Consider the following 72,089-nt stretch of genomic DNA (forward strand, 5'->3'; position numbering starts at 1 on the left):
TCGATTTTTCATCTTTTTTAGCTGCCCGGAAAAGAAGAATGAAATTGAAAGTGCATGTTAAGATACATTCGTCATGACACAAAACGTACGAAGAAAAAAATTGACTGGTTTGCATGTGTATTGATAATATGCTATAACAATAAACTATATTCGCACATAACAATATGTTACACGGGACATGCCAGTTTACAGGCAAGATCAAATTGTTACAAGTGGTACAGGATTTATTTTAATCAGTCACACAGTTAGGGTTGATATATTATGGGACACACTGGTTACAGAAACAGGGGATTAATTTTCATACATCAGGACATAATTGTTAGAAAGGCTAATGTCCAATATAGGAGTTTCGCGTTTTGTGGATGTTGAAGTGCGACAAGCGACTGGCGGTCATGAATGAGTGCGATTAAAGTCTAGAAGTATTTATAATAACAAGTAACGCCGTAAGTGCATGACCAGTCAGTCAAAGATGTCAAAGTAAACGTATAATTTTGTGCTCCTTGATTGTTATCTAAGATGAAATTCGGAGACATTAGTGATGAGATAGGACGAAGTGTAAAACATTTTGCACAGTGAATGACTTTGGATTTTTTAAAGAGCAGAAAATACGCGTATATATATATATTGACACATCAGTACAAACAAGCGAAGTAAAACGAAATGTCGGGCAGCATCCCACGCATAATATTTGTTCAAGCGTTCTAGAAAACTTACTCTTCTTTAAGGGCGCGTTGTCGGCGAGGTAGCAAACTTCTATCATCACATCAATGATGTGCAACAGACGGCTTTGTTTGCCGTTAACACGCTCCTGGCGGGGACTTTGATGAAAGATTTTTCGTGACAGGTGGCTTGGAGCTTGGTAAACTGCAGGGTTTTCTACAATTTCAGGAGGACTTACCATACATTTTGTGGTACCAGCATTAATCAGGATTATCTGACTGTCGTAGTTTAGAGACATATTTTTCGTGAAGGGCTTCCTCGACGTTTTAAAGAGCTTCTATTATTATGATGCATATTTGGATACCGTGTGAGAGTATGGCAGAGGTTGGTAACGTCATTTTTTGTCACGTTAGACTTTTATATTACGGAGGAAGCGTCGGCGCTTGCTGTTCTGGAGATCTTCGGAGCCCTATAGACAAATCCACCCAGTTCATCCACGGCGTTATTTTAAAATGAGATGAGAACCAGCTTCACCTGTTGGGGAAACCGATACAAGAAAAGTTGTCTAAACAGGACTTCAAAGAAGGTACGCTAACTGATGACCTCCCACATACGTAGCGACACTTCTGTTACTGAGCATGTTGTAGACAGAAGCTTTGGAAGAATTGGTTGTAGATCACCAACGTAGATGATCTATGTTGAAAATGATTGGAGGCCTACTCGGGTTAGACGTGAATGGTGTGACGAATAACTAACGTCGAAGTCACACCTCGTGGTCAGCGCCTTACGTGGACTACCCCTGTTGACGTATCAAGGTACTATAGATGCTTTGAAGACTGTACAACACAAAGGACGTTATTACAGAAATATATTAGTTAAAGTAGATACAAGCGAAAGTAAGACCACTGCCGCATGGGCCAATCCATGGCATACGATTAACTAATGCGCGTTGGTTGTACATGACCTTGGCAGGGAGCGATGATCTGTTCGACATTCACTGATCCAACTGCCGGATGATTTGGCTAGGGCTCAGTGACATTTCACTGGCCCTACATGGTCTAACCCTTGTCGGTCAGTCAGGTCTCCACGTTAAGGACTGGTTTTCTTATAAGTGTCGTAACGCTCAGAGAAGTCACTAGTAAACACACTAGGCGTGGTGCACCTGTTAACATCGTTTGGGAGTGTCTTTACCACAGCGAGTACTTGTGCACGTGGTCTGTCGCAGTGCTCGTGTGCGTCAGATTCTGTATAGTGAACCAGTCTTATATATTGTTGGGTCAGAATGGTATAAGTTGAAGGCTGGGAGGCAAGAGAGTTCTAATCCTAAATAACTTAGGTGTCTGTCCCATCACAACGAGGGTGACCCGTACAAATAGGCGATAAAATATTCAAACATACAGGAACAATACCACTAAATGTAGGAATAAAAATGTGATATCCAATGTCCTAATAAGGAACAGACTCACAGTTTATTGTTCGATGTACCGGTTCACATCGGACTCACAACTAAAGATGCCACATGATTCGGAGCTTTATAACGTCTTTACACGTGACATCTTTATAATCGAATTATAGCAACCCATTCAAATCAGGTGTCAGAAGTGTAGTGGTTGGAAAATATATTTGGAAAGCTGTCGATGTGTTGGGAAGTGTTTGTAGTGAGCTGTGTATCAGTCACAAGGAATGCATAGCACAGTGTGCTTACTCGTGATATAGTATAGTTGCGTGGTCAAGCGTCTTCAGCCAGATGTGTCCAGTAAAGCTGTGTCAGAATCCACTGTTAAGGTCTTGCAGAAACATTTATTTAGAGGAGTTACTTGCCACAACAAGACCATACTTAAATACAGATATCTGTATATATATCAAGTGCAATTGAGTCTGTCTCGAGGCAGCTTTTGTTTAAACATCTCGACATAATTTATTATAACTAATAGGTTTTGCGGCGTAGTTTGAATATATCAAGCCGATCATTAGTTACACATTCAGGCAGAAGAAGCCTTTAATTTTAAATTATCGTTTTTTTTGGATTGGATTTATATTTTAATTGGTCAGCTGAAAGCTAATTGGGCCTCGAACGTATACTCATCTAGTCACGGGATTGCCGTTAACGGCGATTTTAACCAACTGATCTACTTGTTCATTACACGAATTTATGGTTTTCAATAGTTTGCATTTCATTTGACCATTAAGTACTTTTCTTCCGGTAAATTGTCTGTGTGTGTATAAGCGTTCGATTAAAAAAGGGCAGTGTTTTTTGAACTTGTGATTTTCCTTGCTTTGTATACTTTTTGCATCAAAAAGCATTCTTGGTCTACTTTAACTAAAAGTACTTCGGTTAATGTTCGAAATTTTTGCTAAACTTTGTCCTGTGGTACCTTTTTTACTTATTGACTGACACTCGTGTTCACATTGTGATCATATTGTGTTTTTAAACCTTTTTAATCAAATCACATTGGTTAGTAAGACTTATAACTGTGGACAACCAAACTGCTTGTTCACCGTTGAGGAAGGAATGCAGTGCGATGAATGTGAAAAGTGATACCATAAGATGTGTACACGTCCAAGTCCTACGGCATACAAAAATGCTCGAAGCCTAACTCGCATTGGCTTTGTATGTTTCGTTGTACAAATAGGAAGTTACTAATCCACAAGGCTATGAGCCTATTGGCTTTAACCTGTTGCGCTGATAACACGAGCACTGACGGTGACGAATGTGTCAGTGTAGTACGTGCTGCTACCGGACCCGTTAAACATCCGACTGTGATTGACGGGAAAGTGAAATCTCCGTTAACATTAACGAGGAGTGAAGTGCCGCTTGATATTGACATTGGTAATCATACACCTTCAGTGGAAATTGAAGACCCGGATAAAACTGTTACCGTTCCAAATAGCCCCGGTGTGGCTGTACTGAGTGATGATAAATGGACTTCAGTACGGAGAGAAAGAAATGAGAAGAAAAAAGCTGTAGGCGAAAAGCATCTGGTTATCAAGTCATTGGAAGAGACGGTATGAGAAACAAAAGCTCCACTGCGTGTTAAGACAGACCTCTCTGAGTGGTCAGTCATTTTTCATAAGTTAAGAGAATCTTCAGATAAGGAACCAAAGGCTAGATTTGAACACGACCTCAGTCATATTAAGTCCTTAATAAGCAAACTACCCCCAGATACAGTTCCAGGAGTTAGTATTTGTAAGTTTTATAGAATAGGACAAAAAGTGGATTCTGAAAGTCCTCAGAGAAGCCGCCTCTTGAAAGTTACATTTTCCACGGTTGAAAAAAGGAACCTGATTCTAGGTAACTCACGTAAACTGATTGGATCCGGAATATACTTCCGTGAGGATCTCAGCCTAGCCGAGCGTATTAAGAGATGAGCTGCAGAAGTGGAAATAAATGAGCGTCGTCGAAATGGTGAAAGCAACCTCGTCCTTAAGGGTTTCAAATTGTAAAAGTTCGAGGCAAAACGATCCCCAAACCACTCTGGGTGGTAAGGGAAAGTTCTCCACAGATTTAAAGGTATGCTAAACAAATGCTCGCAGCCTACTAAATAAAATGGCGAAGCTTAAGTCAATGGTGAATAAAGAAAAACCGGATGTTATTGCTGTCTCAAAAACTTGGTTAACGTCAGAATTATTAGATAATGAAATTCAGTTGACTGGTTTCCTAACCAGTAGGGCTGACAGATTAAACTGAAGGGAAGGCGGGGTTATCCTGTACACGAAAAGTACCCTAACCATAAGAGTAGCTGAGACAGTGGCACATGTTTCAGGAACACGTGAACTAGTGCGATGTATGTTGAAATGTAGACGGCAAGATATTTAATTAGTTATAGTATATAGCATTCCAGAACGTGTAACGGATGATTTTATCCAAAGTAAACTTCAGTTCTGGTGTAACAAGGGTAAAAGCCCTGTAGTAGGCGTCTTTAATGCACCGTACATAAACTGGGTTAACTTAGAAGTAGGGTAATCGATAACATCGTTCGATTGCAAACTGTTAGAAACCTCGATTGGATTAGCTTTATTCCAACACATTAGAAACCCCACAAGATATGACTTAAGGAATTCTTCTTCTCTTTTAGATTTAGTCTTCACACACGGTGATGACATTGGTCAGATGACTTTTCTCCTACCACTAGGGAGAAGTGACCGTGCAGTCATATTATTGAAATTCATGGCTGAGATTGCCTGTCAAACAGTTGCACCGGCCCGTCCTAATATATTGAAGGCAGATATGAATGCAATCAACTCCACAGCATCGGCTGAAAACTGGGAAATTGACTCAAGGGCATCAGTACAAGAGGCATGGACTCTTTTCAGGCAGTTATACAATCGAGTAACTCAACCATACATACCCTGGACAGCTCCAAAGAAGAAGAAGAAGCACGGCAATCCCTGGATAGGCCGGGATATTCGACGTTTACTAGGACAAAAAAAGAAATGTTGGCATCCGCCTTGGCTCAGCAGGTACGATGGAACGCTACAGATCGGTAAGAAACAAGTGTATAACAAAATTTCTGGAAGCTCAAAGAAAATATGAAATGCAGTTGGCACAATCTGCACTCAAGCAGCCCAAGAGAATATTTGCGTACATAAACTACAGAACAAGGATGTTACATTGGATTCCAAACCTAATTAAAAAAGGGAGTAAATCTGAAATGATGGATGAAGATCAGGAAAAAGCAGATTCTATGGTTGACTATTTTGGGGCAGTTTACACTCAGGAACCTCCTCTAGACAAAGAAACGGATCAAAATAAAGAGTCAACAAACCACCTGCTTACTGTGGGCTTCGATCAAGACGATGTGCTTAAGGCTCTTAGCACCTTAAACATGAAAAAGTCAACAGGACCAGATGAACTACACCCCAAAATCTTGAGACATATTGCACAATATATCGCGGCCCCACTGACTTAGATATTCAATATGTCACTTGACCAAGGTGTGTTTCCTATGGACTAGAAGGACGCGATCGGCACTCCCATACATAAAATAGGACTAAGACAACTTCCATCGAACTACAGACCTGTAAGCCTCATCAGTGTTGTAGTTAAAATATTGGGAAGAATATTTAAACGAACCATAATGGCATTTATGGAAATCAATAACTTGCTAAACATAGAACAACATGGTTTTAGAAAGGGTTTATATTATACAACGAACCTCTTTATAGCAAGGGAATTTTGGATAGAGGCGCTAGGCAACGGAAACTCAGTGGATTTTGTCTACATAGACTTCAGTAAGGCTTTTGACAATGTGCCAACTAATAGACGGCTATTGAATTAGGAAAACCTTGGTATTGCCGGACCTCTTTTATAATGGATTAGGGATTTCCTAGTAGGTCGTAGACAGAAAGTAAGAATAAATTCCAAGTGTTCCATCTGGAGACCAGTACTTAGTGGAGTACCTCAAGGTTCCGTCCTACGTCCTTCATTTTTTATAATGTATGTTAGTGATCTTCCAAGTATAGTACAGTCTCTAATGTTATTATACGCTGACGATGTAAAGATCTGGCGAGTAATAACTGGAGACACAGACTCATGTGTTCTTCAGGCAGACCTAAATAATGTGATTAACTGGTCTAAAGGGTGGCTGATGCCTGTAAACGCGGCAAAGTGTGTCTACATGCACTTTGGGGATTCAAAGGTTAATAGGTACAGCATAAGGGAAGTTCCATTATCCGTGGTCCGGTCTCATAAGGATCTGCGGGTGACAGTGAGTCATGATCTTAAGACGACGGCCCATTGCCGGGAGGTCGTAGCTAAAGGGTTTCGAACCCTCTGGGCTTTAAAACGAACATTCACTAAGTTAGATACCACCATGTCCACTACAGTATACACATCCTTAGTGAGAACTGAGCTTGAGAACTGCGTTCGGGCTGCAAACCCCTGTTTAAAAGGCGATTTGGATATCCTAGAGAAAGTACAGAGGGCAGCTACCCGTGCAATTTCAGAAATCCGGGGTTTACCATACAAAGAGCGGCTTGAAAAGCTGGACCTCTTTACTCTGTCCTGTTGCAGATTAAGAGGAGATCTGATTTTGATGTACAGAATACTGAGAAATGATTTCGAACCTAATTTATTCTCTCTTTTTCTTCACACTAGATCGGGACATCTCAGAGGACATAGCAGGCGAGTAGAAAAGCCAAGAACGAACAAACTATCCGTAGCATACAAGTTTTCACACCGAGTCATCAATACTTGGAACCTGCTGACCGAAGCAGTGGTGTTCGCACCTTCAATTGACTCTTTCAAGAGAAGACTGGACACTCACAGAAGCATACTAGAAAAGGAATAACACAGGCCGTAAGCCTTCTGTCCCTACTACACAAATCTGAATCTAAAATCTTTAGAATTTTCAGCCATCATGATAGCAAATATCCTTAGTTGAATCAAACTTAGTATTATGGGCTTTGTGAAAACGCATATTTTCACTGAACAATTTGATCAGTGTATCTGATGTCATTTGTCCAGTCATGATATCTTATCCGACACAAGGTGAAGCTGCTGATAAGTTAATACTAACGTCAGGAGAAAAGTTTTAGATAGTGATAATAACTCGGTTGATGTGTTTTTGAACTTTCATTGAATGATTTTGTTCGATTGTATGTTACACGAGTTCAATCAACGCTTTGACATGTTATATTTGTTAGGATTTCACTGAGATGAAGATAGTTCGAATCATGGTAGTCATGAGAGAGTCCTGGTACTCGGTTTTGTGCCATTTATTTGTGTTTAGGGAGGCATATCTGCAACTTTGATGGGAACGGTGCTTCCTATCACAATCGAAAGCATGACAAGCAGTGCTATAGTCTAAAATGTTATGACCGGGCTATTTTGATCACGATAGGGCTCTCATAGGACTGGAATGTTACAGAATCTTATGTTTTTCGTAAGTAATATTGACCTGAAAGACTATAATCTATTTAGATTTATTCATATGTACACATCACTTTGTCTTATTCACAGAAATATATAGGTAGGAACGTTTTTTAAAGCCTTAGGTTTTAGAAATTCAAAGAATGCCTAGTCATATATTCCTTCAAATAAAAGCATACTATGGGAATCTAAATAAGCGATTTTGTTATATATCACTCTTCCCCTTCTTCAGTAATAGTTTCCTTATCTATACAGAAGCATTTTATTTAACGAACAAATCGATGCAACCTAGTATTTTTTTAAAGTTTTACATGCATCCACAATGAGAGATAAAAAATAAGAACGAAATCGTCTGTTTATCTGCAAAATACCTCTGTAGTATATAATGCATTCATCGTAAGTGTTACATGTATTTATTTTAGCACATTTTGTCTTGGAAAGCTAAAAAGGAATGCCGTGCAAGAATAAGAATGTGAAGTTAGTCTTAAATGATTTATAGAAAGGAACTGGAAGACTTCATTTGACTCTTACTGTTACAAATAATGAACTTGTAAGCGTTGTAACACAGTGTTAGCGGGACATAGACCGGATTAAAGTATGCTCAATGCACGATTGCTTTGCTGCACGCTGATTGGATAAGAATTAGCCAATCAGCGTTAGTCAATATTTAGTGAAAACTAGAAATCTTCACATGTGAAAAACTATAAATATACTAACGTTTTCCCTATTGCACTTGCTTGCTTCTTACTTCCATCTAACCTTGTTATTTAGAATATAATCTCTTTCCTGTTCAACCGTGTTCTGATTTGGGGACTTTTCGAGTGAATCGGTGTCCGAGATTACTAAGCAATAGGAATAGCTGGGTTATAACCGTAAGAGAGAATTATAACACACAGATTCCATCTAAAATGTATGAGCATTAAGTTTGACGGGGGGGGGAGAAAATCGAAAGTGTAACTTTTCAGTGAATTATTCCACTATTTCAAGATTGTCAACATAACGATGATGAAAATATCAAGACCTCACTTCTAGGTATTTTGATCATAAACTTACAATCTTTTAAATTGTTACGATGCATTTTTGTCATACTTCTTTGATTTTTTTGTAGTACAACCCTTAAAAAAAGCACATCAGAATGATTACTCAAGCAAATAGAAAATAAAATACACAAAGCAATGCCAGATTACTGTCATGAGGAGAATTTAAAACAAACAGAGAGTGTTACTATGCATGAAGCCAATAAACATTATCCTAATGATCCAGGACTAGATGTAGCTTCACTTAAAATCATTGAGTTATCTAAAAAGATTAGAGAATTGAATGCTTCACTTGTGAGTGAACGAAACAAATGTAATAACTTATATCAAATAGTCCGAAAGTTGGAATCTGAATCGGTTAACTCATCAAACAAAAATGTTCTATGTAGTTTATGTAAACAGAACAACATCACAACGAACGAAAACATTGAAAACATATCAGACGATGCGGAACAAGAGGAGAAGAAGAACAAGAAGAAATTAAAGAAACTAGAATCTATTGTTATGGAATTACGTCAAAAAATTCAAACCTTAAATCATGATTTATTATTAGCTAAAAAAGTAATCGAATCAGAAACTGGTGAACTGATACCAAATTTAAATAGTTGGTTAATAAATTTAAAGCTAAAACCCGATGGAACATATGGAAATTGGCGTGGTCGACAACAACAAATTATTACATTAAAAAATCGTATTACAAAATTACAATCACAACTTACTTTAAAAGCTTCTTCTCATACAGAAAATTTCAGTTGTAAAGAGACTATGGAAAATGAAACATTTTCTGGTGCAACATTATTGGATATTCATTCATTTCAAGATAATAATGATGATAATATGACTTCTAAATCATCTAAACTGAATTCCATCATTGAACAAAATGATTATAGAACAACTAATATTATTCAATTACAACATGATAAGAAACAATTAAAAGATGAGATTGCATTAACTAAAAAAAATCTACAAAAAATTAAATTACATCATTATCATTTATTACAAGAACAAAAAGAATTAAAACAACAAATTTTATTTTTAATCAATAAAAGTAAACATGATAATGAATTAATTGAATCATTAATACAACATAGAAATAATTTACAAAATGAATTTAATAAATTAAATCAAATAAATATTGAAAAAACGAATGAAATAGAAAAATTAAATGAAGAACAATTAAATTTAAAACAAATAAAAGATGTAGAAATTAAAAAATTAGAAGTAAGTAAGCTAATGTTTCATTTTTTTGTTTGTTTTTGATTGAGATCATGAACCAATGGATGATGTTAGATCAGCATTGAGAACCTGGAAGCATTGGATGGTCGTTTCGTCGTATTGTGGAACTCCCTTAGCAGTGCGCATCCATAATCCTGCTCATGGGATTCGAATCTAAGACCTATCAGTCTCGCGCATGAACGCTTAACCTATTGGATCACTGAACTGGCCAACATCCAATGGTGTTAATATCTAACTTCAAATAATTCACGAAATTGAGTGACACATCCACCATTGTCTTCTGTGAGTTACTATCTCACAACAAACCCGGTTGAATTCCACTGGTCATTGCTTGTCACTAGAGCTTCAGGCGTGATATCCGTCTACCAACCAAAGGACATGTTTACTGCGCAGCAGTTCGTTCCATCCTACTTTATGGCAATGAAACATGGCTGGTAAGAGTAGAGGATATTTGTGGGTTACTAGTATTTGATCATAAGTGTCTTCAAAGCATTGCTCGTATATCCTGGGATCACCGAGTAAGTAATGCAGTTATTAGGAAACGGGTACTAGGTAAGAATGGCAAATCAATTGATGACGTAGTGAAACTTCATCAGTTGAGATGGCTGGGACACGTGGTACGTATGCCCAACCACCGACTGCTCCAATGAGAGATGTTTCATGGTCTAGGAGTAGGTTGGAAGAAAGCTAGGGGCGGTCGGACCAAAACATGGAACAAATCCTTGAAGTCACTGACAAGTGGACTGAGCCATGTTGGTAGATGTACACTACCTGGTTGGGATGCGCGAGACGATAGCAACTAAACAGAATTACTCAAATGAATATTGAAAAAACGAATGAAATAGAAAAATTAAATGAAGAACAATCGAATTTAAAACAAATAAAAGATGTAGAAATTAAAAAAATTAGAAGTAAGTGAAATATTTTATGATCAGTTTAAGGGGTTGTGGATATTGTTAAGTTTTTTTTTATTGAGATCATGAACCGATTGATGATGTTAGACCACCATTGTAAACATCAAAGCACTGGGTGGCCGTTTCGTCCAATTGTGGGACCCGTAAGCTACTAGTATTTTACCACAGATGCCTTAGAAATATTCCTGGCGTCTGCTGGGATCACCGGATAAGTAATAGTGAGGTTAGACACAGGGTATTAGGAAATGATGGTAAATCAGTTGATGAAGTTGGGAATCTTCATCGACTGAGATGGTTGAATCACGTGTTGTGTGTGCCTGAACACCGATTACCACGACGTGCAGTGCTGACCGATGTTCGGGATGGTTGGAAGAAAGTTAGGGGCGGCCAAACCAAAACGTGGCATCAGTGCACAATGCCAATAACTTCTGGTCTGAGCCATGTTGATAGATGCAGACTACTTGACTGGGGTCCGCGTGACTATCGTAACCAATGGTTGGAGACTCTTGGTGATATTGCTCAGAATCTATTACAATGTTGTAGGTGTATACACTCTCTGTCTTCTCTTAAACTATGAGATTAAAACCGCTTCATATTTTTCTTTCTATGAACTAATTCTTTCTCCGTGTATTATATCCTTATATGGAACCTTTCTTTTATATATTACCCCCATTGAAGTAACTACGTCTATGAATCCAGTGTTCATCTTGCTGTGCTAATGAGGTATGGCAACTTGGACCGATGCATAAATGTGCCTGGTCCTACGTTGCAGCTGACTGACTGGGACTCCTCAGCAGTGCTCATCCACGATCCCGCTCGTGGGATTCGGACCTAGGACCTATGGGTCTCGCGCGTGAACGCTCAACCTATTGGATCACTGAGCCGGTCGGGATCCAATGGTGCTCATGTCTAACTTCAAACAATCCACGAAATTGCGCCACCATCTTTCATTGTACTGAGGTAGACACTTGTTTCTACCCGACACGGATTAGCTCCTCCAGCGGGATCGTGGATGCACACTGCTGAGGAGTCCCACAAGAGGACGAAACAGCTTTCTAGTGCTTCCATTTTTTCAATGGTGGTCTAACATCATCAATCGGTTCATGATCCCAATCAAAAAATGTTTTATTATTATTACTTTTTTTAGAATGTCAAATGAAGATTTTGAAATGATGTAATAGATTTATAAGTTAGATAAATATTCTTTTATTCGCTGATCTGAAAATAGTTGATGCAAAAGTTAACATTATCATTTTGATCAATATTACAAAATTTATTTCTGTTTGTTGATGTTATTTGATAAATCTTGCTAATTGAATGCTATATTCGATTCTTAAGCTATTCTCGTCACCTCCAAGCTAGAATCATATACAGCGACCTAAACACAAGAGAAAAGTCGCAAAATATGCAAGAAGCACTTTACTCTCAAGGTTCGTTTTAGTATAGAATATACAAGGTTTTTTTATAGTATCTTAGATGTCCTTGGGTTCCCCGAAAATTCTGGAGCGCTACTAAATATAGTAGTAATATAGTAACCAGCCAATCAGAAACTCGACATGTGACTTTTTAATTTCTTATGAATGCTGATTGGATAAAATGTTTTTTAGTATTTTCTGAGCATTTTTTGTGTGGCTTTTGCTGGAAGTTTTCTAGATCATCCCAAACATTATCCATTAGGATAATGAAAGCTATGAAATTATGTCGATCAACTTGAAGAATTCCCTATTAAAAAAACAAACTTGAAACTTAGAAATGTTAACAATACTAATCAATCTTTACCGATATTTTAAAGGTTATTGACGATTACAGACAATATTATTAAACATGAGAAACGAGTTAATAAAGTATTTACTTTCTGAAACGTTGTAAAGTATGATTAGATGATGGTTGGAGGTAGTCAACAGGAAACCCTGGACCCGGGTTTCGTGCTACTTGGCACTCGTCAGTATGGTGTACCTGTAATCTTTGAGAGAACTGTTGCTCCCTGGCGGATTCGATTTCGTGTCACCCAGCTTCACAGTTAGAGACGTTACCACTGAGCTATCCGGGACGTGACTAACCTCCTGTAGGACTGAGATGTAATCACAATTGATTGCTCACTGGGTGGGTGGTGACCAATTCCTGCTTCGGTCTGGGCACCCGGGCAGTATCACAGCCCACACACAGATATGGTATGGCGCATATATATTTGGTGCCCTCTTGTACCAATATTTATGTGTTCCAAATAAAATAAATAATTAAACATGATTATCCAGAGAAGAAAATGTGATTAACTTACGAAAAGAATATCATTTTCATAGAAATTCCTGAAAATAATAAAGTTTTTAAGCGAATCAATAATTTTAAACTGGTATCAATGATAATTAGTAGTTCTAGAATACTTTAGTCTAGTAAATTTTGGTAGTTATTTGTTTAATAAAAATTTCCTATGGAATGTTCTGGGAGTAAATCACAAATCTGTACAATGTTTAGAGATAAATCTATATATTTTTTTGAGAGACTGACAGTTTGTTTTGAACTAATGTTTTTTTTTTTAAATATAAGAATGGGCTTTGTGGATGTTATAGTAATTTTAATAGTTGAGATCATGAGTCAAAACCATTGGATGCCGGCTCAGTGGTCTAGAGGTTAAGTGCTCGTACGTGAGACTGATAGGTTCTGAGTTGAAATCTCGCGAGACAGGATCGTGGATGCGCACTATTGAGGAGTCCTATACTAGAGTGAAACGGCCATCCAGTGCTTCTAGGTTTTCCATGGTGGTCTATCTTCAATTGACTCATGATTTCAACTATTGAAATTTTTAAAATATCCACAAAACCCCTTCTAATAGTAATCATCTGCTCACTAGTGACTGACTTCAGGAGGCATTTCCTGGAGTTCTAGTGGGAAGCCGTGACCAGTGGAGTTCAACCAGGTGTGTTGTGAGATATCAGCTCACTGAAGACAATGGTGTACAGTGGCACGATCTCGTGGATTGGTTGAAGTTAGACATTAACATTGTTGGATGCCGACTGGCTCAGTGGTCTAGAGGTTAAGTGCTAGCGCGCGAAACTGATAGGTCCTGGGTTGGAATCTCGCGAGGCGGGATCGTGGATATGCACTACTGATGAGTCCCATACTAGAGTGAAACGGCCATCCAATGCTTCCAGGTTTTTCATAGTAGTCTAACTTCAATTGACTTATGATCTTAATGATTAATGTTTTTTTTTTAGTTCAGTGGAAGAAAATCCGAGTTCACTATTCTCTTAACCTTACATAATTGGTTTTCATTCATGAGTTAAGTCATTCAAATGTCAATTAACCTTCTATATCTATACTTATTTATTAAGAATACAATATGAATAATCACTAATATTTGGATTTAAAATATAGGAAATTATTATGGAGAAAAACCAATTAATTGACAATATGAATGAACGTCTTTCTACTAATAATCAAATACATTTGAATACATCAGAACATCAAACAAATAATGAAATACCATCTAATGTAATGAATTCATCCCATTATGATTTGGATTATATTAAGAATTATAAAATTGAACGTGATGGATTAATAAAATTAATAGAAACTATGGAATGTAGAATTGAAGAACTTATGAATGAAAAAATGAAACTTGAAATGGTAAGTTTAATAAATAAGAATTTTTATCGATTGCTTGGATTATTGGGTAAGTAATAGTGAGGTTAGACGTAGGGTATTAGATGATGATGGTAAATCAGTTGATGAGGTTGTGAATGTTTATCGACTGAGATGGTTGGCGTTTTGGAATATTAAACTACTGGGACCGGGAGGTAAATGGAAGGCTAACTGGATACGTATAGAAATCTAGTTAACTTGAGTAGGAGTATAGGTTATATAAGGGACGTTTATAGAAACTTAATTCAATTCAACCGGTTGTTATGATAAAATCATTACGGATTGATTGAAGCTATTACGTTTTACTTTAGTAGTATCGTGTTCGCTATGGAGTCCTGAGGCTAGTTTCAATTGCATGTACTATTATTGATGGATATTTCGAGAAGGCTCCTGAACTACATTGTAAAATCTATTTGTCGCTACACCATTTCCAGTAATGGTTTGAATATTATCTCTTCTTCGTAAGCACTAACTTTACGTAAAGCCGACTATCTGGTTTATCATTTGTATATAGCTGAAAATGATTTTTTTAATGAAACATCAGATATTGGACCAGTAAATGCTGGCCAACCCGTTTCTCTAATTCTGGAACTATATAGGCAACAAAATCCACAAATTTGTTAGGGATTGAAGCAATTATATACAAGACTCTATAAGAGTACAATACTGAGGTGGAACTGAAGTAAGTTCATGGTGCAAACCGTAATATAACTGATATGCTACTACAAAATCACTTATTAATATAAAAATCATTGTGCATTCGCTAGTGAGTAACTTTAAGAGGTAGCTCTTAGAGCTCTAGCGAGAAAATTTGATCCTTTGAGATCGAAAATGTTAGGGATAGGACAAATATCACCAGAGTTAATGGATAAACAGCACTCGATATCGCGAAATAATTAAAGTTGCGATTACAAACCACTGTACGTCAAGTCAATGGTATTTATTTATTCAAACACATAAATAATGGTACAAAGGGACACCGAGTACATATGCACCACACAATTTACTTGATTTGTTTGGCGGCTGTGATACTGCCAGGGTGCCTAGACCGAAGTAGGTAGTTTCCTTAGGGAGACACACTCGTTGCCTTTGACCTAAATGTCTAATCCACAAGGCATTGGCGCAACGTCAGGAGATGCAATCCCATGGTAGCCGGTGACCAACGATTGGTTCATACGCCATTTGTTCCTTCAGGATACTGGAGCCCATGTACACCATTGGTTTGGAATCATTGTTTTCCAACTCCCCTAGGTAAACTCTCCGTATCCACTAACCCGGTTAAAGCGCCGAACATTCGGTTTTCGTTCTCCCAATTTCGTAAACAACATCCCCATTGCGAGAGGGCAGTGAGTAGGACTTCCATGGTAGTATAGCTGTATACACATGGCTATGTGAGAGTATTTCGAGAAGGAGAGCTAACTCTCCCCACTCTCGGCCATACTAAGGCATTTTTTGGCAGGGAGCAACTTAGTGGTATGAAGGTTAAATACTTGCCACAAGGCCTGAAATCTATCCTAGATGGTGTCATAAATGTGAACTGTTGAGGAGTCTTTTACTTGAATAAAACAATTATCCAATGCTTCATAATTTTCAACAATTATCTAACTAAAACCAATTCATATTACAACCAAAAAATTTAAAATGAATAATCTCTACAATCGCTTATAATGAAAACATACACTATTCATTGAAAACTACACAACGTGCTTTATAATTATAATAGTATTATAGTGAAGGAGAACACAGGTAAGGACAACCGAATTATATTTAGCACAACATTACAGAGTTACTTGGTAAAATAGAAAAACCATACTATAATACTTAATTTGCAAAATGTTCATTAATTGTCTCCAACTTCATTGTTCTTGCATTTCCATACTCATTGCTTTCTATCCCCTCTCTTCCTTTCTTGATCTTCCCCCATCTTCTACTGCTGCCAGACATTACATTTCTGACTCACATCATATTACTACTTATATCAATATAAGTAGCACACACCACAGTATTATTAAAAATAAATGATCATAAAATATATTTCTCTATTGCTTTTTATTTCTTTTTTGTTTTTGTTTTCAAAGAAAAATGCTGAATTAACAAGAAAAACGCTTTTGAAACCAAATGTAAAAAATCAATATTTTTTGATCAATGAAAAATCAATAAAATCGGATGATTCCCATAATAATAATAATAATAATAATAATAATAATAATAATAATAATAATAATAATAATAATAATAATAATAATAATAATAATAATAATAATAATAATAATGGTAATAACAGTAATGATAATAATAATGGTAATAACAGTAATGATAATAATAATAATAATAATGGTAATAACAGTAATGATAATAATAATAATAATGATAATAATGAGCAATTATTTCATTATCTTACCAATGATAATTATATTAAAAATTTAATTCAAAAATGTTCATTATCATCATATTCAATGAAAATTATAATTAAATGTATAAAACAATATCAAACTATATTAATACAATATTATAATGAAATAATAAATTTAAAAAATAATATAAAATTAATATTAGATTATCATAAAGATGATTTTAAATTAATGATGAATATTATTGATGAATTAAAACAACAACAGCAACCACCACAGCAACAACAACCACCACCACCACAGCAACAACCAATGCAACAACGACAACAATAAAGAAAAGATATAAAGAACTACACATTTAAAAGAAAAAAAAGTAGTACTTTTATTGATTTATTAATGGGTTTATTCAATGTGATCGTTTTTTTAAAATATTTTTGTTGGTATAAGATAGAATTCTCAGTACATGGTTGTTATATCTTGTGGGCTGTGTACCCTGTTAATTGTATAATGTGATGATACTGCTAACTACAGAGCAGTGACTTATCGATTGAACCAGTGACGCGTAAAAAACACGTGTGAGAAGTCTAAAGTACTTATCGGTCCTGCTTCCTGCCTAGGCCAACCAGTTCAGTCCAGAATACCAATCTCAACCTCTGGAATATGAATCATTTATTTCAAACATACTGGGTTTATATATCAACCAAACAGAAAACATCGTACCATAAAATAGGAAACAACATTCGTCCAAGATTTAGCCAAATGTGGCTTTGGATGAGAGAGGTAGTAATTGATAGACAGGGCACAAATCAAGAATGGTAAATCGTATAATTATAGTTCATAGGTCAAATATAAGTCTCACAATAAGAGGGACATGAATATGAATAGTTTAGTCATTCTACAATTATACGATAAGAATGTACGTATAGTATTGATTCATAAATGGATCCCAACAGTTACCATTCATTATCCTTATCGGGACCTAACAGTTTTACTCTTTAGTTTAATAAAATAACAAGAACTACAGTTCAACATTATCAATGTAAAAGTTGTAAATGAAAACTTGATGTAAATGTTTATATGATTTTTCATTATTAATGAAATTATTCTTGAATAAATTTGTAAATCTGATGCTATTTTGATTTATCAAGTTAACTGTCGTAAGAAATTCATGAAGTAAGAGCCTCTTAACATCTAGTTCACATGTAATAAGAGAAACACTAATATGAATAGTTTAGTCATTTAACAATTATACAATAAATGTATACGCATAGTATTGGTCCATAAATGGATCCCAAAAGTTACCATTCATTATGCTTATCGGGACATAACAATAGTATTTTAACCAGTTGTCTATTTCTTATTTTATGATCGATAGCTGACGATAACATATTAAGTGATCGGTAGTAAGATTATAATAAAAGACATGCCCCCAAATGCCCTGGTACGCCGAGAGTGGGAAGAGTCTGCTCTCCCTCTCGAAATGCTCTCACATGGCCACGCGTATATAGCCTCTGCCAGGAAAGTCCTACTCACTGACTTCTCGTGGCATTACTTTTGTTTACGAAATTGAGAGGACGAAAAGCGAATGTCCGGCGCTTTAACCAGCTTGGTGGACATGGAGAGTCCACCTAGGGGAGTTGGAAAACCCGCATTCCAAACCAATGGTACACATGGACTGCAGTATCCTGAAGGAACAAATGGCGTATGAACCAATTGTTGGTCGCCGGCTACCATGGGATTGCATCTACTCACGATGCTTCACTGTCTTGTGGATCAGACCTGTAGGTCAAAGGCTCCGGGTGTGGTCCCCTGAGAAAACCACCTGGTTCGGTTTGGGCACCCGGGCAGTATCACAGCCCTCACACATATCAAATGAGATTTGTGTGGCGCATATGTATTTGGTGCTTCCTTGTATCAATATCTATGTGTTAAAATAAATAAGTTAGATTATAATAAAAGACATCGCGGTGGTTGGCAATATGCGTTGAAAAGAATGAACATTAATTGTATGTCGATTCCTGAGCTACTAAATTCTAACTGCCGATCACTAATTAACAAGGTGAATTATCTTTAATTTTTACTAAGTCAAAATATGTATCGTAATTGTGGTATCATCACAATTCAAGAATATTGGTTAAATGATTTGCAAGACGATTACTTAGTATCACTACGTGATTTCAAAATTTATCGTCAGGATTGATCAAACAATAAAAAGAGATGTGGTTGTGGTGTAGCTACGTTTGTAATCTCTACCTCTTTACATCCCATAGAGAATAAATGAGTTTTTGTCTCGTACTGATTGCTGGTCTGTTGTTATTGGTCTCATACTTAATCCATTTACATGTTAGGCTGTTAACTTCAGCACGAGACATGAACGGCATCTAAACACCACTTTGGGATCCTATAAAGCATGTGCCATTGGAGGTTCTTTGATAAATACAGTGTCGAAGGTCAATTACCTTGGTGTTGCCTTTTCCTCTGATCTCTCTTGGTCATCTCACGTTTTATTGTTATCGAAGAAAGTTTTCTGTCTGACTTACTACATAAAGAGATTGAATGCTCTTGGAATTACTCGTCATTTACTCTTACAATTTGTAAATTCTTGCATATTACTTATTATTCTTTACTGTTCTCCATTATTATTTCCCGGGCTTTTGAGAAAAGACTTTGCTGTATTGCGAAGAGTGCTGGAGGCAGTTAGCAAGGTGTGTGGTGAATCTTTTGAGGTCATAATTAATATGGTTGTGGAAAGACATTTAAAATCATGCAAACTCCTGGCAGATGTTATCATATCAGGTACTAACCATCTCCTTCATTCATATCTTTGTCCTTGTATATCTTCTGGTATAACGAGACGTAATTACATTAAAATCCATGCACGCAAGCAAAAGTATAAAAGTTCTATATAATACCTTAACCTAGCAAATACACTCTGTGACAAACAGGTTATTAGAATTGACCTAATCAATAACCTGCATTCTTAACATGTCTCTAATTTGGTAAGTTGTACAGTTTTTTTCAGATTCCTTTTAACCTTTTTTTCTTTTCTTTCTATGTAAAAGAAGCTTGTTGAAATACCTTGTGCTGAGAATTCTATATTGTACCATTAACAATAAGAATAATAACAGATTAGATATTAGCAATTCAGGAACGAGCATCTGAATAATGTACATTTTTTTTCGATGCATATTACCAGCAACTACGATGTCATTGATTAGGCTCGTTTGTAAGTTGTACAATGAAAGGTTGTAAACTTTTCATAAACGCGCCTGAATAGGTTATGTAATTAGTAGACATAATAATTCGTTAGAAAAAAAAAAACAATAAAAAAAAATAAGTTATTATATGTGAAAATGATATTTGAAATATTCTCAGCAATTGAAATTTAACTAATTCCAAACGTTTCATCCAGCTAACTTATCTGGACTTCACATCAGGATAATCATCAAAATCAAAATTATCAAAGAAATATATAGCTTTTTAACAATCAGAATTATACTGTGTTAAATCAATCATATTTGGATGTTGATTTTTTTTGTTTGTGTAAAATAGGATAAAATGAGTCAGTTAACTACAAATCATGTGAAGAATTCAACTACATGGAAATACTTAACTGAGTAACCAAGTTGTATGTGTGTGAGTGTGAGTGTGTAGTTATGTATGTATGTGTGAGAGATTGATATTGAAGGAATAAATAAAGTTCAAGTTCAAGGATGAAAAAAATTGATAAAGAAACATCGATGTACATGTCAAAACATAAATTGTATTGTTTCAAAAACTCATTGAGTTCTTTCAATAATAATAACGATGGAGGTGATATTAAAAAAAACAGGTTTAAACAAGAGATAGGTTCCAAATTTTACTTGTCAAATGAAATTCGCCAGGTAGTTGTTGCCAGTTGAATACCATCTTTTCGGTTCAGACTGTTCTTGTTCGCCCATATATGCAGCGCTTCTGCTGTCAATCTTTCTTTATGGGTGTTAAAACATTTCTGAAGTATTTTGGTCCCTTCAAAATAAATCTTGTGTCCTGTTTTTAACGCATGTAACGCTATCGCTGACCTATTTTCAAGTTTCTTTAAATCGACCGAGGATTTTGGAACATTTTTCAAGCATTGTTTATGTTCCTTCAATCTTACATTCAGTTGCCTGGATGTTTCTCCAACATAGGTAGCATTACAGTCTTGACAGTGAAACTCATACACAATGTTTTGTTGTTCTTCCTTTGCTAATTTGTCCTTAACTTTCACTAATGTCGATCTTAATGTGTTATTCGCTCTAAAACACACTCTTATATCATGATTGTTTAGAATCTGTTTTAAAGAAGATTATTAAAAATGATAGAAAAACTAAACTAGAAAGTATACGAAAAGAATGGAAGTACACTGTAGTCATACCTTACCGTAATGAAACATCAGAAGAAATCAAACGGATTCTAAACAAACAATTTAGAGCGAATAACACATTAAGATCGACATACAAACATACATAACTACACACTCACACTCACACACATACAACTTGGTTACTCAGTTAAGTATTTCCATGTAGTTGAATTCTTCACATGATTTGTAGTTAACTGACTCATTTTATCCTATTTTACACAAACAAAAAAAATCAACATCCAAATATGATTGATTTAACACAGTATAATTCTGATTGTTAAAAAGCTATATATTTCTTTGATAATTTTGATTTTGATGATTATCCTGATGTGAAGTCCAGATAAGTTAGCTGGATGAAACGTTTGGAATTAGTTAAATTTCAATTGCTGAGAATATTTCAAATATCATTTTCACATATAATGACTTCTCTATACTCGACGTTCAATTACTGTCAAACTATTCATTCTAATCTTGACGAATATTCATATAAAACATAAGTAACTTGTTGAAATACTTAGATGGCAAGAATAAGTGGCCTAGATATTCAAACAAGCCATCAATGATGTGAAACTAATAATCATTGGAAAAAAACGTAAATACATAAAGGTTTTAATCAGAGAGGGGTCTTGTGGATATTACAGTAGTCACGAGGTGACTTTTGTTTAAACATCTCGACATAATTTATTATAACTAATAGGTTTTACAACGTAGTTTGAATATATCAAACCGATCATTAGTTACACATTTAGGCAGAAGAAGCCTTTGGTTTTAAATTATCGTTTTTTTTGGATTGGATTTATATTTTAATTGGTCAGCTGAAAGTTAATTGGGCCTCGAACGTATACTCATCTAGTCACGGGATTGACGTTAACGGCGATTTTAACCAACTGATCTACTTGTTCATTACACGAATTTATGATTTTTACTAGTTTGCATTTCATTTGACTATTAAGTACTTTTCTTCCGGTAAATTATCTGTGTGTGTAAAACAAAATTTACCGACCTCACCTGTGGAAGTTCCCTACAAGCGTTCAATATTTTATGAAAATCTTTAGAATTTTCAGCCATCAGGATAGCAAATATACTTAGTTAAATTAACCTTATTATAATGGGCTTAGTGAACAATTCGGTCGGTGTTTTGTGCATATTTTGGTAATTTAATAGTTCAAATCATGAATCAATTGAAGCTAGATCACCATGGTAAAATTAGAAGCACTGGATGGCTGTTTCATCCTAGTATGGGACTCTTCAGTAGTGCGCATCCACTTCTTCAATCATTGAATTAATAAATGTATTGAGTTGCACTGTTGATTCCTTTTCCTGTACAATAAAACAAACAAATTCAACGATACAGTTCAATCGACAATTTGATCAATACAGCTCCTGCCTGTTGACCTTATGAAAATCATCAAAGCGACAAAGTTTAGATGGCTGCAGTGCATCTAGTTCTTAAGTAAAATAATTTTCAAACCCAGGAACTATCAGTCTTGCGCGCCAGTGCTTAACCCCCAGACAACTTAGCCGGCATCCGACGGTATTAATGTCGTGAGGTGAGATCGTAAATGCGCGCTGCTGAGGTGTCCTATACTAGGATGAAACGGACGTCTAGTGCTTCCAGGTTTTACATGGTGGTCTAGCTTCGACTGACTCATGACTCCAACTATTGAAATGTTTAAAATCTCCACAAAACCCCTTCTAATAGTAATCATCTGCTCACTAGTGACTGACTTCAGGAGGCATTTCCTGGAGTTCTAGTGGGAAGCCGTGACCAGTGGAGTCCAACCAGGTGTGTTGTGAGATATCAGCTCACTGAAGACAATGGTGTACAGTGGCACAATTTCGTGGATTGGTTGAAGTTAAACATTAACACCGTTGAATGCCAGCTCAGTGGTCTAATGGTTAGGTGCTAGCGCGCGAGACTGATAGCTCCTGGGTTTGAAAATTATTTTACTTAAGAACTAGATGCACTGCAGCCATCTAAACTTTGTCGCTTTGATGATTTTCATAAGGTCAACAGGCAGGAGCTGTATTGATCAAATTGTCGATTGAACTGTATCATTAAATTTGTTTGTTTTATTGTCCAGGAAAAGGAATCAACAGTGCAACTTAGTACACTTATTAATTCAACGATTAACAGGAGTGTTTTATAAAAGTTTGGATTTCTCAGAAAACTGTATTTACAATTATATAAGTATTGGTATGGACTTGAGAAATTCAAACATACTCTAAGCACTGCTCAAGTTCCAGATGTCGCCGTTAACCGAGTTTACTTATTCTAAAATGAAAAAGTTATTTTCGAATAATTTTCTTCCAAAAATCTATTAGTTAAGCTTACAGTGTGTTCATAACGTCAACGACATTGGATAATTAAGTCTTATATTGACTATTTGTAATTCGGGTAATCTATAACGACACATACTTGATACAGTTATATATGATCATTTTGTATATCCCACGTTATTGAAGAGTATCTACAATAACCCATGAATCCGAATTTATCTGAGGGTCTCTAAATCTTCCTCCGATACCAACCAGCGTGGTATATTAGAGCGGTGATGTATAGTACATACATAAGGCACTTCTGTTAATGAAAGTTTACAACCTCATTTACTGATCTAAAATATTTAGCTAGAGCTCGTTGTTTAACTTCAGTATTACTTGCGTGACGATTTCATCATACTCAAGACGTGTTCTGAAACCATCTATGATCAAAATATTATCAACGCACATATGTCCTCAACTTTTGAAGATTATATTTTGCAGTCATACAGAGTGAACATCAACTTTGGGATGCAGGTATATTCAGCTGACGAGTCTCAATTGGGACGAAACGCGCGTCCTGGATTCCACTACTAGCCACCATCCATCTTTGATTATAATGCTTGTGAATTAAGGTAATACATACAGGATGCACATATACCAATAAGAGACTAATCAATCGCAGTTCTAAACATTAATGGAAAGATTCAAGTAAACAATACCAAGTGAATTTTGTATTTTTGTTACTAATAGTACAATTGAACAAGAGAATGGATTTTCAATATCTGTGCTGAGAATTCATCAGCCATTACTGATCTACCAAGGCTGATGAAATTCAACATAATTTTAATCTAATTCCACTTTCTATTAGGTTTAAACTCTATTCCATATTGATTGATACATTGAAATAAAATGAACAATTTTTGGTTCATATTTACAGTTAACCTTTAAACAGTAAAATAGAACTGAAATTTGTAAGTATCACTGAATTACCATTGATATATATATTTCAACACAAATTCAAAAAAAAAGGAAACTTTTCAATGTCTAATAATTGTTGTAAAATGAGGTTGACATTTGATCGATCACTGAACTTTTACTTCGAAACTGAAACTTACATTATCAATCGTCTTCCACATTTACAGAAATAACAGAGATTTTCATTACACAAATCATTTTATTGGAGGTGTGTGAAATCAATCGATTTACCGTTTTCTTTTTTTTTTTTTTTTGCTGTTAACCTGTTTAAGGAGCTATAGACAGCATACAAACCAGGAAGAAGTGTGCATTACCACAATTAGGCATAATATACTAGTACAGAGAGAGATGAAATTAACACGATGAACAACAAAGAGGTTAAAATAATTAGTGGGATAAAATAGAGAGTGAGTAAAGAATGTATGAAAGAATATTGAAAATCAAGATTTCGAGAAAGGAAAAAAAAGGCACATACATCACTGCAAGTGATTCTAAGCCATTTCACTTATCAACTTCTAGCGCGGAACCCAACCAGATAGTTTGGAACTATCAGTTCAAAAGTTAATGAGTTCATGGATTGAGAAAACTCTTACAGCAATCCAGATAGCGCATTGAGTAGTCATCCTAGTGCACAGAAATTATGAACGGATTATATAAAAACTCGATCATAGAATTTCGTATTGGGGTTAAATGAGTTAGAATTGGCTAGTTTCAGACTTTTCAGGGTATTTTCGACATTGAAACCAGATTAAAGGAAATAACAGAATTTCGTGCTACATTCCGTGCACTAGATTTCTAAAACGCTAACCAAACCTCGTTACTTCACTGTTGTTTAAAAATCACTGATTGATAGTCTAAAATAATGCAAGTAATATTCATGATCCGATCAAGTCCGTGAACTTCCCCGAAAAATGGGTCTTAACTGAGACTGAAAAAAAGTTTTTATTCAGAGTGTAAAAGTAATTTTGACACAGAATAAAACTGACATAACTGAACAGAAAACAGATCTTAGTCACAAGACTAGTTCAAACCAAAAATCTTTAGATTATTGACAAAAGTGTGAATTGAACCGTAGAAGTGGATCAGTGATCAAACGACTAAACTTTTACACATTGGGTCGCAGACTTCGGACCACTTGAAAGTCCCCTAAATGCCCTGGTACGGCCGAGAGTGAGGAGAGTCCGCTCTCCCTCTCCAAATGCTCTCACATGGCCACGTGTATATAGCCTCTGCCAGGGAAGTCCTACTCACTACCTTCGCGTGGCATTACTATTCTTTACGAAATTGAGAGGACGAAAATCGAGTGTCCGGCGTTTTAACCAGGCTGGTGGATATGGGGAGTGCACATAGGGGAGTTGTAAAATCTTGATTCCAAACTAATGGTACACATGGGCTCCAGTATCCTGAAGGAACAAGTGGCGTATGAACCAATCGTTGGTCATTGGCTTCCATGGGACTACATCTCCTTACGATGCTCCCCTGCCATATGGATCAGACCTTCAGGTCGAAGGCTCCGGGTGTGGCCCCTAAGAAAACTGCTTGCTTCGGTTTGGGCACCCGGGCAGTATCACAGCCCTCGCACAAATCAAATGAGACTTATGTGGCGCATATGTATTTGATGCCTCCTTGTACCAATATCTATGTGTTCAAATAAAATAACACAATACTGACTTGTTTACGTCTCTTACCCCTCGTCAAGGATAGCAGTTTACACCGTTCTCAACAACCACCAAATCAATTTCAAAAACACCAAAATAATACACAAACGTTTTTCCAACTACAAAAATAGGAGAGTAGCTGAAGTATTCCATAACATGATCTCAATAGAAAAGATGATCTCACTACACATCCGACTTAAACTATCTATTCAAGATAAGATGTCTGATACTATTCACATTTCACAATATTATCTTAGATACAAATTAAACGATGTCCTTTCTCACCATGAAGGTCACATTTTTTCATCCCTGACCTTGCACACGCACACACACAAAAATTTACATATATGTCGGTTATAAATCACCTTGACCGAAATAACATGATATTGACTTGTTGGAACTTGTTTTTTTGATTAATCGCACATAATATTCTTGGATTATTCTTATGTACTATTTAAACTTGGATAAATTTTTGATTTGGTTATTTATTTACTCTAAAGAAGTAGTTTACATTGAGTCAATACAAAGAATATTATCTTGGATAAACATTGCAAAAAATGTTACAGATTTGTTAATAATATACAACTGTTAATTTCGTGGATTGGTTGGGGTTAGACATTAACACTGTTGGATGCCGGCTCAGTGGTCTAGTGGTTAGGTGCTCGCGCACGAAACCAGTAGGTCCTGGGTTCGAATCTCGCAGGGGGTGAGGTCGTGGATGCGCACTGCTCAGGAGTCTCGCAATAGGGTGAAATGACCGTCCAGTGCTTCCAGGTTTTCAATGGTGGTCTAGCTTCAACTGACTCATGATTTCAACCTGTGAAATTATGATTTTGTATTCTGTCGTAACGTTTTGGTAATGTAATAAGAAGACGAAGATTATCAGTACTATGTGATGATATATATTAACGTAATACATTTCGAACAATCTGATCACACATTACATACTTGTGAAGAACATTTATATATAGAAAATTAAAGGTCAATTAGACTGGAAATGGGGGAAAGAGTAGACAAGGATTATAATAATATTAATTTGGGGGTTGTGGAGATTGTTAATTTTTTTTTTGATTGAGACCATGAACCGATTGATGATGCTAGACCACCATTGAAAACCTGGAAGCACTAGACAGCCGTTTCGTCCTATTGCGGGACTCCTCAGCAGTGCGCATCCACGATCTCGCTGGCGGAGCTAATCCGTTTCGGGTAGAAACAGGTGTCTACCTCAGTACAATGAAAGATGGTGGCGCAACTTCATGGATTGGTTGAGGTTAGACGTTAACACCATTCGATGCCGACCGGCTCAGTGATCCAGTAGGTTGAGCGTTCACGCGCGAGACTGATGGCCCCGGGTTCGAATCCCGCTAGCGGGATCATGAACGCGCACTGCCGAGGAGTTCCGCAATAGGACGAAACGGCCGTCCAGTGCTGCCAGGTTTTCAATAGTGGTCTAACATCATCAACCGGTTCATGATCTCAATCAAAAAAATAATAATAATGTGAACACAATTTGACACCTAATCACTCTACGAATAATAAGCTAATACTACCAGGGTAGGTTTAAGGTGAGAACAAACTGTTTTTGAATACACAAAGGGGGTTTGAATATTTGAATGGTTAAGGTTTCAATAAACTTTAATATACCTTATATGTTCTTAACAAGTATGTAATGTGTGATCAGATTGTTCAAAATGTATTACGCTAATATATGTCATCACATAGTACTGATAATCTTCGTCTTATTACATTATCGAAATCTATCAAAGGGATTAATTGTTTTAAATAAAGTTTTAGGTTTGAACTATTGAAGTCAAATTTGCGTTATTAGATAACATCCAATTTAATATACTGAATGTTAAACTGTTTCATTGATGTCAATATATCATGGAGGCTTAACATGATATTATAGTGCCTGGATTTGTAAATGTAAACCGATTTATATGTCTGAAGATGATAGATTCGATCTTTTTAGAAGTTGTCATTATTAAGAAGTCGCATATCATGACGAAATAATAATCATCTAGTGTTCTTTGTTTTTTTGCTGATTATCTTGCTAAAGTTAGTCCGTAATGTAGGCTGTCTTCAAAGATCAATAAAATAGGGCTAATATCTACAGATATTATTATGATCTACTTATTTGGTAAATCAATCTAAATTCATAAACATATTTACACACACACACACATCGATACATAAACAAACAAACAAACACTGATACTCATTTGAATAATCAGCACAAAACAAATCAATAATTTTTGATTGAGATCATGAACCAATTGATGTTGGACCACTATTGGAAACCTGAAAGCACTATAAGGCCGTTTCATCCTATTGTGGGACTCCTCAGCAGTGCGCATCCACGATCCCGCATCGCGAGGTTCGAATCCAGGACCCGCTCGCCCATGTCGAGTAGAGACAGGTATCTACCTCAGTACTATGGAAGATAGTCGTGCAAATTCATGGATTGGTTTATGTTAGACACCATCACCATCGGATGCCGGTCGGCTCAATGATCCAGTAGGTTAAGAGTTCGCGCGCGTGACTGAGAGCCCTGGGTTCGAATACCGCGAGCGTGATCGTAGACACGCACTGCTGAGGAGTTCCACAATAGGACGAAACGACCGTGCAGTGCTTCCAGGTTTCCAATGGTGGTCTAACAACAATCGGTTCATGATCCGAATCAAAAACTTAATAATCTCCACAACTCCTATACTGATATCAATAATTGAAAATATTCACAATCAAGAATTTTATTTATGTGTTATACTATTCTATTAACCTCCAAACAAAAACCCCAATCAAATACACTTAAATCTCAAATAACTCCATTATATAGGCAAAATAAATAAATAAAAGTAAGTAAATAAACAGAAAACTAGTGAAACAATTGAGAAAGCCAAATACACATAGAATAAAAGACAATTAAAAATTGTCCAGTTAAAAATTCTATGAATAAAAAAAAGAAAACTATTTTAAGTAGTATAAACGTCTAGATTCTTTGTTTTTCGTCTTTTACTTCGTCATCTTCTTCAGAAAAGAGTTAATAATACTCAATGAATATCAGCTGTATAGAATTGAAACAAAAATGTATACATAACAATGTATGATTCGATCTTATAAGATAAACACTAGAAAATGTCTTTCCTGTATTATTATTATTATTATTATGATACATTAGTTGGTGTATCATAATATGCATTTAAATAGCAATGAGCTAATTCAGTGACAATTGAACGATCCGGTATCATTTGTGATAATCCATAAAGAGCAGCCTTTAATTGTTGATTGAAATAAGAAAGAGAATAGATGAAGATTATATAATTCTTAATTAGGAATGATAATTAATTAAATGAGAAAAAAAAGAAAGAGATATTCAATGTCAATTGGATTATTTGTAAAATAACTCTTTGCAATGAATTCTTTTAGATACAATGCTCTCAAATGCCTTGGTACGGTCGAGAGTGAGGAGAGTCCGCTCTCCTTCTCCAAATCCTCTCATATGATCATTCATATAAGGCTGCTGCCAGGGAAGTCCTACTCACTGACTTCTTGCGGCATTACTATTGTTTACGAAATTCAGAGGACGAAAAACGAACGTCCGGCGCTTTAACCAGGCTGATGGACACGGAACATCCCAGTTAGGGGAGTTGAAAAACTTTGATTTCAAACCAATGGTGCACATGGGCTCCAGTATCTTGAAGGAACAAATGGTGTATGAACCAATCGTTGGTCACCGGCTACCATGGGATTGCATCTCCTGACATTGCTCCACTGTCTTGTGGATTAGACCTGTAGGTCGAAGGCTCCGGGTGTGGCCCCTTAAGAAAACCACCTGCTTTGGTTTGGGCACTCGGGGAGTACCTCAACCCTCACACAAATCAAATGATTTATGTGGCACATATCTATTTGGTGCATCCTTGTGTTTCAATAAAATAAAATAAAAAATACTTTTATCAATAATGAACTATAGCTTTGAGCCAATGTGTATCTAATAGTTTATTTGCTCATGTGTAACAGGTTATATTGGCCACATAAATCGAGTTCTTTTGAAACACATCTTCAAACATTACTCTGACTGGCTCTTTAAAGGATTGTGAAAGTCAGTCGAAAGCTTAATTCTAGAGCAATCTAGTCAATTCTAGTCACTCCACTTCACCAGAAACCTCTTTAAAAATCATACATACAAACAGAAAAGTTGACTCAATGAGAATGCAAATGAAAAATTTGTGTACAACAGGGGCTAATGCTGTCCACCAGTTTAAGCTTAACCTTTGCGTACAAAAACAATATGTTCAGTCCTTTATTCTTCAATGGTTTTAACCTCGCTTTCTATCTTCCATAATCTATCGTTTTTATTAATTAGTAAGTATTACAAATTTTAATTATTATGTCCTGAATAGCTATTGAATAGATGAGTATTTCTACCTTATCACTTTTTTTCACTAGCCGATTGTTACTTAACTTCCGTCTAGACAACATACTACTTCTAGTTTTTTAATTAATTAATTAATTAATACCTTTCTATCTCACTACAAAACATGATTTTAGCCAGTAAAATTGACTATAAATACGACTGTACAGCACAAGTCCATGAAGTCACTGACAAGTGGACTGAGTCATGTTGGTAGGTGTAGACTACCTGGTTGGGGACCACGAGATGATAGCAACCGATGGTTAGAGACCCTGAATGACATGGCTCAAAATCGTTTGCAATGGCGCAGGTGCATACACTCTTTGTGTTCCCCCAAATTCTAATCTTCTGAATTCCTTATGTCCCTTTTTTCCTCTTTCCAAATTTGTTTCACTGGATTATACTCTTTAAATAACATCTCCAAACCCTAATTTTCCCGATTACTGCTTATACTCTTGCTACCTCTACCACTACGGGATTTGAATCGACAAGTGCATCTCTGTGCTAAGGTGGTGTGGCAACTCGAACTGATGTACGTACGTACGAAGTTCTACGTTGTTACTGACTGACTGACTGACTGTACAGCTTAAGTTAGTGAAATCGTCGAAAAGAAAAATTTCATCGCTGAAGTACCATCTTTATTTTTCAATGATGAACTATTTCTACAATTCACAGTCAGTCAATTACAATATAGAACCTGATACTTATGTACATCGGTTCAAGTTACTATATCCTATTTTATCACAGAGAGATCAAATTGTTAAGTTGATTTCCAGAATAGTGGAGATAGTAACAATAAGGTCACTTCATAAACAGGAATGAATACAAGAACAGAAAATATTAATGTGAATGTGATAGATTTGAAACTGGTAGGTTACAGTTAACGGATCTAAAGGTGTCTTGTTAGATATTTTGGTCTCAAGCCCTAATTATTTTCAATGATACACAATGATGAAGAGACCTAAATTAGGACGATATAATTATTAAGGGCTCTTCACATATCGTGTCACTTCATGATTAAAACAATACCGAAAGTTTCATCAATTCTTTTCAAAAGTGATATTGAAAATTTAATTATGTCAGAAGTCATGGTCAAGTTATTGATTACGATAATTGGATATTACTTCAATGGAAGATTTAGAATGTGTATGACTGAAGGTTTAGAAACAACAAACTGTTTGTAAGTATGCTTTTTGGTAAGCTCAATCGGAATCAGTTGGAAAAGTGATTCCTTTAGTTGAAATCGTGGAACTCTTGTTTCTAAACACATGTATAAACTTGAAGTTGGTTTCTCATTGAAACGTGCATCCTAATTGGTCGATTCTCAAAGTTACCTACTTCAATTCTCATGATAAAGACTAAAAGGTTTTCCATTGTAATCATTGATGAAAAGATCTGTAAATAATTTTTTAAAGTGTCGTTTACTTTCATATTCCCTTGGGGTACAGAGAATAATTACCACATGGCGTTCATTTTTTAAGGCTTCAAAAAGTGTGACGGGCTGCCCAATGTTTATGCTTATCTGTATGAATTACATAGGTCTTGGCTTTTGAAGTCATGTATGTAGGCACATCCAAAGGGTACGCCCCAGGCATGCAAAAGGAACGTAAGCTGAAAAAATATGTCTTATATGTAATAAGATCAGTGGTCTATGCCAATGAGGTCGAAAACGTAATAAAAGGATATGGTAGCAAATACTAGAGGTAGTTGACCATCAAACCCTCTTGAAAGAGGGCTTATGCTTATGTGCATGCCATGAAGTGCAGGGGTAAAAGCCTTTATACCAGTGATATGCATGTAACATGAGAGTGACAGTCAGTTGAAGCAAATATGTTTGAAGGGAGTGATGACCATCTACCGTCCTAGGTGAATATACCTATATGTATGTTACGGAATGCATGAGTAAAAACTTGTGCGCTACCGGTGTGCATGTAGAGTAGATTTTCCCTTGGTGCGATGCCCGCGTACCCAGACCCGGAGGTTTTAACGATTTCTCCACTAAATCACGTCCACGTGGTGGGTTCATGAGCCTTGGAAAGTGTATTCTAATCCAGATACACTTATCGGCTTTACTAATTGAGGTTTCACCAACCTAAAATGGTTGGAAAACCGCACCGTATAGATGCTATTCTATGATAACTATTATCGAAATAAATGAAGTGTATTTCTACCCGTAATTTGATAAATGATATCCTAGCATCAGAACTACTTATTCTTCATTAAAGCCCAGATGAAAAAGAATAGCAGTTTTTTTCATTTCGCCACTTCGTAGTGTAGGGTAAAATGTCACTGCCAATCAGGAGATGGGGAGGGTGCTGTTCTGCGGACGCCGTCGCGGGCCTGGAGCTGAGGTGCTAGCTGGGGTAGTCTGGTGCGGAGAGGTGGCGTCGAGTGGAGTGTTCTAGCGGGGTGGCGTTGGCTGTAGCGGATGCTGTCGACGGAAAGGAGCGGTGAGACGTGCGGCTGCTGGACGGACATCGGATGTCGATGGCTCAGCAGGCCGGTGAAGCACGGGTGTTAAGCGACCCAGGTGCTGGGTGGATGTAGGATGTTGCTACTCCGGCAGGTCGACGGAGCTATGGAGTTCAGTGCGCCGCAGACTCGAAATTTTGACGAAGAGCATAGCCCAGACTGCAGAGACGAAGAATATGGCACGGCGAGCATGAACCACCGCAAGAACGACTGCCTTAAGGGGGGGACGAGTGTGGTGCGTGCTACTTATACTGATATAAGTAGTATATAATACGAGTCAGGAATGTAATGTCTGGCAGCAGAAGGTGCGGGAAGATCAAGAAAGGAAGAGCGGGGATAGAAAGCAATTAGTATGGAAATGCAAGAACAATGAAGTTCGAGACAATTATTGAACGTTTTGCAAATTAAGTATTATAGTACGGTGTTTCTATTTTACCAAGTAACTCTGTAATTCTGTGCTAAATAATTCGATTGTCGCCACCCGTGTTCTGATTATCATCATCATCATCACCACTGGGACTTACACTATCAACCACTATTACATTTAAGGACTCAATTTTAACTAGGCGACAATAGATTTATTTAACTCATTTATCACGTACAGATCCATGCAATTGGCTTTAAGCCACACTCTGAATATAAAAATTATCATTATCAACCAGTCACCTAAACTGAAGTAGATAGATTCAAGGATCAAGGCTGGGGACTTTATAACTGGAAGTCGAACGCCTTAAACTCTTGAGCTACTTTCTTATGTAAACACCAATATAACAAGAACAGAATTTAAAAAAAAACCCAACTTACTGAACCTTCAGATTTTTTATTTGGTTGTTTTATTAATTCTTTAGCTACATCTTTTACATCTTGAATAAATTGTTCTGCACAACCTTTTGTTGTGTGCATATCTGTAACACATAAATGAATCGCTGGTGGAAATTGTAAATTATTTAAATTCCAACCACGTCCATTTGGTTTATCTGATAATAAATGACTTAATTTATATATATCAAGATTATTTGAACTAAATGCTACAATGGAAACATTTGGTTCACCAATTACAAAAATACCCGGTATTTTACGTAATCTAAATGAAATAAGAAAAGATAATTATCAGAATGGGTTTTTGTGGAGATTTATAAATTTCACTGATTGAAATCATGAGTTAATTGAAGCTAGACTACCATGGAAAACCTGGAAGCACTGAACGGCCGTTTCATCCTAGTACGGGACTCCTCAGCAGTGCGCATCCACGATCCCGTGCCCCACGAGATTCCAACCCAAGGACCTAACAGTCTCGCGCCAGGCGCTGGCCGGCATCCAACGGTGTTAATGTCTAACTTCAACCAATCCACGAAGTTGCGCCACCATATGCCATTGTCATCAGTGAGTTCCTATCTCACAACAGACCTGGGTGAACTCCACTGAGGAGTCCCATACTAGGACGAAACGGCCGTCCAGTGCTTCCAGGTTTTCCATGGTGGTCTAGCTTCAATTGACTCATGGTTTCAACCAGTAAAAGATAATTAATAAGATTTCATAAATATTTCATAATATCCTAATTCAGGTAAATCTATGACAAATATAACCTTTAGATTAAACCAATCTCCACAAAATCTCTTCAACAAAAATACATTGATATTTGATGGCTAGAAATAACAGGGTAGCGGACACATTTCTTGATTTAGGTTTTCTACCAATTAGCATTGGTCATTAAGGCGTGTATCTAAGATACTCAAATAACCAATGATCTTCTGTGGGATCTAAACATATGTCACCTAGCTTCACATTCTGAAATGTTACTGCTGAACTATTCAAGCTATGACTAACCTTCTTGTTCGAATCTTACAGAGTATCGTTTATATCAAACCGGTAAGTAACCTTTGTTGAAAAATGTGAGCTGATACAAAATCTAAGTAAAGCAGAGTTCCCTATCGACTATCTCTAACCAACTAGTATCTCAAAATAGTGAACGCACTGTTAAGTCACTTAGAAATAGTGGCTACAATACAATTTGGTTAATAGGATTTGATCATCACTAAAAGACTAGAAAAACACAACATTGATCACTGTTTAATGATTAATTTGTTGTATATGACGATTTGACGTTATGTGGTCAAACACTAGTAGCTTACGAGTGTCTTCTACTCTTAATGGCCATGTTTCGCTGCCGTAAATTAAAACAGAACGGACTGCCACGCAGTATACTCGTCCTTTAATTGATAGACGGATATCTCGCCTTCGCCATAGGTGACGTAAGTTGGCAAAAGCCAAACGAGTTTTTCGAATCCGTATGCCTGAACATCTATTACCACGACGCGCAATGCTAACCGATGTTGGAGATGGTTGGAAGAAAGTTAAGGGCAGCCAAAACAAAGCGTGGCATCAGTCCACAATGTCACTAACTTCTGGTCTGAGCCATGTTGATAGATGCAGACTACTTGACTGGGGTCCGCGTGACTATCGTAATCAATGGTTAGAGACCGTGGGTGACATGGCTCAGAATCGATCACAATGGTGTATACACTCTCTGTCTTCCCTCAAACTAAGAGATTAAAATCGCTTCATATCTTTCTTTCTACGAACTAATTCTTTCTTCCTGTACTATATCCTTATATGGAATCTTTCTTTTACATATTACCATCATTGAACTAACTACCTTTATGAATCCGGTGTTCATCTTGTTGTGCTAATGAGGTATGGTAACTTGGATCGATGCATATATGTGCCCGGTCCTACGTTGTAGCTGACTGAGTGACTGAATTTATACGTAAGTTTAACTTGTCACACTGTAAAATATGAACGACAGATGGAGGAGGGGGGGAGCAGTGAGAGAGGAATGTCTTCGGCTGTTTTAGAGGTTCTTCTACATTAACATTTAATACTTTTTAAAAGATGATATTTGTTTAAGTTAATAATCATTGTATCAATTCAGTATAAATTTTGTTCAATAAGACAAGTGTGAATTTTTGTTCAGTGTGATAATTAAATTCCCTGTACTAATTCATCAACTGGACTTAATTCAGTGTGTGTATTTACAGTAATTTGATGTATTTTCTCTTATATGTGATATTATTGTGTGTAAAAATTAGTATATAAATGATCTCAATCAAAAACTTAATAATCTCCACAACTCCTATACTACTAATCAACATGTGCTCACTAGTGATTAGCTTCGTGAGGGAATTCTCGGAGTTTTAGTGAGAAGCCGTGACCAGTGGAGCTAATCCATGTTGGGTAGAGACAGGTATCTACCTCAGCACAATCGAAGTTGGTTGCGCAATTTCGTGGATTGGTTGATGTTAGACACTATCACCCTCGGATGCCGGCCGGCTCAGTGGTTCAGTAGGTTAAGAGTTCGCGCGGGAGAACGAAGGCCCTGAGTTGGAATCCCGCGAGCGGGATCGTGGATGCGCACTGTCGAGGAGTCCCACAATAGGACGAAACGACCGTGCAGTGCTTCCAGCTTTTCAATTGTGGTGGTCTAACATCAATCGGTTCATGATCTCAATCAAAAACTTAATAATCTCTACGACCCCTATACTAGTGAATGAATTCACTTGGTGTTGTTTTACTTGTATCTTCCCCTTTGTTATTTAGGACTGTAATTGATCAGTCCTCATGTTGGCATATGCGTATCCTGTACAGTTTTAAGTATAATATTTTTGCCTGGTGAAAATATAATTTTGGGACTTGTTTGAGAACGCGTTTTTAACTTACGCAAACCATAACATTTGAGGTCTAACTATCAACCGTATACTATTCAATCTAAGGACAGAAATTCAATAATCCAAATTTCTCATTATAAATCTTCTCATCATAAACCATGATCAATGATGCCATATAAGGTAATAGGTACTTAGTATACGAAGATTTTAAACGAAACAAGAAAAAAAAACAAAGAAAGTAGCCGAAAATTATCTTTTGGTTTTCTATGATTTATCAGTCCAATTTGATACAGATTTAATAACTGGAATAGGAATAATTTAGCTTACTCATTTATAATATATCGAGTAGTACTGATGATACGTTTGGTAGATTTGCAATAACCATTTTCTCCATGATACATCATCGTTGCCCAGCAAGTAGCAATTAACGCACCAGGTCGACTTCCTGAAGTGAGGATAATTTTATATTAAGTTGAACAGAGTAATATTAATATTCAAACTGAAGAATTCATGTTTTTATCATTCAGTTTATACATTTAGCGTTCAAACAAACAAAAGAATGGAATACTCACTCCCCCCCTTCCACCTACATTCCCTAATTTATAATTAGCTTAAAAAAAGAGATGGACTAATACAAATCCTAACTGTATAATATACATTTACTCATCAAATTTTATTGAATGATAGAATGTCCAAAAGATCTATCTACCTATCTATCCATCTACAGAGAGCCGATATGAAATAACCAGAAGAAAATGATTAATGATTATCAAAGTAATTATTATTATTTATTTTAACACATAGATATTGGTACAACGAGGCACCAAATACATATGTGCCACACAAATCTCATTTGATATGTGTGAGGGCTGTGATACTGCCCGGGTGCCCAAACCGAAGCAAGCAGTTTTCTTAGGGGACCACACCCGGAGCCTTCGACCTGAAGGTCTGATCCATATGGCAGGGGAGCATCGTAAGGAGATGTAGTCCCATGGAAGCCAATGACCAACGATTGGTTCATACGCCACTTGTTCCTTCAGGATACTGGAGCCCATGTGTACCATTAGTTTGGAATCAAGATTTTACAACTCCCCTATGTGCACTCCCCATATCCACCAGCCTGGTTAAAACGCCGGACACTCGATTTTCGTCCTCTCAATTTCGTAAAGAATAGTAATGCCACGCGAAGGTAGTGAGTAGGACTTCCCTGGCAGAGGCTATATACACGTGGCCATGTGAGAGCATTTGGAGAGGGAGAGCTAACTCTCGACCGTATCAGGGCATTTGGGGGCAAAGTAATTTGTATGATAATCTTGTCTTTCAAACGGATAAGTTTAAAGTTTCGATTTTACTAAGGAAAATATAATTCACTGATGAAAAAAATCAGATTGAAAAGGTTTATCCAACAAGAATCATTGACAAAATTATAAAGCTGAATCCTTTCACAATTGTATCGAAGTAAAAATTTAACATGATTATTACAATTACTGATAATTCTGATGCTATAAGCTTAAACTTCCATCAACAAATATTTCCTAATAGTGTGTAGAGACCAATTTTGTATGTTCTAGATCATTTGCTTCTTCAGAGTTTAATATATTGGTCATTCAATGGAATGGATTATCTATCAAGATTCAAAAACTCTTTAAACAATTTCAAATAGATATTAAACAGTGAATAATTAGAGGAAACCTGTTGGAGACGTTAGATCCCCAGAACTCATTTGGAAAAGATCCTAATTTTGTAATTTTCTTTTGAAATTTTGAATTTCTTTGTTTTCGCGGCAAGAGTGATCTTTTCACCTTCATGTCGTATTTACCATTTGGAAGAATCTTAAATGCTATTGGTCCTTTGTGTCTTTTAATATGCTATTTTGTAACGCTTCCCAAGGACGGTTTTGTGCTGTATATATACGCTTTGATTTGTGTCTGTTGTTATCTCTCATGCTTCTGACTTTTTGTGGAATATACTTCCCCGTTCGGATTTCGACTTCTCTTTCTAGTTAGCGGGGTTGGGACGCAATAGAATAGCTAGTTTATTGGTCTTTGGTCACCGAGTCTGTGTTCCATTCGCAGACTAAATGGACTTGTAACCGCTTCAAAACTAGCAAAACCCAAGTGTTACTAGGAGTGTGTATGTGCTTGATTCTTTACAGATGGTTGAATTATGAAAAGATTTGTTTCATTTCGAGTGGTTTGGAGATGAAAAGAGGTTAATATTCGAGACTTATTCAACCTGAGATCGTAATTAGAGAGCTATTTGATGACAATCGCACAAAACGGATTTTGATTTGTTTTTCATGTGTGAGCTGTTTACTTTTTAAACCTTCCCAGTAGCGCAAATTAGCTCTTGGACTATTGATTTAGCTCTCTCAGTCTTACCTCTTTCCAGTCAATCAATCTGTTTAAGATGGGTGAACCGTTAAGAAGAAAATGCTTCAGAAAATTTAGCACCACTAGGTCAGCACTAATGTCAAGTCCGATCATTGAGTCCAAGTTACAGGTATAGTGGAAAACTTTATTCAGATGAAAGGTTTATGGAAAATTTTCAATCGGAAGGTAGTTTATATCAGGAATTGTTTGGATAACCGTTAAAAACCAAGGAGAACTGGATAGCTATTTAAGTACTAAATCCAAGACCTTCAAACCTCATGGTTATTATATTTCCTACAAACAACTGAGTTGAGGATCAACTGGTCTGTTTATCCAACTTCAGTCAATATGAGAGACCTGGAAATGCTCGATTCGATTCCTGGCTGTTGTGAATCCCTAATACTAAACAGTCCAGTACTAGGACGAAACCACTGTTCAACGGACCTTGCTATTCAAAGGTTATTTAGTAGGAGTCAATCTATAATGAATTATTTCTTTAGATGTCAGTATTAATTATTTGAATGTAACAACATCTTCACTTAAAGTCAACTATAAGCTAGTTGAAAACTTGCTAAAATAGGCAATGCACTTTCAACTGCCAAATTGTCTGAATCTTTTAGTTCCAGAAAAAAGCTCATAACATTCCATTTTCCAGTTTATTTATTCATGTCATAGTGTCGTGATACTTAATAAAGGCTGGTATCTCTTGATCCTTTATAACTCATTGGTTGGTGTCCTAGAGATAGTGCAACACAGTAGCTTGAGACGTTATCAGGTATGCCTCACTCACTCACTCACTCACTCACTCACTCACTCACTCACTCACTCACTCACTCACTCACTCACTCACTCACTCACTCACTCACTCACTCACTCACTCACTCACTCACTCACTCACTCACTCACTCACTCACTCACTCACTCACTCACTCACTCACTCACTCACTCACTCACTCACTCACTCACTCACCCTCACTCACTCACTCACTCACTCACTCACTCACTCACTCACTCACTCACTCACTCACTCACTCACTCCTCCTCACTCACTCACTCACTCACTCACTCACTCACTCACTCACTCACTCACTCACTCACTCACTCACTCACTCACTCCTCCTCACTCACTCACTCACTCACTCACTCACTCCTCACTCACTCACTCACTCACTCACTCCTCCTCACTCACTCACTCACTCACTCACTCACTCACTCACTCACTCACTCACTCACTCACTCACTCACTCACTCACTCACTCACTCACTCACCCACTCACTCACTCACTCACTCACTCACTCACTCACCTTTGTACCAATGTTTATATGTCCAAATTAATAAAAAGGTAATATTCGAAGATAACTAATTTACATAAAGAAAAAACAATTAAATTCTATATTCATTTTAATATAATTCTTTCTAATCATCAGAAGTTATTCCATTGACAGAGAACATTTTAATGGTAAAAAAAGAAAAGAAAAACCCAAAACTGTTTAATGACAATTAAAAGTTTATTGATGTTACCCGTAAACATGTTTATGTAAACATAATGCTTCATCAATAAAAACAACAACAACAACAGTTATATAGAACTCAGAAAATTATTGTGTGTTTTTTAACTGTCATAATACATAACTTTTATAAACGTGTTGATATTATAAATACTACTAACATTACTACTACTACTACTGCCATTACTACTACTACTACTACTACTACTACTACTACTACTACTACTACTAATAATAATAATAATAATAATAATAATAATAATAATAATAAACAGTTGAACATACCTGGTAAAGTTGATGAAGCATATATGCCACCAGGCCAAGTTGTCTGTGTAAAGTATTGTTTAGATCGGTAATATTGATTTCTATACATTATAACAGATGTGCCTTTTGGTGCAAACCCGTACTACAAAGAAAGGAATGGGTAATGAGTAGGATTAATAATAATAATGGGTGGATCTTAGTCTGATATCTTGTACAGATTAATTATGACTGACAGATAAGATTGTCTGGATAAGAAATGGCCCCAAAAAAATAAATAATATCGTTCAATAATTAACAAGTATAAGTTCATATAGTTAGTTTTAAGCCATAATTTCGATGAATAGAATGATAATTATAATCAACTACAGAAGAGTCTCAAATTTCTACGTCAGAATGAGTTATCTAAATAAAAACAACAAAAGAAAATTCATTTCTTCTAATAACAATTATTAAGACCAATTCGATTTGAACTAAACTCGAATCACATAAAATACTGTAGTGGACGCTATTCACAAGGATATTTGTAAGTAGTATGTAGCGGAACGTAGTATCGAAGTGGTAACAACTGTCAAACAGATTGACGAGTTTTAGTGCATTAAAAGCAAAGCGTTGGTAGAACACTCTGAGACTAGACAAAAAGACAGTTCAGATGGCAGAACACACTGAAAGATGCAAATTAACGATTGGGGGTTATGTATATGTATTATCTAAATACTTTATAACTCCTTGTAGTAAATATACGTTTCTCCTGTCTATTGTTTTGATTTACAATACTACAAAAAAACATTGAATATTATATCATGTGAATTCTTCTAAAAGATTTAACAGTTCATTATTTCATCTAAATTCTGTGTACTTCAGTAGTGTGCACCTACGACACTGCATACGATCACATGTAAAGATATAACGATATATTCAAATTATTAAGTAGGGATTCAAAGATACACAACTTCGACCGATTTACCACCATACAGTGTGTTTCTCATTCAGTGTTATTGACGAATTACAGTTTCAATATGGTTGACTCTATAGACAATGAGACCTACGTATTTTGAACTCGATCTCATAAAAAAAACACAACGAAGTGCACCATATCATCCAAGAGTTTAAAACTAGATAAAACTGGCTCCCAAATATTCCTTTGTTTCCAATGATTGCTTAAATATTGTCAGTTTATGATGAGAATTACTTTGAAATTTCTATATATTCTTTCAACTAAGTTGTGTGTTAGGTTGATTTATGACTAATTGATTGAAGATTGTAAAATAAATTGTAATATACTTTGATTTGAAGTAAGAGATGAACGATTTGTAATTAAACTATTAAGACCATAGAATGCAATAGTCAGTCAGTCACTCAGTAACAACGTAGAACTTCGTACGTACGTACATCAGTTTGAGTTGTTATACCATATTAGCACATAGAATGCATAGAACGCAATAACACTCAGAGTTAAACATTGTTGAGATAAACTGTCCGTCTACAGCATAAACCATAAACCATACAACTAAAATAAGACAATATGTAAATATATTCATGTTTACTGAATAACCATTAGTAGATAACTCATATAAAAGACGGTCAGTGGGATCCACAATGCAGATTTAATCTTATCTGGGACTCGTCAGAACCAGTGTTGATGTTTGTAATTATAATTAGAAATCGATATTGTTTACTTTAAAATTTAGTTTTGAATATCAAAAACAGGGTAGCATAAACTTTTATTAATAAGAAAGAAAACGAATCAAGTATTTTTTTAAGGAAAGCAAAACTAACCTTATGTGTATCACATGATATACTTGTGACACCAGGCAACCGAAAATCGAATTCTCCAATTGGATAACTAACTTTTTCCATAAAAGGTAAAAGGAAACCACCTAAGCAACAATCCACATGAACTGGTATATTATATCTATGACCTAACTATGGTAAGAAGAAAAAAAGAAGATCCTGTTTAAAACTCAATGGCAATCGGTGTATAGCCAGGAAAATAAAGTGTTAATCTAATTCTTCCCAAAAGTTAATATACACAATAAGATGCATAAGAAAAATAAAGAGCGAATACGTAATTGCTAAGCCTCTGTAGCCATTTCTGAAAAAGGTTGTTTGACATTTCCGAAAGTTGATCGAGTCGATGCCCTATCAGGTAGTTTGGATCAACCAACATGATTCATTACGATAGTTTACAGTTTTATGAATCGACATCAACTATTGGTTTGAACGCCATTAGGTTTCATCCAACCCATTTATTTATCAGTAAGGTAAAGTAGGCGATGGCTAAGAAAATATGCTTGCTACTCCCGAAACCTTAGTCGGTCAGAATTTATCACAGAATAAACTACTGAATAGGAATATTCAGATTAGCAGTAGTATATATCGAAATCTGATTAGGCTGCTTTCGTTTAGTAAACTGTAGGTTAGTAATAGTACGATAACTAAGTTGAGCCAAATAATTCTATGATCATTATTATTTGTGTAAGTACTGAGACAGTGTTCAGATTTCGTATTTAAGCGCCTTTAACTTTAAAATATAGTTTACCAAACATCAAGAGATACAATGTTATGGTAACTGATGTCTAAAGTAGATTCATATATCCTTAATTCCTTCAGAATCTAGCAGCCAATGTACGCCATTATCTTTATAAACTCTTATTATTAACCAATCTGATACAACCAATGAACATTCCAGTTGCAAACTCTTACTTTTGCAAGAACAAGAACAACAACAAATCGCTCATGGCACATGAACACAGTAGGTACAACATTCCTATGAGAGGCTATAAACACTTGTTTAAATGAATGTTTAGGAAGGAAGAGATGATTTCTTTTTCTAGCCTTCATTGAATTGAAACATTTAGGAATAAAACAAACAATTCAACAGTTACAGATTGAAATCATGAGTCAGTTGAAGCTAGACCACCATGGAAAACATGGAAGCACTGGACGGCCGTTTCGTCCTAGTATGGGACTCCTCAGCAGTGCGCATCCACGACCCCGAGGGATTCGAGCCCAGGACTTACTGGTTCCGCGTGTGAGCGCTTAACCACTAGACCACTAAGCCGTCCGGCATCCAACGTTGTTAATGTCTAACTTCAACCAATCCACGAAGTTGCGCCACCGTATACCATTGTCTTCAGTGAGCTGATATCTCACAACAGACCTGGTTGAACTCCACTGGTAACGGCTTCCCACTGGAACTCCAGGAGTATCTCTTGAAGTCAATCACTAGTGAGCAGATGATTAATATCAAAAGGGGTTTGTGGAGTCCCATACTAGGACGAAACGGCCGTCCAGTGCTTCCAGGTTTTCCATGGTGGTCTAGATTCAACTGACTCATGATTTCAATCTGTGAAATTTCTAAAATCTCCACAAACCCCTTCTGATAATTCAACAGTTAGTTAATATTAATGATAAAACGTTAAAGACAGTTTGTCATATTTCAAAAAAAGGATAGAAGTGATTCACAAGTTATGACTAGGCTTAAATAAATTTTATGAATTGAAAATAGAAATGAACAAAGAAGTAACTAACTTTAGCAATTTCTTCTATAGGATCAATAATTCCATGAGGAAATCCTGGTGCTGAACCAACAAGCTACGAAAACATTCAGAAATATGATGAAAACAGACACATGGATGAAATCTAAATAACAAGTTCACTAAGTACATACATTTCAACTTAAGCTTGAATAGAATTAAAGCCTTAGACTAACATATTAGTATATTCATCTAATTATTATCAATATTTTAACCACTTCAAAAACTATGAATATACTTTGAATTGTTAATATTGATGAACAACGATGACTAGGCTATAATCCAACTTCGTATGCTTTTGACTTCATGAATAGATCTTAGATTTGATCCCTAATGAGATGATGGATGTGGACTGTTAAAAAGTCCAATAATAGAACTTCCTGTTATTCAATGATTGTTTAGTTACAGTTAGCCTGTAATTACTTATATACTTACTTACTCCTTTTACTCCCAATAGAGCGTAAACTACCGATAAGCATTCTCCAACCCAGTATGTCATGGGCCTTCCTTTCCAGTTCTATACAATTGATGTTCATTCTTCTCATGTCTATCTTCATTTCTCGGTGTAATGTGTTCATTGATCTCATTCTCCTCCTTTGGCCTTGAGGATTCCAAGTGAGGGCTTGTCTTATGACGCAATTAGGTGATTTACTCATTGTGTGTCCTATCCACTTCCAGCTCTCCTTCCTGATTTCTTCCTCCACTGGGATCTTGTTTGTTGTCTCTTAAGGTAGGTTGTTGCTAATAGTGTCTGGTCAACGGATCCGAGGTATGTTGTGTAGTCAACTGTTAATAAACACTTGTATCCCCTGGATGATTGTTTTCGTAGTTCTCCAAGTTTCCGTCCCATATAGTAGAACTGTCTTGACATTTGTATTGAAAATTCTGACCTTGGTGTTGGTTGGTTGGTTGATAGTTGTGTTTGAGTTTCTGATGTCCTTCAATTGTAGATATATTGCTCTTGCTTTGCTAATCCACACCTTCACATCTGAATCCGATCCACCGTGTTCATCAATGTTAATACCCAAATATGTATAGGTTTTTACATCTTCCAAATCTTCAATTGTGATTTGATTGGTGCATGCTGTGTTGTGTCGGAGAATCTCGCTTTTCCCTTTGTGTATGTTGAGACCTTCTGCTGCTACACTGGTCGTCTTCCCCTGCATTTGTTGTAGAATTCAGTCAAAGTTTAGAACTAAATAACATTAAACTGAATAATGAGTTTGTAGGTATCATTACCAAGGTTTGATTTGGTAATTTCGAATAAATTTAGGATTGGGTAGATTATAATAAATAAATAAGCATATTTGTAATATCCCAATGAGTAGAAAAATTAGATTTGCTGACGTTTCGTGACTTAGTGTAAGCCACTTCTTCAGATTTATCTATTCTATGAAGAAGTGGCTTACATTAAGTCACGAAACGTCAGAAAATCTAATTTTTATTAAACTGAATAGTATTGTGACAATCATTAAGTTATAAAGTTAGTAAACCTTCGAAAATATCATCAATAATTATTCCTTTCTAAGATGTTTGCTCAATAAAAAACACGTACCAAACTTTAAATAAAATAGTCTGACTTTGAATGATCTCAGTCATTAAACAAGGTAGGATTTGATATGAATATGTATCGGATCAAGTTGATACAAATCACAGTAGTACAGTCAGTCAGCAACAACGTAGAACTTCGTACGTACGTACGTACATTAGTTTAGGTTGCCAAACCACATTAACACAAAGATACAATTGTAGTAGTACAGTGAAACAACATAAGAAATAAAATGGGAAACTGTTATGTCCCGATGAGTATAATGAATGATAAGTTTTGGGATCCATTTATGGACCAGTACTATGTGTATATTTTTATCGTATAATTGTTAAATAACTAAACTAATCATATTCGTGTTCCTCTTGTCATAAGCTTTATTTTGATCTATGAACAGTTATTATACGATTTACCATTCTTTAGTTATACCCTGTCAATTAATCACTACCTCCCGCATTCACAGCCACTATTTGGTTAAATCCTGTGCACATGTTGTTTCCTATTTTATGGTACGATGTGGTCTTTCTGGTTGATATATAAACCCAGTATGTTTGAAATAGATGATTCATATCACAGAAGCTGAGATTGGTGTTCTGGGCTTAACACGTAGGGCTAGGCAGGAAGTAGGACCGATAAGTACTCTAGACTGCTTGCACGGGTTTTATGCGTCACTGGTCCGATCGACAATTCACTGCTCTCCAATTGGCAGTATCATCACATTATACATTAACAAGGCACATAGGCCACAAGTTATAACAGAAACTTTATAATAACCACTATAATGGACAGATAAACGCGGGAGGTGCCTGAAAAGGAAATTGGATTAGAGGTGGTCTTAGTGACCTGAGAGCGTGACCGCAGTGCCTAAGGGACAACTGCTTGAGGTCAATCACACGCGACCTTTTCATGGGTAATTATTGTGTTAGCTCCGTACTTGTTGAGACCTTACCGCCGGAGACGCATATCCATGGGATAAGGCGAGGTGTGCATTTTTAGGGTCGACCTTTTCTAACCCCACCCCTCCTTGTGGGAAGGCAGCATCGCTGTTATGCTGGTTGTCTGAAGGAAACACCTTACTGCTGTCACACCTCTGTACAATCAGCAGTACGACTTCGCCTTCGGACCTTAGGTTTGTTGCTTTTAGTCTTACCGCTCTTCAACCGACCTGTCTGACATGATAAGACCTTGAGGAACGGTTGTTCTAGCCAGTATAGCTCGGTTGCTTCATCACGATAGGCAAGCCCGACCACCACGTCAAGGTAGCAACAACGCAGGAAATATAAATTAAAAGTAGCGAATAAGATCAGAGAATGTTAAGTAAACTAGAAATGTAACTGTGTCAATTATAAATTATGATTTTCCTATAGCTATTCAAACAAGAAGTCTAATATAAAATAAAGAAAACAGTTAAATATCAAAATAAGAAGAATAAAAGTGACAATAATAGAATGATTGTTCAAGTAAAAGAGAACAACAATACCGAAGAAACAAGGAATGATAAACGTACCATACATGTATCATCGGTTATTGATGATTTCATTTCAATCATATCTACTTGATACGTAATAGGATCCAATGGAACATGAATTACTTTAATAGAAAAATAATGTGCAGCCTAAAATGTGATAAGTGAAAAGTAAAAAAACAAAAATCAAATGATGAAAATGAACTGAGTGTGTATTGGGATTGATTGGAAAAAAGGTCAACTCATTATGTTAATTGGTACTTGTTATTAGGATTTATATGTAATTTTGATGGGACTAATGATCAGTTGAGATTAGATGGTGGTTGGAGGTAGTCGACAGGAAACCCTGGACCCGGGTTTCGTGCTATTTGGCACTCGTCAGCAAGGTGTAACTGTAATCTTGAGGGAAAGGTTCTCCCTGGTGGATTCGATCTCGTGTCACTCAGCTTCACAGTCAGAGACGTTACCACTGAGCTATCCGAGCCGCGACCGACCTCCTGTAGGACTGAGATGCCAGGGAGCACTAGTTCCCTTAAGATTACAAGTACATCTTGCTGACGAGTGCCAAATAGCACGAAACCCGGGTCCAGGGTTTCCTGTCGACTACCTCCAACCACCATCTAATCTCAATATATAGTGCACGCAGTGTCGAGTCACCTAGACTGGTGGCCATATTGCAACATGATCGATAGCATTCGATCTGCACTAATAATAAGGACTAGACACGCATGACATTGATTGCCACCCAGTGATCAATCAATTGTGCTTAATGATCAGTCTTTGTATGATCCTAGAATGAATTATCCAATGTACCAGTTTGAGATATTATCACTGAGTTTTTTTAGGCTTTTGATTGATTATTTTATATGACTAAGATATTAACACTGATTGATCGTTGAGTGATAGTAGACCAAATACATGTGTCATTAGTGCTGATCTATTTTTACTAACCAAACTAGTAACAGATCACAATATTATATCAGGTAATAGGTGTATGAACCTAAGAAGTCGCGTTAACTCTAATAAGAAAACATTTGAGGGAGACTCAAAATCATTTATTTTATATTCAATGATCAAACATATAGCGTATTACTGTACAGTCATGATGGTGGTGAGTGGTTAATTCCGAAAAAAAATATTTCTTTCCTGAATATCCTAACATTTTTAATGATTCTCTCTGTTTATACGATGTGACAAACTATGCTAATTTGAATAGATGAATGATTTGTGGACAATTTTATTCCTGATCATAGGACTATTAAATAAGATAATGTAAGAGAATTCAACAAGATAGATAAATTGATGATAGTCTAAATGAAGAACTGATTTGATTCAGTTAGATGATCAATGAAAACTAGGGAGTAACAAACATATGTTTCTATCTGATCTCGAACTCAACAGTTAGTAGGAGATTTGGATGTTTTGAGGATTCAATCCATAATATGTTTATGAGGGTGTACCACTTGTTAATGAATTCAAAAATAGAATATACTTCAGTTTGGGAAGGTGGATATAATTATTTAGAGTAAATAAGCCTCCAAACGCCCTGGTACGGCCGAGAGTGAGGAGAGTTAGCTCTCCCTCTCGAAATGCTCTCACATGGCCACGCGTATATAGCCTCTACCAAGGAGGTCCTGCTCACTACCTTCTCGTGGTATTACTGTTGTTTACAAAATTGAGAGGACGAAAAGCGAACGTCCGGCTCTTTAACCGGGTTGGCGGACACGGAGAGTCCACCTAGGGGAGTTGGAAAACCCTGATTCCAAACCAATGGTGCACATGAGCTCCAGTATCCTGAAGGAACAAATGGCGTATGAACCAATCGCTGGTCAGCGGCTACCATGGTACTGCATCTCCTGACGTTGCTCCACTGTCTTGTGGATCAGACCTGTAGGTCGAAGGCTCCAGGTGTGGCCGCCTAAGAAAACCACCTGGTTCGGTTTGGGCACCCGGGCAGTATCACAGCCCTCACATATATCAAGTGAGATTTGTGTGGTGCATATGTATTTGGTGCCTCTTTGTACCAATATCTGTGCTAAAATAAATAAATAAATAAAAACTCTGTCACTAAATTGCATTTACAACTAAGATGAAACTACTGTCTAAAGCTTTGAAGTTATTAATCGTTGTTTAGATGAGATAAATGTGTGATGAGTCGTAACCTAATTGTTTTAAAATGTGAAAATAGATTTATTTTTAAAGTTGTTACAATATCTTGTGAAATAAGACAATACCTCTATATAATAAAATACAGTAAGATAAATATCAAAAGTGAACTTCTGAAGCAATGAAAATTAGGAAAACAAAGCATACTTTATCAAATGCCGGATGAGCTGTGACCGGAATTACCCTATAAGTAAAATTGTGAACGGAATCAAAACTAAAAAGGGTTATATTTAACGATATATAATTATATGATAACAACTGAAGCATCTTGTGTGACCACAAAAACCAACCAAACAAAAAAACATGATACTACAGTTATTGTTGAAGATGGAATTTTCGGAATCCAATGAATAAAACAACCTGATAATCATGTCAAGTGATTAAAGGGATATCAAAGGATGGTGTAATCGTTATATTACAACAAAGATTAAAGGAATGGTTACTTCTAGAGCTAATTTGTGGATTCTTATTGTCAATATTCCTTTCGTCATAAGCTTTCGGTTGAAACACTAATTACTGTTATATGATTTTCCTTTCCTAATCTGTTGCCAGATTTTATTTAGTCTACCCTACCCAGAGCCACTTTTGGGCTTGTTCATATATATTGTTATCTCATATATTATCGTGTGATGGGATCTAGGTTGCCCAAATATAAACTACGTCTGCTTGAAATTTGATAAAGGCTGGTTGGTGACTTCTAGACTCAAGACCAGAGCAGAGAGGGGAGCTGGGGTACCATAGGCCAATAAGGACTTAGCTGGTTTAGCGTGTAATTGGTTCAATCGCAGGACACAGAGAGATGCGAAATAGACCAAATTACAACCGGGATTCTGACTCAAATATAGAATTTGGAACAATACATTTGAACCAATCTGATCATGAATCTACTTCTACAAATTATGCAGGTGATAAGGAAAAATAATTTTAAAAAAGGATTGAAATCATCATCAAAATGTACAAAACACCAAACTACATATCCGTATAGGCTTTGACACAGTTCAGCTTTGATAATAAAAAATTAATAATCAACCTTAATAATTGATATAATTCGAAGTCAATTCATATGGTTTTCAGGAATAATTTTAACAGATTGTTGTTAGGTGATTAAAAGTAATCAATAAAAAGCCCTGTCTGTTCTATGTTTCATAATAGTTTACCTTTGTCAACAGAACTATAATCTTGAAGGAACCTATTCTTCCAGAGAGATTTGAAGTTGAATTACTCAGTATCACAGTTAGATATGGTAGGGGAATGAACTATTCAGATTGCAGCCAACATTCTGTTAAGTTGAGTTGGGATCCGCATAATGATTAGAGACATTGAGTGGCATGGTTCAACATCGTTCCTGATGGTGTTAAGTGCGTTTACTTCTTACTTTTCCTTGAATCCTAAGTTCCTAAATTACCTAATGAATTACTTCGGACATATGGCATCAATTATAAGCAAAGATGGATAGTGGCTAGCAGTGGAATCCAGGACGTGTGTTTCGTCCTGTTCGGGACTCGTCAGCTGGATGTACCTGCATCTCAGAGTTGACGTTCACTCTGGGACTCGAACCCAATACCGTTCGCTTCCATCTTTGCTTATAATGCTTGTAAATTAAGGCAATATCGAGGCATACGCACAGTATGCACATATGCCAATAAGAAACTGATCAATTTCAATCCAAAAACATCAATGGGAAGATTCAAGTTAAACAATACCAAGTGAATATGGCATCAATGTCTAAAAACAAATTGCCTCAAAGGTCAACAACAGTATAAAACGAAGATAAAAAATGTTATCCAAAGTGAAGATGAAGGAGGTATTTTAGATGGAAGTATACAAAGGCAGGTTAATGATTGGGGCATTTGATTTTCAATCACTGAAATCGTAGGTCTAGATCCCCACTCTATTTACTTCAGTTAGGGAATTCATATACTATTACTAGCCATCAAATACAAACGATATGGCTTAAAGATAAGTACATGAGCACGTGCTCGGCAAATGAGTTACATAATTAATATATGGAAGCTTACATATTTGGATGTTTTATACCATGTTCACGTGCAAGCTGACGATAGGCCAAACATGCAAGAAGAATGCTTTCTGTTCCTCCTGACGTAGTCTAATGGGTAAGAAGAAACAATAAATTTAGGAATAATACTATGAATACTGAATGAAGTTAGATACTCACACTGTTGGATGATGGCTCAGTAGGTTAGAGATTAAGCGTTTGCGCAAAAGGCCCCGAGTTCATGTCGACCCTAAAAATGTGCACCTCACCTTATCCCTTAGTGTAAATACTTTTTGTCCAGTAAATGTTCCTTGGATCCACATTAAACTTCTCACTTGGATTGAGTACGTTGAAACTAACTAAATGTGGCAAGTGTACGTTGATATGCATAACTATCTTGTTTCAACTAAGAAACTTTCTGGATCTATGCACGTAAACCTCTTACTAATCATTTTTTATATTACGGTTGAAGACACCTTTTTCTGCCATTTGAGATGTGGACGTTTCACTGTTCCCCCCTATGTGAATGATGTTGACAACTGTGTGTGTGATAAATTGTTTTTACTTAAACCACTATGTTGATCATTGTCGAGTACGCATATAATTTGTTTGGCCTAGAGAATTAAAAAAGAATTCACCAAGTATACAGTGTACTAGTACGCTAAGCTTTGCTAAAAATTTACTGTTTAACTCGTTAATACTGCACAAGATTAGAAGATATGGTGTTAATTTTAGAGAAAGGTAGACAAATTGCTACTAGTTTTTGGGAAAAGTAGATATTTTGAGGAAGGTAAAAGTGGTAATTTCGAGACATTTCCATTGAATGGGGAAATTTTGGGAAAAATACGCACTATTTATCCCGGGTCAGGGAAAAGGAGATATTTATAATCCATTGTTGCATATATTCACACCTACTTTTTCTTAAAACTTTTCCCAAAGATCGCCTTTATTTCTCCAATTTTGTTTGCCTAGGATAATCTTACTTGTGAACTTTATTCTAGTCGTTTACCAATATAGTTGGATATAGTAACTAGCAGAATGAAAACATACAGATAATCCCAGACGGTGAGTGTGTTATTTTTTTGGAGATGTAATGAAGCAAAAGTCAGACTACTTGTATGATTCTGTCGACTTGGATGTAGCAGAAATGCAAGTTGGGTACATCCGAGTAAAACAATCCAAATTTAGATCGTTAGAAACTCCCAACGTTCCAATTGCTAAGCTGTTGTTTTGTCTCCACAAATTTAAACTTGTTTGTACTTATAGAATTATACAAATTTAGACAAAGTCACTAATATCAACCAGTGCTTCAACGCCTAATAACAGTGCAATTTGGGTTCGGTAAGCTTAGTTTGTCAATTGCCAAAGATAAATATGAGAATGACGAAACTGTCAGCTGACGTTGTCGAACTGTCAGCCAATATAGGACAGATGTTTTTGTTAAAAACGCCTACGTTAGGTCATAAGTCAAACGGAATTTGCAGAGGACTAGCTAACATATAGTCCCCTCCGTGGAAATTCGCTTCGCTCAGGTCGCTAAGAACACCTCTAACCCAATTCCCCTTTCAGGTACTTCTAGAAGAAGCTTTAAACGATGTGAGCAAGCGGGAAGTGATAAACGCCCTCATATCTCTAACAGCACTCAAGATCAATCACTTTACCTCTTTGATTCCTATTATCCCTCCTACTTGGACTATCAAGCCTAAACGTCCTCCTCAAGTGTCACTATGGCCAACGAGTCTAGTGCGCGAAACACTGTTCCAAGTCTACTGAAACCTACCTCCGAACTATACATTGAAGCCTTTAACGTGCGTACCATATGTCAAATCGACCGACAGGTCTCCCTGGCTAAGACACGTACAGGATCCTAGCGTAGTCATCCATTTGACTTAGCAAAAACGGGAAGCCGACGATATACACCCTCTGTTTATCTGGCGACTCGACAGAAACTTCTCGTGGACTGTCGGGTGTAAGCGTGGAACTAGGTATGAAAGCGGAACAAGCACTTTTAGAGTGGATCCCTATTAACAGTCGCCTATGTGCTGTTCGGCTAAACAGTTCCACAAGAACTCGGAAGGATAGGGACACACGTCGTTGATATTTCATCATTTCTGCCTACGCTCCCATTGACTGCAGTCCGAATGAGGTGAAAGATGAATTTCACAGAAAGCTTTCTGAACTTCTTCGAAAAACTAAGCACTCGAACATAGTGCTTGTAGCAGGTGACTACTTTAATATCCAAGTAGGTAGCTTAAGCCAAAGAGAAAAACATTTAGGTGGGTATTTCGGTTTTCCGGCTCAGTGAACAGATAATGTTGACCGTCTGCTGAAACTGTGCTCAGACAACCGTTTATTTCGAACAAGCACTAATTTTAAACATAAAAAGACATCGTCTAACATGGCGACCCCCCGCACCAAACTAACGATGGACTCAAATAGGTCATATTGCCATCGGTCATCGTTGGAGGGGTTCGATAGAAGATTGCTGCTCGTTCTGGAATACATGTTTGGACTCTGATCATGCCCTAATACGAGCACGCATCTGCTTGCACCTCAGTGGACGAAGAAAAGACACATTAAGAAGACTGATTAGAATTGAACTCAGTGATGATAAGACTAAATGTAAATACCAGGAACATCTAAGGTCACAATTAGGCAATTTTGAAAACGAGGATGACCCAGATATTGCCTGGTAAGATATACGAACAGCTGTGGAAATAGCGGTGGCATCTATTGATGATTTTAATCAAAGGGTCGTGAAAAATCAGTGGATTTCTACGACATCTATTGCACTGATAGATTTTCGTAAACTTACTCCATCAGGTTACGAGCACGATGACAAGCGAGAACAAATCAGACCAAGGGTAGCTAAAAGTCTACGGAACGACCGTGAACAATGGTGGGCAACGAAAGCATGAGATGGAAAAGGCAGCGGCTGTAGGTAACACCAGACAGCTTTTCAGACCAATAAAAGAAACCAAAATTAAGAAGTCAAGTGTAAGTGAGACGATCTCAGAAAAAAGACGACACTAATCTACTCTCAGCCCAGACGTTTAGAACGATGGGTGGAACATTTTAAGGAGCAGTTCAGCTGGCCTTTAGCTACTCTACAGCTACGCACAATTACCGACTATAATTGAAGTTCAAAATGTCATAACTAATCTGAAACAAGGGAGAGCAGATGGTTCAGATGGATTAACTTTAGAGATTTTTAGAGATGAAAGTCCAGTTTTAGCGATTAGGTTGACTAATATTTTAGCTAAAATCTAGGAGTTGGACGTTATCCCATCTAACTGCTCACAATCACTGACTGTCCCAGTATATAAGAAGGAGTCTAAATCATCCTGTGATAACCATGGTGGGATTAGTTTTACTAATACTAGCCTCAATAATTATCGGACGTCTAACTAAGACTCGTGAACTGCGAACGCGAGGAAATCAGGCTGGCTTCAGGTCTAGTCGTGGCTACATCGACCACACATTCCCCATTCGCCAGGTTCTAGAACATAGGCATGCTTATCGGCGTCCGACAATGATAGTTTTTCTTGACTTAAAAACATCATTTGAGTCAGTAAACCAAGAGGTTCTGTGGCGGTGTCTGTTACTGAAAGGTGTACCTCAGAAGCACATAAACCTTGTGAAGGCTCTTTACTCGAACACTACCAGTCAAGTCAGAGCCTATGGCGAAATATCATCTGATTTTGCAACCTCATGTGGTGTCTAGCGAGACTGTCCACTACCGCCATCTCCGTTTAATTCCACCATAGACCTACTGATGGAAATAACGTCCTCGTCGTCCGAATTTTCAGAAACTGATCTCCTTCCAGGAGGTCAACTTATTGAATTAGAATACGCAGATGATATAGTCCTGTTTGGTGAAGACGCTGATAAAACAGTCTTTTGGTAGCATTGAGCGACAATGCCTGGGTGCTTGGAATGCATTTCTCGCCCTCTAAATACAAACTGTAGCTTCAGGACTGGCCTGCGCCGATACCTGAACTAAAAATAGGGAAAGAAGTGGTCGAACGCGTCGACGACTTCACCCATCTTGGAATTGTGACCAGCTTTAATGGGTTGGTGTCTGACGAAATTTCAAAAACTCGCCTGGCTTTTGCAAACATACATCACCTATGGAGAAGGTGAGATATTCGTCTATCAATTAAGGGATGACTGCTGCAGATTATTTCGTTTTGTTTTACTTCAAGGCTAAGAAACGTAGTCATTTAGGGCAGAGGACACTCATAACTTACTAGTATTTGATTACAGATGTCTTGGAAATATTACTCCCATCTTCTGAGATCACAGGGTAAGTAATATTGAGGTTGGACACAAAATATTATGGAATGATGGTAAATCAGTTAATGAGGTTGAGAATCTTCATAGACTGAAATGGTTGGGACACGTAATACGCATGCTCACCCGTCTATTACCACTGCGCACATTGCTGACTAGTGTTGGAGACGGTTGCAAAAAAGTTAGGGGTGGCGAAATCAAAACGTAGCACCGGTCCATAAAGTCACTAACTTCTAGTCCGAGCCATGTTGGTAGATGCAAACTACTTGGTTGGGGTCGGTGTGACTATTGTAATCATTGGTTGGAAACTCTGGGTGACATGGCTCAGAATCAATCACAATCGCGTAGGTGTATACACTTTCTCTTCCCTTAAACCGTGAGATTAAAATTAATTTACATCTTTGTTTCTCCGAACTAATTCTTTCTCCCTGTATCATATTTTCACATGAAATCATTTTTACTACTCTTGAAGTAACTGCTTATATGAGTTCGGTGTTTATCTTGTACTAATGAGGTATGACAACTTAGACCAATGCATATATGTGGCTGGTTCTACGTTGTAGCTGTCTGACAGATATTAAAACAATTGAACGAATAAACAGATTTTACGTCTAGTACAGAATATATACCAAATGCTTTCAGGGATAGAACATTCACATCAGGTTTTCTTTTTACCACAAAACGTTGTCCATGTTGATGTTGAAAAACATATTTACTTTAATTCCTAAACATCTTAATACTACTTTTAGAGTATATAATACAACTAACAGTAATTTACAGATTATTTGAATTAGTTCTATGACGTAATGAACATCAGAATTTTGATGAGTTTCTGATATCATTTGTCCATGAGGTCGTATGTACATAGATCCTAAAGAGGGAACAAATGCGACGTAGAGCCCCAAATGCCCTAGTACGACCGAACGTGAGGAGTCAGCTCTCACTCTCGAAATGCTCTCACATGGACTGAAGTATACAACCACTGTCAAGAAAGACTTACTCACTGCCTTCTAGGGGTGATGATGTTGTTTAGGAAATTGAGGTGATGATGGAAAGCGAATGTCCGGTGCTTTAACCGGGTGATGGATACAGAAGATACAACTAGGGGAGTTGGCAAACCTTGATTACAAATTAATGGTTCACATGGGCTCCAGGATCCCTAGAGTAGAGATGGCGTGTGAACCTACTATTGATCACCGGCTACCATGGGACCGCATCTCCAAGACGCTGCTCCACCGCTTTGTGGATTAGACCTCTAGGTCAAAGGCTCGGGAAGTATCCTCTTAAGAAAAACATCTGCTTCGGTTTGGGTGCCTAAGAAGTCTTTTAGTCCACACAAAAATCGAATGACAAAGTGTGGTACATATCTATTTGGTATCTCCTTGAATCGATGTTTGCATTAAAAAACCGGGGTATCTGGTCAAATGAAAGACTTCACTCTTATTCACTAAACAATCTCAACTTTTTGTAAGGTATCATACTATAGAAACATATGTATTGCTGTGCTTTGACGCATATTTGAGTATGATAATGTTTACCCTTAAAGGAGTCATATGTCTGTTACAATATGTGGAAATCAAGTTTTGTTAGTCTGTGATCCTTCTTCCCCATTTGTAATCGATTATTTGTTAATTAACTAGCAATCCATAGTTATACTATTTCAGGTGAACGTTTTTTGTATAAATAGTATCTTTGATTTCATAATATACATTCGCATATATTCAACCAATTCGTTAGTAGTTCTGTCTTTTGAGATATACTCTGTTATGATGTGAGGCTTATGTACCACAAATAAACTATGTTGGTAATCACATGTCAGCTAAGTCAATCAAACAGTCATAAAAATCACACTAGTAGGTTTTAATGCACATACAACTCAATGAATTTGAAATAACTTAAACTTACAGTACCGCATGCATCTTTATCTCCATGGAACATTGTAACACACATACGTACAACCTCAGCTTCCATTCGTCGAATATCAACAAAAAGCTCCGGATGTAATGGATTTGTCCAGAGGAATTCCTTATAGATCTGAACACGGAATAGATAGTGGAAAGCATATCAAAATTGGTATTATTAATCATCGTCATCATTAACGTACGCAAAGTGGAACCTGACACATTTGTGCATCGGTTCAAGTTGGCATATCACATTGGTACACCAAGGCAAAATTATTTTAATACAAATTTCAGAGTATTAGGAGTAACAGAATCGGTTGTAGTAAGAGAAGTTTACGCACAGAAAAAATAAAAAAGTGTACGGAAATTTCATGATATTATCAAGTCAGAGATTTAAACATAATGAAAACAGATTTGTTTAGGAAAAGGCCAAGGACCTAAAACTTCAGTCTGATAAATTTGGCACTTTTTCTTAAAGTAGAAAACCGGAAACAAGACCTTTGTGTGGCGGTTGGTGGGGCTTACTTAAATCTGAAGATAGTTTTTACGGTTTAATTGATGGATGTGTGGCAATTACTAAAAATACTGGGTGGTTGTCGTGCTGCATTATAAATGTATGTAAGATATTAATGTCGACTATTGAATTTCAACCTTGTGGTCTAAAGATAATACACTTAATGCGACAGATAGAAGCAAGAGGTTCGATATCTATAGAGGTTGTGGGCTCACACTGCTGAAAAGTCCCGGATTATAATGACAGATGCATTTACCTATACTAAAGAATGAGTAAAATAGAAAAGTACGTACTATACTTGTTTGATGGTTAAAAGTCACTTGATTTTTCCAACTAATGAGGATATAAGCACATTGTTATAAGTGACGAGAAGCCGAACAGTTTTAGTATACTGAGAGAATATTAGTGTAAAAAACAATTTAAATATATTTTAAACACAGAAACTTTTATAAAATCATAATTTGTTTAGACAAACAATTGGCAGATTCCCAACCATGATAATTACTTGTGATAATTTTATCTTTAAACGCGATAATAGATAGGTGTGAATGTTGTTTTACAAAGTAGTAAACATTCGTATGCTGTGAAGTGTTGACAGAGGGAGTAGATAAGTCTAGACATCATTTGAAGAGTGATTTGTGGTTGAAAGTGATATTACTTGTCTTCGAGTTTTTGAGTAGATCGACATCGTAATCCCATGTTAGAATAGACTAAAGGCTAGTTAAAACCACTTTTGTCAATTATACCTGACAAAGTGGAAATATAATTACCTATAAAATCATTAGTTTGGTTTGGTTATATTACGTAGTTTTTATAGATTATACAAAGGAATTAAATTGAGATCAATAACCATACAAGTCACAAGAGACCAGTTTTAAAGTTCCTAAAGGGGGAAATGCTCTTCATAGATGATGCCCTTAAGCTTCTTTCCAATCACGACTGAACGCAAGGTTTAGACAATGTAAGTGGTTGTTAGTGATTTATATTATTTCTACACGGATTAGGGAGCATACTATTAGCTATCAAGTTATTCTTCATTACTTACAGTTCAAAAATGCAACTACACATGGACAGAAGAGTGCTCTTACGAATGCTTACGTGTCTTTTATCACGATATAATTACAGCTATGTCCAATAAAGCTGAAAGCTTGGGTACACAATAAAATTTAAAGTAGACGAAAAGTCTTAATCAGTGTATAATCAGTGGTAACTTACATCCGTGCACAAAACTGTAAGAGCATTATCTCTTGGGTAAACGCTTCCAGAAACAAAGCCTTCGTCCCACTTTATATATTCTATAATACATTCTACAACTGCATGTTATGAACAAACCCAATGTTTTATACTTCCGGGCACTTGAGAGTACATTCTCCTAAAAAAATTCAGATTACTATAGTATGGATTACCACAGTTTGTCCGCAGATAGGAAGGTTCTTTTCAAATACAATATGTGAGGTTTTTTTATGAACCTCCTTATGTATTTCTTTTGAAGCTTCATCTATCTTCTTATTAATGTATGACCTTATGAAAGGGGTCTTTCTCACACAGGCAAAAAAGGAACATACAAGCCTGCCATCAGATATTTCTTAACAATAATTGCTGTAACCATCACTTACCGAAAACTGACAAAATGAGCATAAAGGTTATAGATGATACTATTAAGGCAGAGAAATTGTATTCACACAAGAGGTCTATATACAGGTTGAATCCAAACTTTGCTGCCGAAACTACATCTAAGAGCTGGAAATTGGAAAGAAGATGACAAAGAATGTACTTACTAAACTATCCATTCGAAAGAACCCAGACCTTGAAACTAATTATAGCGCGGTTTCATCGATAATGAGAATACTGCACGTTGCATCAGAAGAACAAATGAGGAATTAGAAGTGTTTCGAACTGCAAATATTGGACCTTATTGTGACATTTTCATTTTTGAAGTCTTGAGGGAATTCGTGGTGGCCACCAACTACACTTTTTTAAAACCAATTTTTATTTCTATGTAAATAGATTTCGGGTAGCTCACGGCTTTTGTAATTCTTTTTCTTTCCTCTTCTTTCAGTATCAAATTTTCCCCGAAATATTTATTTCACAGTGTTTATTTCACTTCTCTCTGTTTCACTCTCCAAGACATTTTTTCTGTGAGGGAAAAACTGTATCAGTTTCAGTTTGGAAAGGACAGGAGGCTTGATGGCCTGTGTTAGTCTTGGCAACGGTGGTCTCTCAGTTGATCCAACCCTCTTTTGAAGGAGTCGACGGATGGAGCCGCAACCACGTGCTGAGTTCAACTCGTTGATGATTCGATGGGAAAGTCTATAGTCAGATGACAAGTAATTTGTTCTTAGCTTGTGAACTTTTTTGGAATGTCCTCGTAAATTCTCTGTTTTGGAAGACGAGAAAAATTAGGGCATATCAGTTGCAAATTTGGCCCTAAGCAATTTGAAAACTATAATCAAGTCTCCTCTAGTTCTACGATATGACAACGGGAAAAGGTTTAGCCTGGCCAGTCGAGCATCATACGGAAACTTCGCTATTCCGGGAATCAGCTTGGTTGTTGTTCACTGAACCTTTTCCAGAAGCTCACCGTCTTTTTTTAAGCAGTGGCTAGCTGCTTGTATGCAGTACTGAAGTTTAAGACGTACGAACACTGTATACAAATTCAAAAACGTTTTAGCGTTGACATGAATAAAAGCCCTAGGTATTGACCATAACGTTCTAAAACCTTTGGCGTCTATTGCACGGCAGTGTGCAGTAGTTTTTAAGTCTTGGCTAAAGATGACTCCTAAGTCATTATTTGTCTGGACGACAGGTAGCTCAATGTTATTCATCGTGTATGTATTTGTATCTTAATGACCGATATGCATCACAACACTCTTGGAAGCATTTATCGGCAACCGTCGGGTTTGAGACCATTCAGATAATTTCTTCACGTCACTTTGGAGTTCTAAGCTATCATCCTTACATCGTATCGTTCTCTATATCTTGACATCGTCGGCATATAGCAAGGCCGATGATGATAGGAGACGAGGAAGGTCATCTACATACAAGAGGAATAGCACTGGCCCCAAAACTGTACTCTGGGGCACTCCACTAAGCACAGTTTCCCAGCTAGATAACTTTGAGTTCATCCCTACTCTCTGTTTGCGCCCAACCATGAAGTCTTTTATCCACATCAATAGATTGCCGCCAATTCAGACAATTTTTGGCTTATATGACAACCGGTTATGTGGAACTTTGTCAAAAGCTTTGCAGAAATCAATGTATGATAGTATATGGGTTGTGGAGATTATTAAGTTTTTGATTGAGATCATGAACCGATTGATGCTCACTAGTGACCAGCTTCGTGAAGGAATTCTCGGAGTTTTAGTGAGAAGCCGTGACCAATGGAGCTAATCCACGTTGGGTAGAGACAGGTATCTACCTCAGTACAACGGAAGTTGGTTGCGCAATTTCGTGGATTGTTTGTCGTTAGAAACTATCACTATTGGATGCCGGCTCAGTGGTCCAGTAGGTTAAGCGTTCGCGCGGGAGACCGAAGGCCCTGGGTTCGAATCTCGCGAGCGGGATCGTGGGTGCGCATTGCTGAGGCGTCCCACAATAGGACGAAACGACCGTCCAGTGCTTCCAGGTTTTCAATTGTAGTGGTCTACCACTAATCGGCTCATAATCTCAATCAATTTATGTTACGTCTACATGCAACTTTTAGTCCTTAATAGCCCACCAGCTTTCACGAGCGACTAATAAGTTAATGAGAGGAGAATAACCTATTCTGAAACGGTGTTGTTTCTCCGAAAGGATCCGGTTTTCATCGAGGTACTTAAACAGCTCCTTCCGAATAATCTTTTCTAAGATTTTAAAAACCACTCTAGTTAAGCTAACGTGTCGGTAAACGACCCAGAGTTACAGATAGATTAAAGACTAAAGGGTTCGCAACGAAGTTAGGTAATTCGTTCAGTAGTCTATGATTCAATTCATCGGGCCCCGTGTATTTATCCATGTCAAGCTTGTTTAGCAGACCAAAGACATCAAGTTCTTTAATGGTCAAGCTATCCAGTGTATGCGTGAAGAGATTTGTATGCACTGACGGGAAGGGTGCTTCCATGGTGTATACACTGCTAAAGTAGTTCGAGAACACTTGAGCCTCACCAATGATGCGGCAGTACTATCTCCCCATAGTGCAGGAATGTTTACTCTTCTTTTCGTCCTTTAATTTATATGTCATAAAATTTTCCCTTGCCATAATTATACATCGAAGACAGACGCAAGGTATTGTTCGAGTATTTGGCTTGTCTTGTGGAAGAGGTATATACATATCCCTGAGCGATTTTTTTACGGATATCACCACTCAGTGATCAATCAATCGTGAATACATCTCAGTCTTACAGGAGGTCAGTCGCAGCCCGGATAGCCTAGTGGTATCGTCCCTGACTGTGAAACCTGGTTACACTGGATGGAATCCGTCAGGGAGAACCAGTTCCCTCAAGATAACAGGTACACGTTGCTGACGAGTGCCAAGTAACACGAAACCTGAGTCCAGGGTTTTCTGTTGACTACCTCCAACCACCATTCTAGCTATTTATGTAAATATATGATCATTGGAAGTATATGACTTGATTTGTTAATCAAGAATTCCCGAAATAGTACAATTTAGAGTAGGTAGAACTAAATAAACATTTCTGAACATATTATATTTGGAATTCTTAATAAGCCTACAATCAAGTACAAAGGAATTCTCAGTCAATACAGATACTACAAAATATCGTACGAGAATATCAACTAATCATCATTTCTTTACAATGTATCATGACATTTTAAAGAAACACTTGTTCCTAGTTTTTTGTTTAGAGTAAAACTAGTATAGACTTGTATTATATATTATAAAATATGGTTTACTAGTAGTATGAGAATTTAATTGGAGGTAAGTAATACTAATGTTGTGAAAATCTTCATGAATGCCGTAGATGAAGCGTTTAACAGAAATTTGTACATGATATCATGTTTGTATTGCAAAAATTAAAATCAATCTGTAAAGTTAACTCAATTGAGTATGTATAGCAGAAATTTTATTTCTTAAGTAGGAATTCTAGATGACTGAGAGTGAAAATATATGAACATTTAAAATGTGTCAAGTAAATGATAATAACTATAATATTGAATACAGAGATATATGAGCTTTGAATTTGAATTTGAAAAGTTCAAGAATTGAATGTTGAATGGCAATCATCTAAACAGATTCAGGATAGTATTTTAATTACTCATTGTTAACAATATTGATATCGTAAACTACAAACAAGAAGTAATTAACGAGGAAACTCCTAGGTACCTTTGTATAGGTTTTTGTAATCAACGGAATATCTCTCTTATTGTGTAGGTTTTAAGACGGTGAGACAAATTATGAAAGGTTTGAGATGAAAGAGTAAGTAGTATTGTTTGAAGACTGGTAGATGAAGACAAGTTTCAAGTGAATATAATTGAACGACTAACTGGAGTTGATGGTAGTCGTTATGTAGTGAAAAAGAACACGGGTGGGAACAATCGAATATATTTAACACAAAATTACAGAGCATCTCAATAAGATCTGAGAACCATATATTAAATTGTTAATTTGAAAAATGCCTCAGACTTCATTGTCCTTGCATTTTCATACAAATCGCATTCTATTCCCATTCTTGCTTTGTTGATCTTCCCCAATCTTCTGCTGCCAGACATTACATTCCTGACTTGCGTCATATACTACCGATATCAATATAAGTAGCACGCACCACAGTTACACTGTCTATCTGAAGCTGTTCATATAGTCGATTTTCTTAAAATTTACTTCTTAGAACAAAGACTCAATCTGTATATATTGTCAACGTGTTCGTAAATGTTTAATTAGAAGATGAGTCTCAATGTTTTAAGCTAAAAAAAATTAATATTCTCTTAACATTTTTTCAGTTTTCCGAAACCGGATAATAGATCCTCTAACAGTTGATAAATAAAATTATTCCAGCTCCAAATGCCCTTATTGTTAGCAAATGATAGAATTACAACATTAATACTATTCGCGCAATTGGAATAAAGAGTTACAAAGTTTAAAGAAATCATAAGGAATTACCAAACTTCTGGTCGTAGTACTACTGGGGTGTGTGCTACTTATATTGATATAAGTATATGACGCGAGTTAAAGAACGTAATGTCTGGCAGCAGAAGATGGTGGGTGATCAAGAAAGAAAGAGCGGGAACACAACGCAATTTGTAGGAAAACGCATGAACAATGAAATGTGAGACAATGGATTGATGTTTGCAACAGTAACAGTCGAGTTTGATATGATGGAATGATATTTTGCAAATTAACGATTTACTATTTGGTTTTTCTATTTTACTAAGTAACTCTGTAATTTGGGTGCTGTAAAGTGGTGGCGTAGAATTATCATTGTCTGTAATACTAGTTGTGTTATGTCTTTGGGTGATCGAAGGATGTGGTCGTAGGGTAAATATATATTTACTTACATTGAAGTACACTGGATGTAGTGTGTAGTATAGTGAACGAAGAGAGTGCCTTGATAAAATGTGAAAATCATACATTAAATACATCATTTATATATCTTTCTTCAGTTGTCCTATCCATACTTCATCATTCATCCTATTCCTTTATTATTTCAATTACTCTTCGTTTCCTTTTTTTCTCTGCTTTATTTCACTTTTTTCTGGTAAGGATTCTACTTCCAATTCCTGCTATATACTACTTATGTCTGTCCACATAAGTAGAACACGCCAAAGATGCGTCTTATGCACTGAAAGTCAATTTAACATATGTTTATGCTAATATACGTAAACATTGGGTTTTTGATGTGATACGGAGATATTGAACTCTTGAATTTTCTGTCACTTCTCTAGGTATCCTAGTCAAAAAGGCAGGAAATTAGATAATTTCAACACTCCAGATTAAAAAACACGATATCTGGAGTAAGCTCAAATCTTTGTAAATATTCATATAGGATAAAACTAGGCCACCATGGGAAACCTGGAAGCACTGGACAGCCGTTTCGTCCTGGTATAGAACTCCTCAGCGGTGCGTATCCACGATCCCGCACCCCGCGAGATTCGAACCCAGGACTTATTAGTCTCGTGCCAAGGGCTTAACCAACTAGACCACTGAGCCGGCATCCAATGGCGTTAATGTCTAACTTCAACCAATCCATTTCTCACATTCGACATGTTTGAACTTCGTGAAGAAAAATTTCTTAGTCGAATTTTAGAAATTTCTCTCTCGAAGCAAGTTATTAATGAACAAATAATAGTTATTAGTATAGGTTTCTAGAAATTTTCGAATTTTATTCAGACCACTAATTGATTTAAATCAGACATTATTTACAGTAGCATAAGTGATTTAATACTATCAATCCTAGCTATAAGAGTTAAGTTAACAGTAGTATTGTAGTGAACAAAACACGAGTGGGGACAATCGAATATACTGAACCTAAAATTACAGGACTTGTTAATAAAATCTAATAATCAAATAGTAAATACGTAATTTGGAAAATGTCCATCGATTGTCTCATAATGACTCAGACTTCATTGTTCTTGCACTTTCATACAAATTGCATTCTGTTCCCATTCTTTACTGTTCGATCCTCTTGTCTTTCTGCTGCCAGACATTCTGTTCACGACTAATATCATCTACTACTTATATCAATATAAGTAGCACACACCACACTCGTCCCCCCTTCAAAGCAGTCATTCTTGCGGTGGTTCATGCTCGCCGTGCCACATTCTTTGTTTCCGCAGTCTGTGATACGCTCTCCGTCAAAATGCCGAGTCTGCGGCGCGCCGACCTCCATAGCTCCGTCAACCTGCCGGGACAACAACATCCGACATTCTGTTCATGACTAACATCATCTACTACTTATGTCAATATAAGTAGCACACACCACAGTATCACGATAAATAGTTTATGTAAATATAGGTTTGTGAACTTAATGTTTATGCAAACTAGTCATATGATGAGATGTTAGCTTACTGAATTATACTGAACTGTTAAATATTTTACAGGTTTACTTTGATACGAAATTTACAGTAACATAAAACTTTAAACTATTCTTTTATCATAATCAAAAAAAGTTTTTGTCGATATCATGGTAATTTTAATAGTTGAGATCATAAGTCATTTGATGCTAGATCATCATGGAAAACTTGAAAGTACTGGACAGTTGTTTCATCCTAGTATGGGACTCCTCAACAATGCGCATTCATGATCTCGCCTTGTGAGAATCGAATCCAAGATCTATTATTTCTTAGTATCTACCTTTTCTTGTGATCTGTTAAATTATTATGAGAAAGAGTTTTTCTGAATAGTATAGTAATCTTAATAGTTGAATTCATGAGTTAATTAAAACTAGAACACCATGGAAAACTTGAAAGGACTGGATGACCATTTTGGTTCTAGTATGCGATTCCTCAGTAATACACTATCCAATGCTTTCAGATTTTCCATTATCGTCTAACTTTAAATGACTTATGAATTCAATCTTTTAAATTTTCAATATCTACTATTGTCAATATCGTTTTCTTTGTCTCTCTCTCTCTTTTTTATCCGAAGAGGTTTTGTAGAGATTTCAGAAATTTCACTGATTGAAATCATGAGTTAATTGAAGCTAGACCATCATGGAAAATCTGGAAGCACTGAACGGCCGTTTCGTTCTAGTATGGGACTCCTCAACAGTGTGCATCCACGATCCCACACCCCTCGGGATTCGAACCCAGGACCTCTTTTTGTTTGTTTGTTTGAATCTATTCAATCTTCTATCCTTTTTCATCATATAACTTTTGGCGATTACAATCAGTATCTATTTAATACTACTTTGATGTTTATGACGTATTTTCCTTTTTATTTTATAGACAGACAATATTTAAAGAAGTCTGCCAAAATATTTGCGTAAATGTGAAAAACAAACAAACTAACTAACTAAGTAACTAACTGAATAATCAAAGTACAATATACTCGAAAGTTAATTGATTAGATAAATTTAGGCTAAATAATGTTAAATGTAACATCAATATACAAAGAAAAAACAAACGAAATTCCCCACCCCCTGTTCACGTCCCACCACCACCACCACAACAACAACATTATAAATGTAAACGTTAATGTTTAAAAATAGAGAAGAAGAAAAAAAGGTAGAAATAGAAATGATTATGAATATAAAGTTAATCATTGTTGTTGCCATAGTGATTAATCTACACTTTTAAAAAAAAATTAGTTTTTATTGTCTGAAATCTAGTAGGTAAATTTATTTGACAAACAAATGAGAATAAAAGAAAGTTAATTATTTATATTGATATTTAATATAAGATAACTAAATATACGTATAGAATTGTGTTATTTTAGTATTATTGTTTATTCATTACCTGTACTATGTAATGACAAGATCTCATATACATATCTACTGAACATTTTAAAAAGTTCACATTAGTTATTATAGAAGAATTTCATATCACAAGTAATAGTGTAGTGTGGGGTTGAGTCGCGGTTGACTATGATCACCACTACAGATAGACTACGTGCCAGTTGATCGATAAGATCCCCTATAAGCCAAATATCAAAAGGCAGTTGATGGCTATAGTCGAGATGTATTTGTTGGCGATCTCGTGGTATCGAAAGAATACCGAGATCGTGCCAAAGGAGTACAAGTGTGGTTACTGAGTGTAACCGAATTCGTGCAAGGTCACAACGAACGGAAGGAAGAATAATGGATATCTTTAGTACAGTTAAACAAACAAGCACAGTAAAACAATCCCTGGTACAATTGGTTATAATGATAATTGTTTCCGTTAAACCAATCGTGTTCTCTTGATAAAAGTAGGTCACCACAATAGTCTCAAATAAGAGGAAACACTCATCAAACTGGATTCCACTGTTAAACACTATTGATCTTTGCTTATAAAGCTTATGACTTAATGATAATATCAAAGCAATCCTCACACGATACACATATGCCAATAAAAGACTGATCAATCGCTTTCCTAAATATCAATGGAAAGATTCAAGTAAAACAACATCAAGTGAATTTAAAACTTCATCTCATTACACAAACAAATGGCTATAAGGATTCAGTAGCTAAGTGGATAATGCGATGGCGTCTGAAGTGAACAGCACTGGGTTCGAACCCCAGAGTGAACATCAACTCTGAGATGCAGGTACATCCAACTGATTATTCTCAAATAAGACGGAACGTACGCCTAACTAAATCCCACTGCTAGTCACTATTCATCTTTGTTTATAACGTTTGAGGTTATTGAAAAATTATTTGTATTTGTTGTGATACTTGTTATCATTAATCTGTTCCCGCTTACTTCATGACACAATCATTTATTGTTTGTTTACTCTTTGGATTCTAATCACTATTTCAATGTTCCCTCTCAAACTTTATTTATTTATCTCAAACAAATAATTTTTTAATATCAGATGCGTTTTGTGGATATTATAGTAATTTCAATACTTGAGAGTATGACTCGATTGAAGTTAGACCATCATGGAAAAATCTGGAAGCACTGGAAGGTCGTATCATCCTATTGTGGGACTCCTCAGCAGTGCTCATCCTTGATACCACCCAACGAGATTACAACCCAGAATATATTCGTCTCGCGCGCGAACGCTTAACCACTAAACTACTGAGCATGCATCCAATAGTGTTAATGTCTAACTTCAACTATTTCAAGAAATTGAGCAACAGATCCACCATTGTCATCTGTGAGTTACTATCTCATAACAGACACGGTTGAACTCCGTTAATCACTGCTTCTCACTAGAACTCCAGGAAATACCACATGAAGCCAGTCACTAATGAGCATATGTTGATTCATATCAGAAGGGGGTTTTGTGAAGATTTTAATAATTTCAATTGTTAAGATCATGAGTCAAGTGAAGCTAGACTACCATAGAAAACCTGGAAGCACTGGACAGTCGTTTCGTCCTATTGTGGGACTCCTCAGCAGTGCGCATCCACGACCTCGCCCTCAGCGAGATTCGAACCCAAGACCTACGAAACGGCCGTCCAGTGCTTCCAGGTTTCCAACGGTGGTCTAGCTTCAATTGACTCATGATCGTAACCATTGAAATTTTTTATTAGTTGATCGTGGATCTTAGATGCTTACTGCTGAGAAGTTCCATACTAGAATGAAACGGCTATTCAGTGTTTTCAGGTGTTTCATGGTGGTTTAACTGTAATCAACTCATGAATTCAACAATTAACTTACTGTGATATCCATAAAACCGCTTTCTGATAATTCTTTCAATGACCATATTGAAGTCTATTGGAATTTTCGCTACATCATGATATATGTATTCATCTCTAATCACCTTCGTATTTATTATAAGTATGTCAATATTTGTAATAACGTTGATTTTCAAATCTTTTAGGTTGTAGGCAGCTGATGAGAACCTAATGAAATGAGATGAATTCATATGATTCTGAATCAATCTTTGTTTTTTTTTTCGCTCTCTTCAAAATGGGACAATATTTTACTCTTTCAAATTAATTTGCTTTAGGTTTATAAGATGGAATTTTTTCATTTAGATCCACTAATTCTCATTTTAAGTATTATGCTAATACCATGTATGATATTGAATTTCTGTTGACTTGATACCATCAGTAATAGTCTACTGTGAGAGAGAATAAATCAGCTTCCAACTGAAGAATAGTTTAGGAAATGACGTTGGAAGTGGATAGGACATATATTACGGAAATCATCAAACTATATCACAAGGCAGCCGTTAACTTGGAATTGTAAAGGGAAACGGAAAAGTGGAAGACCAAAGAACACACTACGTTTGTAATTGGAAACAGACATAAAGAGAATGAATATCAACTGGAAAAGATTTCCCAGGAGAGAGTTGGATAGAGATTACTGGTGGTTAGCCTTCAGTGAGTTGATATCTCACAACAGACCTGGTTGAACTCCACTGGTGGTCCAGCTTCAATTGACTCACGATTTTATTCAGTTAAATTCCTAAATACTCCACAAAACCCCTTCTGATAATACTTATTTACAAAGTAGAAAATAAACGATACAAATGGTCCCTATTTGAAGTTATTAAGTTATCTTTAACTCTCAAATGATAAAACATTACACTTCTTATCATGTCAGTATATGATAATCAATTTTATATTATTGAAATGATTATGCTGATCGCGTTTTTTTGGGATCAACTTTGATAAGAATCATTAAATGTAATGCATATTATCATATTTAATGAATAAGGATATATTATGCAATGTTAGTTAGATAAATTCAAGTTCATTGTTTTCACTCACTCTATTCTTACAGAAGTAATATATTGATGTAGAAACTTAAATTACCTGTGTTTTTATACACATATGTACATAGACATACATTTTTGAATTATGTATATTAGCAATGCTTACTTACGCCTATTATCCCTCATGGAGGAGCATAAGCCAACCACCAGGATTCTCCATTCAACTCTGCCACGGTTAGTCCTTCCCGGTTCTTTCCAGTTGTCATTCATCCTTTTCATATCTGCTTCCAATTCCCGACTCAGTGTGTCTTTGGTCTTTCTCCTTTTTGTTTCTATTCACGATTCCAAGTTAACGATTGCTTCGTGATGCATTTTGATGATTTTTATAATGTGTAACCTATACATTTCCAACGTCTTTTGCTAATTTCCTCTTCAACTGGAAGATGATTTATTCTCTCTCTTACAATAGGTTGTTACTGATGGTATCTGACCAACGGATATTGAGTATCTTAAGTGGACAACTAAACATACTTGTACTTTTTTGATGATGGTTTTTATAGTTCTCTAAATTTCATCTCTATACAGTAGAACTGTCGAATTCATAGTAGGGTGAAATAAATAAACATTATCTAATCAATAGAACCGATCGGTGAAATATTGTTATTATTATTATTATTGGCCTTACATAATATCTTATTTTTTGTGGTACAGTATGGAATTCTCAACACAAATTATCTCAACAAGTTTCCGATACTGACAATAACATATTGAATGATCGGCAGTTAAATGTACATTCTTTTCGTTGCATATTGCCAGCAATCATGATATTTCTGATTCGGCCTTTTATAACTTATACAAAGAAAGGTTATGAACATTTCAAAAACGTACTTGAATAGGTTATGCGATGAATAGACATAATGATATGTTAAAACAAACAAAAAAAACCCAGAGAACTTGTTGAAATATCTAGATGACAAGAACAGATGACTTCGATATTCAAACAGGTCGCCAAGTTGTACAGTTGTAGAATTATGGTCTACTATGATATTAGTACTGCTCCAATAATAGACCTAATCCTAAAATTATAGACTTGTCATGATATAACTGCCTAATCTATAAGATCTTACATGGAAGTTATTTCATCGTCTACACCAACTCATTGCATCATAACAATTACCAATACATGATGGAGAACAAGCTTAGGTTAGAGATGGGACAATATATTTAATATGGTTAAAAGATATAAAATAACAGGGACCACGTCTGCATGGCCGAGCTATGCCATTCGATCAACTCCAATTCATTCCATTCCTTGTTCGTGCCTTCTTCATCGTTAGGTATTTCTCCGCGTTAAATATTGAATATCTATTTTCCGAGTAATCTCGTATTCAGTTTTGAGGATTGTGTGGTTATGGTCCAGTGCCACTACACACTATTGAACAATTCTTCATTATTGAATAAAGAAGGATACTAATTAAAATAGTGTTGGGGTGATCCAGAAAATTGCTTGTAAAAGATAAGCAATCATCAAGAAACACTAAGAAGCGTTTCATCCAATCAGCGTTCACTTGGAGTTTTGGCCAAAAATATTAAGGAAGCGAAACGTCACATGCAGAGGCTCTGATTGGTTGGCTGCTACACTGCTACTATGTTTAGTAGCATTCCAGAATCTTCTAGCAACCGAATGACATTTAAAACTATTATAAAAACCCCGTATTTTCTGCATTAAAATGAACTTCTCGCATAGTTTGAAT

The 72,089-nt window shown here is 36.4% G+C and overlaps 2 protein-coding genes across 4 annotated transcripts; one reads left to right on the forward strand and one right to left on the reverse strand.

Annotated features, from left to right (window-relative positions):
- Positions 1–2,309: 2,309 nt before the first annotated feature.
- MS3_00002620 (uncharacterized protein) lies at positions 2,310–17,170 on the forward strand. The gene is made up of 4 exons (XM_051210224.1): positions 2,310–6,958; positions 8,640–9,789; positions 14,091–14,342; positions 16,436–17,170. Exons 2-4 carry the CDS (start codon positions 8,707–8,709, stop codon positions 17,039–17,041), a joined length of 1,941 nt encoding a protein of 646 aa, XP_051070194.1. The 5' UTR covers positions 2,310–6,958; positions 8,640–8,706; the 3' UTR covers positions 17,042–17,170.
- Positions 17,171–23,066: 5,896 nt separating this feature from the next.
- SGPL1_1 (Sphingosine-1-phosphate lyase 1) lies at positions 23,067–59,924 on the reverse strand. 3 transcript variants are annotated; one of them, XM_051210225.1, is made up of 15 exons: positions 59,876–59,924; positions 59,714–59,837; positions 59,504–59,682; positions 59,430–59,469; positions 59,313–59,392; positions 57,588–57,716; positions 51,412–51,500; positions 49,541–49,577; positions 47,270–47,377; positions 44,212–44,274; positions 42,457–42,603; positions 40,702–40,822; positions 36,863–36,980; positions 33,675–33,954; positions 23,067–29,259 (listed from the first exon to the last, which is right to left on the reverse strand). In XM_051210225.1, exons 1-15 carry the CDS (start codon positions 59,885–59,887, stop codon positions 29,152–29,154), a joined length of 1,635 nt encoding a protein of 544 aa, XP_051070196.1. In that variant the 5' UTR covers positions 59,888–59,924; the 3' UTR covers positions 23,067–29,151. The 3 variants fall into 3 exon arrangements, with proteins under 3 accessions (XP_051070196.1, XP_051070195.1, XP_051070197.1); XM_051210227.1 differs by having other exon boundaries at positions 28,724–29,259; positions 59,504–59,837; XM_051210226.1 differs by lacking the exons at positions 47,270–47,377; positions 49,541–49,577; positions 51,412–51,500; ... (4 more) ...; positions 59,714–59,837; positions 59,876–59,924 and having other exon boundaries at positions 23,067–29,903; positions 44,212–45,560.
- Positions 59,925–72,089: the final 12,165 nt, after the last annotated feature.

This window comes from Schistosoma haematobium, chromosome ZW, assembly GCF_000699445.3.
Source record: "Schistosoma haematobium chromosome ZW, whole genome shotgun sequence".
NCBI lineage: Eukaryota > Metazoa > Platyhelminthes > Trematoda > Strigeidida > Schistosomatidae > Schistosoma > Schistosoma haematobium.

Coding starts and splice junctions, on each gene's coding strand:
- SGPL1_1 (XM_051210225.1), bottom strand. Junction 49,578..51,411: donor GGTATAAAACATCCAAATAT/GTAAGCTTCCAT, acceptor TTTTACTTATAG/GGTAATTCCGGTCACAGCTC. Junction 42,604..44,211: donor CTATAGAAGAAATTGCTAAA/GTTAGTTACTTC, acceptor TTCTTACCATAG/TTAGGTCATAGATATAATAT.
- MS3_00002620 (XM_051210224.1), top strand. CDS start 8,707: ATGCCAGATTACTGTCATGAGGAGAATTTAAAACAAACAGAGAGTGTT. Junction 9,790..14,090: donor TAGAAATTAAAAAATTAGAA/GTAAGTAAGCTA, acceptor TTTAAAATATAG/GAAATTATTATGGAGAAAAA. Junction 14,343..16,435: donor AAAAAATGAAACTTGAAATG/GTAAGTTTAATA, acceptor TTGTTTTCAAAG/AAAAATGCTGAATTAACAAG.